This window comes from Pinus tabuliformis, chromosome 7, assembly GCF_031772625.1.
Source record: "Pinus tabuliformis cultivar Carrire ecotype Pingquan chromosome 7, CPIR1, whole genome shotgun sequence".
Lineage (NCBI taxonomy): Eukaryota > Viridiplantae > Streptophyta > Pinopsida > Pinales > Pinaceae > Pinus > Pinus tabuliformis.
This window is the reverse complement of record NC_142293.1, coordinates 710,460,583-710,532,671: the sequence shown is the minus strand read 5'-3', so window position 1 is coordinate 710,532,671 and position 72,089 is coordinate 710,460,583. Positions and strand designations below refer to the sequence as shown.

General features: G+C 39.8%; 2 protein-coding genes across 2 annotated transcripts; one reads left to right on the top strand and one right to left on the bottom strand.

Annotated features, from left to right (window-relative positions):
- Window positions 1–42,998: 42,998 nt before the first annotated feature.
- Window positions 42,999–47,045, top strand: LOC149249487 (uncharacterized). The gene is made up of 3 exons (XM_089456269.1): window positions 42,999–44,649; window positions 45,948–46,076; window positions 46,205–47,045. Exons 1-3 carry the CDS (start codon window positions 44,647–44,649, stop codon window positions 46,619–46,621), a joined length of 549 nt encoding a protein of 182 aa, XP_089312395.1. The 5' UTR covers window positions 42,999–44,646; the 3' UTR covers window positions 46,622–47,045.
- Window positions 47,046–50,820: 3,775 nt separating this feature from the next.
- LOC149249486 (uncharacterized) lies at window positions 50,821–51,733 on the bottom strand. The gene is made up of 2 exons (XM_089453129.1): window positions 51,707–51,733; window positions 50,821–51,578 (listed from the first exon to the last, which is right to left on the bottom strand). The coding sequence occupies exons 1-2, from the start codon at window positions 51,731–51,733 to the stop codon at window positions 51,162–51,164; spliced, it is 444 nt and encodes a 147-aa protein (XP_089309255.1). The 3' UTR covers window positions 50,821–51,161.
- Between the last annotated feature and the right edge of the window lie 20,356 nt (window positions 51,734–72,089).

The following is a 72,089-nucleotide window of genomic DNA, read 5'->3' as shown; positions in this document are numbered from 1 at the left end:
AGTCTTTACCTGACATTGTTGTTTGTTTAGTACCCGGATCTACTGTGATTCATTGATCTTTATCCACCAGCAGATCCTCCATCTTGAGTTTCCACAACTCAAAACTCTAACCATTAAATTTCTCGATCTCTATCTTTCCACTACCCGCCGTCTTCTTTCGCCACAAGAATCAATCCTGCAGATCACCCACTGAACAAGGTCTACCACAGGCCTAAGCAAAAACCCCTCAGCAGTAAAGGTATCCCCTTGTAGCCAAAACAACTATGATACCAAATGTAGGTTTTAACCCCGTACAGAAATTACCAGCATACGAATTCTAAAAACAGAAAATAAACAATGGCGAGAGCATAAAACATAAAACATATATACACAGAGATTTTCCCCTAGATCCCAAAATCAGGAACAACAGATTGATTTTTCATTATTTTCCTTTCAATGTTACAATACATATATATACATGCCGAAGCATCCATAAACCTCAATCCATTAACCCTGGATTAGAACATAACCGTAGTTCCCTTGACCGAATCTACAAAATACCATGGATAGTAAACTATCATGCCCAAAACCATGTGCGAAATCCATGCACAAAATCATAGGTAGGTCTTCCCACCTAATATAGGGTCCAAAAAAAAATTCCCAGGGCGCTACCCTTGACCCCATGCAGGGGGGCTACCGCCCCTTTGCATACCCCCCAATAGTGCCCCACACAATGTACAGGGGGGGCTACTGCCCCCACGCGTGGGGTAGTCGTGGAAAGAATATAACACAACCCAACAATCAAGTGGAGCCATGGTGTGCTTTGGATTCCTGTAGTGTGAATCAGGTGGAGAGGATATGGGCTCTGGATTCCTGTAAGTGATTGTTGGGTGGAGCATTGAGTGCTCTTGATTCCATGAAATGATTTTTTGGTTGGAGACACTATGTTCTTTGGATTCCTAAGTACTTTGGGACTTATCTTGGTGTTTTCACAAGTGGAGACCTTAAAGGTGGACTATGGATTCCATTGAAAGCTATCAGGTGGAATCCTGGTGTACTTTAGATACATATTGGATTCTAGGTGGAGACATTGTGGGCTCTAGATTCCTGAAAGTGATTATTGGGTGGAGATATTGTGCTCTTTGGATTCTTCGTTGTTAGCTGGAGGCACTAAGTGCCTTGGATTCCCATATGTTGTGATATCAATGGTGTGAAATTCCCTTAAGCACTTCATTTGACAAGTCTGAATATTCCTCGAGGATGTTTAACTCCAAGAAATGATAGTAGTGTATTTTGCCTGCAATTGGGAGGAGAGTTGAAGTCCCTCTCTTAATTTCCATTCATCTAGCTACTAATATAAGTTGATTACTTGTATATTATACATGTTGGTGCAATACGAATGATGAATGATGATATTGCATGATAATGGGTTTATCAACACTATCAATGAGGATATTTACTTTTGTGTGTTGCAATGTAATGGTTTGTGAATGATTCCCATGATTATAAGGGACTTGTAGATCCCTGTGATGTTTATATACTCCTTAATATTAGAGTTACTGACAAGGTGCTGACAGTGCTAGATACCGCCAACATATAGGGGGTCTCCCTGATGTGAAGTCTCAATTATATCTTACACCATTTCAAATAGGAGCCCCATCCGGAGTATCAACCCAACCACCATAACACAAAGGTTCACCTTGGTTTCAACAGATAACATAAGAGATTATATACATAAACCTTGAACAAGCAAGTAAGTTTACATTATGAAACACCGATTGCAATGTGTTAAAGGAGATCTTCACAAGCGGGAGACGAGAGTGAATTTTTTGAAGGAAGTAATAGTACTAACCTAAGAGAGAGACACAAGAATAAGAAAAAATTTATTAGAAAAATAGTTCACATAACAATTATTAAAGTGAATACAACACACATTCAACAATATGAGTACCAAAGCCACCGAAATAGTTCAATTTATCTAGAATATATGAACACAAAATATACCGTAAACATCCCAAGAATAGTCTTAAAACATTTGCGATACATGCATGAAAATGTGTTGGCTCATTTAGTTTCAATTATGTGAAAGATCCAAGTACATAGTTACAATGATGAGGCACTATTCTAGTAGTGGAACATTAAGTCACTTCTTGCTTCTCCAAAGAATACTTTTCTCTCCTATGCTAAGTAGAGAAGCCAATACTAGATCACCAAAGCTTAAGCCTCCAAAAGCCCATTTTCTTGAGTTATGAGGTTACTTTTATAATAAGAGGGATGACCTTTCATCTCCCCTTGACTCTTGGTTTACCCTCATGACTCTTAGACTTTTAATATGACCTCTTAAATTCTAAACAAGTTTTGAAATTCTTAATGACCTTTGGACTTCTTTATGTTACTTTTGGACATATATGACTATGTGACTCTTCATGTTCCAAATATGACTCTTGGACTTCCACACATTACAATTTTTCCTTTTTTTAAGAATACATCATTACATTCCACATGATGATGTGGCATGACACATGGACACATATTGACCATTATGATGAAATTTGTACAAGTTACAACTTAGCAATGATGACAAGGCATCACCTTTCTGGCCCTCCATATTTTTCCGTCTCATCTCCTCCGATAATAAGGATGAGACTATTTCATTAAACTGCAAGGCATATGCATTGATACCTATTGCAACAACCAGACTATCCCACGAATCTGGTAGAGAACACAACAAACTGATGCACTTATCTTCATATGAAATTTTAATATCAATAGATAATAATTGGTTTACCAAAGTATTAAATGCGTTCAGATGCTCTGCCATCGAGTCTCCATCTTTCACCTCAGGTTATACAACTTTTTCCATAGGAACAGTTGATTCACTAGAGACTTAGATTGGTACAAAGTCCCTAACTTGTCCCACAAAGCTTCATCGAAGCTTTCCCTGATATATTCAACAATATTGAATCTGAGACACATAATCATATTGTGCTCTTTACCTTCTGTTCCAACTCTACCTAGTCTTTACCTGACATTGTTGTTTGTTTAGTACCCGGATCTACTGTGATTCATTGATCTTTATCCACCAGCAGATCCTCCATCTTGAGTTTCCACAACTCAAAACTCTAACCATTAAATTTCTCGATCTCTATCTTTCCACTACCCGCCGTCTTCTTTCGCCACAAGAATCAATCCTGCAGATCACCCACTGAACAAGGTCTACCACAGGCATAAGCAAAAACCCCTCAGCAGTAAAGGTATCCCCTTGTAGCCAAAACAACTATGATACCAAATGTAGGTTTTAACCCCGTACAGAAATTACCAGCATACGAATTCTAAAAACAGAAAATAAACAATGGCGAGAGCATAAAACATAAAACATATATACACAGAGATTTTCCCCTAGATCCCAAAATCAGGAACAACAGATTGATTTTTCATTATTTTCCTTTCAATGTTACAATACATATATATACATGCCGAAGCATCCATAAACCTCAATCCATTAACCCTGGATTAGAACATAACCGTAGTTCCCTTGACCGAATCTACAAAATACCATGGATAGTAAACTATCATGCCCAAAACCATGTGCGAAATCCATGCACAAAATCATAGGTAGGTCTTCCCACCTAATATAGGGTCCAAAAAAAAATTCCCAGGGCGCTACCCTTGACCCCATGCAGGGGGGCTACTGCCCCTTTGCATACCCCCCAATAGTGCCCCACACAATGTACAGGGGGGGCTACTGCCCCCACGCGTGGGGTAGTCGTGGAAAGAATATAACACAACCCAACAATCAAGTGGAGCCATGGTGTGCTTTGGATTCCTGTAGTGTGAATCAGGTGGAGAGGATATGGGCTCTGGATTCCTGTAAGTGATTGTTGGGTGGAGCATTGAGTGCTCTTGATTCCATGAAATGATTTTTTGGTTGGAGACACTATGTTCTTTGGATTCCTAAGTACTTTGGGACTTATCTTGGTGTTTTCACAAGTGGAGACCTTAAAGGTGGACTATAGATTCCATTGAAAGCTATCAGGTGGAATCCTGGTGTACTTTAGATACATATTGGATTCTAGGTGGAGACATTGTGGGCTCTAGATTCCTGAAAGTGATTATTGGGTGGAGATATTGTGCTCTTTGGATTCTTCGTTGTTAGCTGGAGGCACTAAGTGCCTTGGATTCCCATATGTTGTGATATCAATGGTGTGAAATTCCCTTAAGCACTTCATTTGACAAGTCTGAATATTCCTCGAGGATGTTTAACTCCAAGAAATGATAGTAGTGTATTTTGCCTGCAATTGGGAGGAGAGTTGAAGTCCCTCTCTTAATTTCCATTCATCTAGCTACTAATATAAGTTGATTACTTGTATATTATACATGTTGGTGCAATACGAATGATGAATGATGATATTGCATGATAATGGGTTTATCAACACTATCAATGAGGATATTTACTTTTGTGTGTTGCAATGTAATGGTTTGTGAATGATTCCCATGATTATAAGGGACTTGTAGATCCCTGTGATGTTTATATACTCCTTAATATTAGAGTTACTCACAAGGTGCTGACAGTGCTAGATACCGCCAACATATAGGGGGTCTCCCTGATGTGAAGTCTCAATTATATCTTACACCATTTCAAATAGGAGCCCCATCCGGAGTATCAACCCAACCACCATAACACAAAGGTTCACCTTGGTTTCAACAGATAACATAAGAGATTATATACATAAACCTTGAACAAGCAAGTAAGTTTACATTATGAAACACCGATTGCAATGTGTTAAAGGAGATCTTCACAACCAGGAGACGAGAGTGAATTTTTTGAAGGAAGTAATAGTACTAACCTAAGAGAGAGACACAAGAATAAGAAAAAATTTATTAGAAAAATAGTTCACATAACAATTATTAAAGTGAATACAACACACATTCAACAATATGAGTACCAAATCCACCGAAATAGTTCAATTTATCTAGAATATATGAACACAAAATATACCGTAAACATCCCAAGAATAGTCTTAAAACATTTGCGATACATGCATGAAAATGTGTTGGCTCATTTAGTTTCAATTATGTGAAAGATCCAAGTACATAGTTACAATGATGAGGCACTATTCTAGTAGTGGAACATTAAGTCACTTCTTGCTTCTCCAAAGAATACTTTTCTCTCCTATGCTAAGTAGAGAAGCCAATACTAGATCACCAAAGCTTAAGTCTCCAAAAGCCCATTTTCTTGAGTTATGAGGTTACTTTTATAATAAGAGGGATGACCTTTCATCTCCCCTTGACTCTTGGTTTACCCTCATGACTCTTAGACTTTTAATATGACCTCTTAAATTCTAAACAAGTTTTGAAATTCTAAATGACCTTTGGACTTCTTTATGTTACTTTTGGACATATATGACTATGTGACTCTTCATGTTCCAAATATGACTCTTGGACTTCCACACATTACAATTTTTCCTTTTTTTAAGAATACATCATTACATTCCACATGATGATGTGGCATGACACATGGACACATATTGACCATTATGATGAAATTTGTACAAGTTACAACTTAGCAATGATGACAAGGCATCACCATTCTGGCCTTCCATATTTTTCCGTCTCATCTCCTCCGATAATAAGGATGAGACTATTTCATTAAACTGCAAGGCAGATGCATTGATACCTATTGCAACAACCAGACTATCCCACGAATCTGGTAGAGAACACAACAAACTGATGCACTTATCTTCATATGAAATTGTAATATCAATAGATAATAATTGGTTTACCAAAGTATTAAATGCGTTCAGATGCTCTGCCATCGAGTCTCCATCTTTCACCTCAGGTTATACAACTTTTTCCATAGGAACAGTTGATTCACTAGAGACTTAGATTGGTACAAAGTCCCTAACTTGTCCAATAAAGCTTCATCGAAGCTTCCCCTGATATATTCAACAATATTGAATCTGAGACACATAATCATATTGTGCTCTTTACCTTCTGTTCCAACTCTACCTAGTCTTTACCTGACATTGTTGTTTGTTTAGTACCCGGATCTACTGTGATTCATTGATCTTTATCCACCAGCAGATCCTCCATCTTGAGTTTCCACAACTCAAAACTCTAACCATTAAATTTCTCGATCTCTATCTTTCCACTACCCGCTGTCTTCTTTTGCCACAAGAATCAATCCTGCAGATCACCCACTGAACAAGGTCTACCACAGGCCTAAGCAAAAACCCCTCAGCAATAAAGGTATCCCCTTGTAGCCAAAACAACTATGATAACAAATGTAGGTTTTAACCCCGTACAGAAATTACCAGCATACCAATTCTAAAAACAGAAAATAAACAATGGCGAGAGCATAAAACATAAAACATATATACACAGAGATTTTCCCCTAGATCCCAAAATCAGGAACAACAGATTGATTTTTCATTATTTTCCTTTCAATGTTACAATACATATATATACATGCCGAAGCATCCATAAACCTCAATCCATTAACCCTGGATTAGAACATAACCGTAGTTCCCTTGACCGGATCTACAAAATACCATGGATAGTAAACTATCATGCCCAAAACCATGTGCAAAATCCATGCACAAAATCATAGGTAGGTCTGCCCACCTAATATAGGGTCCAAAAAAAAATTCCCAGGGCGCTACCCTTGACCCCATGCAGGGGGGCTACCGCCCCTTGCATACCCCCCAATAGTGCCCCACACAATGTATAGGGGGGGCTACTGCCCCCACGCGTGGGGTAGTCGTGGAAAGAATATAACACAACCCAACAATCAAGTGGAGCCATGGTGTGCTTTGGATTCCTGTAGTGTGAATTAGGTGGAGAGGATATGGGCTCTGGATTCCTGTAAGTGATTGTTGGGTGGAGCATTGAGTGCTCTTGATTCCATGAAATGATTTTTTGGTTGGAGACACTATGTTCTTTGGATTCCTGAGTACTTTGGGACTTATCTTGGTGTTTTCACAAGTGGAGACCTTAAAGGTGGACTATGGATTCCATTGAAAGCTATCAGGTGGAATCCTGGTGTACTTTAGATTCATATTGGATTCTAGTTGGAGACATTGTGGGCTCTAGATTCCTGAAAGTGATTATTGGGTGGAGATATTGTGCTCTTTGGATTCTTCGTTGTTAGCTGGAGGCACTAAGTGCCTTGGATTCCCATATGTTGTGATATCAATGGTGTGAAATTCCCTTAAGCACTTCATTTGACAAGTCTGAATATTCCTCGAGGATGTTTAACTCCAAGAAATGATAGTAGTGTATTTTGCCTGCAATTGGGAGGAGAGTTGAAGTCCCTCTCTTAATTTCCATTCATCTAGCTACTAATATAAGTTGATTACTTGTATATTATACATGTTGGTGCAATACGAATGATGAATGATGATATTGCATGATAATGGGTTTATCAACACTATCAATGAGGATATGTACTTTTGTGTGTTGCAATGTAATGGTTTGTGAATGATTCCCATGATTATAAGGGACTTGTAGATCCCTGTGATGTTTATATACTCCTTAATATTAGAGTTACTAACAAGGTGCTGACAGTGCTAGATACCGCCAACATACAGGGGGTCTCCCTGATGTGAAGTCTCAATTATATCTTACACCATTTCAAATAGGAGCCCCATCCGGAGTATCAACCCAACCACCATAACACAAAGGTTCACCTTGGTTTCAACAGATAACATAAGAGATTATATACATAAACCTTGAACAAGCAAGTAAGTTTACATTGTGAAACACCGATTGCATTGTGTTAAAGGAGATCTTCACCAGTGGGAGACGAGAGTGAATTTTTTGAAGGAAGTAATAGTACTAACCTAAGAGAGAGACACGAGAATAAGAAAAAATTTATTAGAAAAATAGTTCACATAACAATTATTAAAGTGAATACAACACACATTCAACAATATGAGTACCAAAGCCACCGAAATAGTTCAATTTATCTAGTACATATGAACACAAAATATACCGTAAACATCCCAAGAATAGTCTTAAAACATTTGCGATACATGCATGAAAATGTGTTGGATCATTTAGTTTCAATTATGTGAAAGATCCAAGTACATAGTTACAATGATGAGGCACTATTCTAGTAGTGGAACATTAAGTCACTTCTTGCTTCTCCAAAGAATACTTTTCTCTCCTATGCTAAGTAGAGAAGCCAATACTAGATCACCAAAGCTTAAGCCTCCAAAAGCCCATTTTCTTGAGTTATGAGGTTACTTTTATAATAAGAGGGATGACCTTTCATCTCCCCTTGACTCTTGGTTTACCCTCATGACTCTTAGACTTTTAATATGACCTCTTAAATTCTAAACAAGTTTTGAAATTCTAAATGACCTTTGGACTTCTTTATGTGACTTTTGGACATATATGACTATGTGACTCTTCATGTTCCAAATATGACTCTTGGACTTCCACACATTACAATTTTTCCTTTTTTTAAGAATACATCATTACATTCCACATGATGATGTGGCATGACACATGGACACATATTGACCATTATGATGAAATTTGTACAAGTTACAACTTAGCAATGATGACATGGACTTCACGATGAGGTGGAAATGCCAAGCTATCTTCCTTGTTGCTTCATCTTGTATTCTTGATGGTAGATCTGATATATGCTTCATCTTCATGAAGGATTCACTTTGTTCTTTTCCTTCACCCTCCAAAGGGTCTTTGATCAATATCAGAATCCTTCGAGTCATCATGCAATCTCTTCTTTCTATCTTGGTTCGTGATCTGCTTCATGTCTCCATGATAGCTCTCTTTTGTTCTTCTTCTTCGCAGGTATTTATTTATGATTTTCTCCTTGATATCTTCTTTGAGCATCACCTTGTCATGCTTGGAAGGCACTCTTCTCCAAAGTGTGCTTTGTTGTTATGAAGTGCACTTTGTTGTTTCGAAGTGCACTTCATTGTTCTGAAGTTCACTCAGGCTTAGGAGGGCATAGTTCTCTCCAACAGTGGCTGCTTGTTTATCTGGAATGTGCTTTTCACTGAGGGAGGAAGCAAAATGCTAGGTTAATTATCCTAGGAACTACTAATGCACTGTGAGAGGGAGGAGAACTTATAAAATACTTAGTGCACAAGTATGGGAGGAAAATATATGTCAATGAGGCTCATGAATAGGCAACGCTCATTACCTGGTGAAGAATCGAAGCTTTCATAACTTGCACTGGGAAGTAGGAAACCATGAAGATGACACTTGCAAAATGCCAACGAACTTGAAAGCAACACATGCCAAAGTGAAGATAACATGAAAATGCCACTTATTAAAGTGAAAGAAAGTCAAATCGACAGTCACAAATGTGAAATTGACACTTGTGGAAGTGAAAATGTGCAAAATACGACAATTGATAAAAATCACCAAAATAGAAGTACAAACGCAACCAAGGTGAGGGAGTTTGTCAACAAAAGTGCGCGTTGACTATTGAAATTAGTTTAAAATCACATAGGCACTGTCTTGTTGGATGGTGCTACGCATTTTTAAGCTTGGATAAAGAAAGTGTGCTCATTAGTTCAACCAAGATTGTGCATGTGTGAGCAAGTGACTTTAAAGTTGAAAACTAGGAAGAAGACTTGAAACCTTTAGAAAACATCAATCGACCATGGAGTAACCATATGGTGACATGCCGTAAGATCGTCAGTAGGCTTCAAAATTCAAGTGTGGGCAAAATTTTGGAGGGTGTTGATCACAATGTCAACACAAGGATATGTTGGATGTCTGATATGACTAGATGAATATGGTTGTGTGCATAATTTTCCATTATATGATATGTCTGAATATCGTGAATAGCTGTTGTGTGGAGGTTATTGAAGGCATGTGGTAAATTTTGTGTATAACTATTTAATAATACTTAATAATCTATTGTGGAATGTAAAACCATGGGTTGTATGTTATAGTGGATTTGTTGTTAAAGCACCACTTATGGCATATTAAGATTTTGTATGAGCTTATGTTACTTATGATTGGTCATCTTTTTCTTTCTATTCATGATACAATATCGATATCTTGCATCAAAGCTATCAGGAATGGCTATGCAAGGCCGATGAAGTCCTTAATACATCAGGTTTGGATTCATAGAGAACATGCCTATAATTGAGTCGAACGAGCCTTGTTGATTGTTCACAAAGGAACCATGAAGCTACGAGGGCACTAAGTTACCAGAGATTTGGACAAGAATTTTCTTTCATTCATTACAAAATATTAATTTCATGCATGCTGAGAATTCCAAGTGGTATGAGAAAAGGTGTGGGATGGGAAATTTCCCATCACCTGCCACCAAAATTGTTATTGCGTTGTGGAGGTGTGATGGTGGGTACTTCCTAGTCGAGTGCATTGGTATTGTTGATGGAGGGCACGCCAAGAAACCCTCTCCATCTCTAAATGAGAAATAATTTATTTGCATGGAGGTCTAGGGCTGATGGGACCCCTGACTCAAGATGAGGTGATGTATGCCATGTGAAGCACAAGTGACGTGTACTTGTAAGTTGGAAAAGTTGTTGATGTGACACGCTGGCAATGTGACATGTGGCATGCAGATGTGGTCCTTTGAAGGGTTATATGGCCAATTTTTGGATGACATATGGCACCCTCGAGGAATGCCACATGGTGGGATGATGTCACTTTGATGTTAGCATGGTGTCATCAAGATGCAATATGAACAGATGACATGGAGGCTAGGATGATGTGGCATTTAGGTGACACATGGTAGTGGTTCGCATTGCTACCTGACATGGGGATTGCCATGTGGTATTGACATGGTGTCCCACATGGTTAGAGCTATGTCACCATGGAGCTCGAAACCATGGAGGGAATTTATAGTTTCATTTCATAGTAGGCCATGGAGTTAACAAAACTTATAGAAATAGTTACGACACATTGTGGAGGTCGAGATGGAGCATGCTGATATTTAGGGGCATGGTCTAATGTGCATGCTAGATGGGAAATATTTCCTTCGGTTGACGAGAATAAGTTTGTCACAATGTGGTGATTGGAGTAGAGTGCTCTTGGAGGTTAGTGCGATGGCACGGTAGTGCTATGGCATGATGTTGTCATGACTGTCGTGTTGGATTGAGCTTGAGGTGGCCAAGTCACATAGGAACTCAAGTTGTCGCATGGTTGATCCTTGCTAATGTGGTAAGGTTAAGGGGCCCAATTGACATGGGTATACATTTTTATCTAGGCATCATTTTAACGAAAAATTTATACATCAAAAAACCTCGAAGAGCCAAACATGATGGCACAATCCAAAGTTAATTAAAGGTAAATTCTACCATTTAGTTGGGATTAGTTGAAGGGGTTGGGAGGGAGCATTACAAAGTGGTACCAGAGCACCCAGGTTCAACATTCAGATTGAATGGGCATAGGAGGATAAAATATAGACTTTGTTACATAGTGTAGTAATTTTTAGTGATTGTTTATTGTGTGCAATGTATGTTGCTTGTATCATTTTTCTTATGAGTTTCATACTAACTTGAAATCTAGTGTTACAGATATCCTCGCAGCCATATGCTTATGGCATATTTCTAGAGGTGATAATGAGCATGTTCTATTTTTATTGTGGATTGGCTAATGATTATGTGTATATGACAACACATAAGAAGACATAAGGGATGAGTAGCAAGATGGAGTAGCACAATGCTGATAAATTCCAACATTGTCAGGAAGAAGAGTCAGTTGGAAAGAGGACAAAGGAAGACTCCCTTAACTAGATGAACACTCTCAAAAGCATAAGAGATGAGCTGAGAAGTTCTAAGGTTGATAATGAGAGGATTGTCATGGCTCAAGAACAATAAGAAGAATTAAACACAATTATACTATGGATCCTTTTAGATTTGCAAAGGAAAAGGTAGCATGATCTAGGTTCCAACCATATAGGAAGGGATAAAAGCAAGCAAAGTCCATTAGGACTTGGAAAGTATGAATTGAAGACTAATGGTGCAGAGGGTAATAGATCCAAGGAAAGAAATAAATAGACAAGTGACGAAAAAATTAGAGGGGGAACTCCACTAAGTACTCCAAAAAGGAGGTTAGGTAGACATGAGCAACTATCTAGTGCTGCAACTAAAAGATATTACCAACAGATAAGGAAAGGAAAGGACTTCATGTCAAAATACTTTAAGAGGGAAAAACCTCCTACATTTGATGGAGATCTGAAGAAGGCTAAGGAAGAAAAGGCATGGCTTCAATGGATGAAGAAGTATTTCATGGTACATGACTACTTAGAGAACATGAAGGTAAGAGTATCCATCTTCAACCTGAAGGGAAAGGTTGATATCTAATGGGAAGATTTGAGGAATGCAAAGGATATCCGAGATAAGGAGTTTTGATGGAGGATATTTGAGAGGTATTTTGAGGAAAAGTACTTATCTAAAGGATACTATGATATTAAGGCCAAGGATTTCTATGAAAAAAAACTCAAGAAGATGTGAGCTGATGAATACACAACCAAATTTTTTGAGCTGCTGAGATATGTACCTTACATTAAGGATGTGAAGACAAATATATCTCAGTGGAATCCTTAGGCATTCAGGGTCATAGTAAAACTCAATGAGCCTAAAAAATTAGAAGATGTCATCAGAGAAATTAAGTACTTCTACGAGCAATCCAAGCATAAGCTTGAGTTTAGGGTTGGTTAGAAAATGAAGGGAAAACCTATTTTTAGAGGGAAAGGACTGAAGTCTACAAAAGGAAATGTGAAGTTTTCCACTTTCGACAAGGATGGGTATAAGAAAAAAACACTACTGCTTATAAGGAGTGTTTCACTAAGCTTGTCGGAGTTGAATATGAGAGGTTCAGAGGACCTATGCAATGTTGGATGTGTGGAGAGAACCACTGAAAGAGAGATCGTACATAGTGACAACATAATCAACCAAGGATGTACAATTGTCAAGAAGTGGAGACTGTAAAGGATGTGGCTCATAGTGTGCCATGGATTCATATGGTGTTGGTAGAAAAGTAGTCTGATCACCAAGCATCCATGATTGAGATGAAAGGTATGATTCATAAACAACCAGTTTCAATTTTGATAGACCCAAGTTCTAATTTCAGTTATGTTAGGCCCAAGATTTCAAAGAGGTGTACTACGTTGCAGAGCACAACCTATGAAAATTAGTGGTTGATATATCTAGCCACGTGGACTAAGAAATGAGTTGAGCATGTGGTGAAATCATGCCCAATTATAATGGACAACATGCTCATGACTGCACAGTTGAACCTATTACCATTGGGCTTGTATGATGTATTGGTTAAGATGGACTAGCTAGTGACCCATGGAACTAAGGTCAACTACTACAACAAGTTGATATAGTGTCTAAATGAGGAAAGAGAAAATACAACATTGCAGAGAAAGAGAAAACCTGTGATAGTTCCAAAAATCGTAGCACTACAATTGAAGAAATCTAGGAGGAAGGGGAGAAACTATTTGTTATTCAAGTGACCAGTGAATATGAGGCCGATAAGGACAGAATCAAAGAGCACCCAATACTAAAACAATTTAGCGATATGTTCATTGAAGAGATCCCATAACTATCATCAAGGAGGGAAAATGACTTTTCAATTGAATTACTACTAGAATAAACGACAATATCCAAAGCTCCATACATAATGAGTACACTAGAACTGGTAGAGTTGAAACTGCAATTGAAAGAGATGTTGGACAAAGGATATATTGGACTCACCGTGTCACCCTAGGGAGCACTTGTATTATTTGTGAAGAAAAAGAACAACACATTGAGGCTCTGTGTTTATTAGAGACAATTAAGTAAGGCCAAAGATATCCTATGTCGAGGATTGATGATATGTTTGACCAACTGAGAGGAGTTTCGGTCTCCTTGAAAATCAATTTGAGGTCTGGGTACTATCAAGTACACATAAAAGATGAAAACATTCACAAAATGAAATTTAGAACCATGTATGGGCACTATAAATATTTGGTTGTGCCATTTGGGCTCACAAACACCCCAACAACATTATGTGTCTAATGAATAATGTCCTTAATCCATATTTGGACAACTTTGTATTGGTTTTTGTCAATGAGATTTTGTTTTATTCAATGACACCACCTTGGTGAGTCTACCACCTCTGGATTATAACATTGTTGATGACATGAAGAAAACTCGAGCAAACATTAGTTTGTTCGAGTTGGCTAAGATCCAGAGTCAGTGAGATATCCTGCTGCGCGCTTTGGGACAGAATAACAACGAACAATGCAACCTCTACTAGCAAGGGAGTAAGCACACCTCCCAGGCCACTTTCGATTGTGCTCAATACACTCCAGATGGAAGAAGCAAACTCAACTTGCCCTCCATTCCTGATATTTGTTGAAGTCTTCAACTACAGTGTTCACAATTGCTTGGTTGATTCCGGTGCGACAGCCAATGTCATGTCACTCTCCACTGCTAAGAGGATTAATGCACAATGGAGCGAAACATCCACGAGAATCATCCAACTTGATAGAACATCTGTACCAGCCATTAGTGAACTACGAGATGTGATCATCCGACTATCCCATGACCTTCGAGTCCACCAATGCATCAATATAGTGGTCGTGGACATTCCGAAAGCATATGGTCTGGTAGGGACTAGTCTAGCAAGTTGGATGGGTATTTTTCTACAGACTGGTCCCACATGTGCCTTCCATACAAGGGAAAGTGCAACGAAATCTGAGTAGAATCTGAGAGGTACATGAAGCATAATGTCACTCCCATCAATGACAAGAATGAACCATTGGCTCTTGTAGAACTCATGTTCGACAACTGCCTCCTTGAAACAACGTTGGGGTGTTATCCTGCACGGACAGCTACAACCCCACTAGACACACAGTTGGGACTCCTTCGTTGCCCAACTGATGGTAATGAAACTTGTACAACACATTGTACCAATAGTAGCAGTGACAGTAGTAGTAGCAGTACTAGCACATCAAGAATTTCGTGTATAAATGAGTTGTGGACTTTGTACTTCGATAGATCAAAGGCACGGGACGGCTCAAGATCTGGGTGTGTTCTGATCGACCCTTGCAGCAGGAAGCATATGGTGTCAAGCCGCTTGGATTTTGAGTGCATGAAAAATGTAGCATAATATGAAGCACTCATTGGGCTTGCAGAAAGCCATTAGCCTCAATGTGGTCATGCTTAAAGTGGTAGGTGATTCAGAGATAGTGGTACGACAGGTACGTGACACCATTCATTGTTTATCACCACATCTAAAAAACTACCAAGAAGAGGTATGGCGACTAATCTCAAACTTCCAAGTGTTTAATATCATTGTTGTGCCACGTACGCGTAATGCAACTGCCAATGCATTAGCAAATGCAACCTCAAGAATGTCACCAATTAGGGATAGATTTACTATTGAAATTTTGTACAAACCATCTATCCTGGATAACATAACTAACTTATGCATGTTTAATGATGATCAACAGATACTACATTTTATGGCCAACACTGACATTTTCAAAGATGCAGCAATAGATGACGACGAGCACAAGCGCTCTCTGCAAGCAGGAGCTGATGACATGAAAGGCCACATTATCAAAAAAGGTGTGGTATCACTGGAAAAGCTATATGACTTGCAAGAGTGGTTCTAAGGGCCAAGGAATAACAAGACCCATAGTTCCACCATGAGGCACGAACTGATAAACCTGGGAACATAAAAGGATCTGAAATTTGTCAACCTTGGTACATGTTGTACACAACAAGAATGACAAGCCTTCATCCGCTTGTTCAAACAATACCAAGATGTGCTTGCATGGATGTATGATGATTTGAAAACTTATGACACACGAATCATCCAACATATCATCCCAATCAAGGAAGGGGTCAAGCCATATCAACAAAAGTTGAGAAAAGTACATCCATCACTTGAACCCCTCATACAGAAAGAGCTTACTAAATTGTTGGATGCATAAATCATATACAAAGTTCATCATTCCACTTGGGTCTCTAGCCTATAAGAAAGAAGTCCGGGGAAATCCGCTTGTTTGTCGATTTCCGGAACATTAACCGCACCTCGGACAAAGATAACTACCTTGTGTCGTCTATGGACCATATCTTGCAAACAGTATCTAGGGCACAGATGTTCTCTCTCCTTGACGGTTTTTCACGATACAATAAGGTTCTGGTAGTAGAACTTGACAAACTCAAAACTACTTTCCATACCAAGTGGGGTATGTTCGCTTATAGACGGATGCCATTAGGACTTGTAAATGTAGGTGCAACATTTCAACGTGCTATGGACATGGCCTTTCACGGACTCATTGGGAAAAGCGCGGTGGTATACCTCGATGATGTGACTGTGTTCTCTAGAAGATGAGAAGACCACATATGCCATCTTAAGAAAAATTTTGAGCGATGCCAAAGATATGGGATTTCCTTGAACCCCAAAAAGAGCTTATTTGTCGTGTCAAAGGGGAAACTCCTCGGACACATTATTTCCAAGAGTGGCATCAAGGTGGATCCAGACCAGGTCCAACCTATCACACACATTCCTCACTCAGTCAACAAGAAATCCATGCAGTCCTTCTTGGGTAAGATAAACTTCCTCCGGAAATTCATCTCTGATTATGCACAAATAGTCAAGTCCATGTAGGACATGATCAAGAAAGATGTAGTGTACACTTGGGGCAAGAAAGAAAGCATGCATTAACCCAAATTAAGCAATCCATTGCTAAAGCGCCCACACTATACATACCAGATTTCAAAAAGGATTTCCTGCTATACACCTTCTCTTCCGACAACTCGCTAGTCGCAGTGCTCACTCAAGAAGATGAAGCTAATGATGAATGTTCCATGTCTTTCATGGGTGCAAGCATGCAGGGATCAGAACTTAACTACCCCACCATTGAAAAACAAGCTTATGCAGTTTACAGGGCAGTGAAGCACTTCAGACCCTACTTCCTGAAAAACCATTGCACCGTCTTCGTTCCCCACCTAGCAGTACGTACATTTTTGGTACAACAAGAGCTGGAAGAACGACGTGCGAACTTAATGACAGGTTTGCAAGAATATGATCTTGAAATCAAGCCAGTACACATGATCAAAGGACATGGGCTCTGCAGACTTGCAACTGAAGCAGTACATGCCTAGGAGAGTGAAGAAGAGCTCGCCAGTTGGGAGCAGGAGATTGAAATGTACGAAATAAGGCGAGCAACCCCCATGGAAAATGAAACCTCTTGGTATGTAGATATACGTCGGTACCTTGAGCATGGAACCATACCCTCTCACTTTTCTATTAGACAGAATAGGGCATTACGCTTGAAAGCCTTATCATACCAGTTGGTGCACGGAGTGCTTTACAGAAAGCACAGTAATGGAGTTTTTCTCAGGAGCCTGGAGGCACAAGAATTAGAGAAGGTACTTCAAGATTTGCATGGCGGACCCACCGGGGGTCACTTTGTGGGGAATACCATGGCACACAAGGTTATGCGAGCCGGTTTTTACTGGCCCATATTATTCAAGGATGCGCATGCCTATGCTCGCAAATGCCCGACCTGTTAGCGGTGCGCCAACATAACATGAAGATCAGCAGCCCCACTAAACCCTATTGCATTGACTGAACCGTTCCAATAGTGGGGCCTCGACATTAATGGGGAAATTTTCCCTCATTCTTCAAAGCAGCACCACTATATCCTAATAGCAACTGACTACTTTACGTGGTGGACAGAGGCAGTTCCGCTCAAAAAAGTGAATGACCAAGAGGTCATCAGCTTCCTCCAACAGAATATCATCTCACGCTCCAGTGTTCTGGTATCACTTGTTTTTTATAATGCAACTTATTTTTCATCTTTGAAACTCTATGAATTTGTATTACAAAATGGTATTGTGTTAAAGCATTCATCGAATTACTATCCACAAGGAAATGGTCTAGCATAGTCTACAAATAAGAACCTCATCTGTATAATCAAGAAGACAATTTTCTCTGAACAGTTTAATTGGCATACCACTCTGACGAATGCACTATGGGCTGACTGTGTAACACCTAAGCCCTCTCTGAACACTTCATCGTACTTCCTGGTCTACAATAAAGAAGCCATCCTCTCGCCAAATATCTACTTGTGCACTCTTCAACTTTCCCAGGAATCCCAAGGCAAGCCTTGGCAATGAGTTTAATGTAGGATGGATGCTCTCCATAAGCTCTAGGAAGAAAGGATGAAAGAAAAATAAAAATTTATACTCGACCAGAACTGTATCAAGAGGTGGTTCGATAAGAAGTCTGCAGGGAAAGATAACTTCAATGTGGATGACTTAGTTCTGAAATGGGATAAACCCCATGAAGACAAAGGCAAACATACGAAGTTACAGTCCCTGTGGATTGGCTCACACACAGTTCACGAGAAGCTTGGCCCATACACGTATCATTTACGATCACTCGACGGGAGGATTGACAACCTTCCCGTCAATGGCCAAGATCTCAAGCATTATTTCTAATAGGCCGGGCTCCGCCTGTGCCATGTACATAGTTTGCTTGCTCCTTGTTATTTCATTTTATTTGTTTTTCTTATTATATTTGCTTTTGCTTTGTTTTATTTTGATTACTATTTTTGTTCACGTACATTTTGTTTATTTTATATATTACTATTTTTGTCTCCAGAAATAAGTGCTGCGAACTACTACATTCTGGCTTTTGAATAGAGTATGTGTTTGAATTTTGAAGAGAGTTGTGGCACTGCAGCACTTGGCCAGTCTTGTGTCCATTTTTTCTGTGCTTGGTTAAAACCTTCGACCAATGAAGTCCTGACGGAAAATACAAATCATTTGTAAGGGAAGCTTTGGTCCAACCGTGAACTTGTGTCGACACTAGGAAGCCCCATGCATGTACTCAGCCTTCTGCTCTATGTGTCGGAGCTAATCCAATTAGTAGAAACGGAGAAGGGGAAAAATCTAAACGTATGTCAGAGGTCTTACATGATTCTATGAAGGAGCAACCTCTTCTTCTCTCAATAAGTCGGGATCCCTCTTCTGCCCCAAAAATAAATAAGTTCCTATGCACAGTTCTCTTAAAAAATACAAAGGCGAAAGAAGAGAAAGGCTTCCTACGTAGAGAGGTGAAGCATGCAACTCCACCGGGGTACTGACTAGGCTCGCTAGCAGTGGAGCAATGTGTGTGTTCCTGCATGACTCTGCCGGGGTACTGTCCAAGCCTGCTGGCAACGGAGCAACACCAGAGATGAAAACTTATACTCTGAAAATCTTCAACTCGCGAACTAAACTACCCTTCCTGAATTCGAAACACTGAGATCTAAGCTGAACTTTTGATTGTGTTTGACTGAGTTGGCAAAGGGTGAACCATGTATGTCCATGGGGTAAATGGGGAAACTGAAGTAACCTACACAGTGATTCAATACTTCCCAAAAGACCAAGGCCCTGTGCTAGCAATGAACCGAAACAGAGAAGCTGGAGTCCTACCAGTGTGTTGCCAAGTGTTATAGCGGCTACAACCACCCTCCAAAATTTTGGCCTGCATCAATTTCAGAGCCTCCCTTGAAGAGTTTTACTTGATTACTGCACACACTCAAGTTCACTTCGTGAGCTCGTGTGAGTCTTTACATTCACCTTTCTTGTTTATTGCACTCAAGTCTCTGTATGTTGATGTCTAAGTCATGCTTGAGACCGTTTTATGGTTATGCTCAAAGTCTTTGCTTCGTATGTGTTTGATGTTTCGCCATGAAAGCATATGTCGCACTCACACACACAATCATATTCATTATCGCACGAGCATTGTATCGATCACGAATGATCAATCACGAGTGTCTTGCTTGTCACTTGCACCATTGATCAGTCATGTTTAACATGTGTATTTGGATGGTTTGGTTGTTTCGTCGTCAAGTTGTGTGAGTGTGTGTTCGTATGATCACTTATGAATCTTTCGACTGTTCACACACTTAGTCATTTTTGTTGAAATTATGACGACCGGACTCTTCACTGACAACTTGATCATCACCCTACTTTCGATTTGATCAACTGTCAACTAGAACAGTGTGGAAGCACCAAGCTAGTTCTTTCAAGTTGTGCTGCCCGCAAGCATTATCATCGGCACTCATGCTGGCCACCTAGACAATTGACCAATTGTTCATCTTAGAAATTGCGTAGTGCTCATGAGAAGGCCTCCCGCTACCCATCAGTTAGCTCAGCTCAGAAATTGCGTAGAGATGATCAGCAGGCCAGCTTCCCTGCCTTAATGCAGTTTTCCCAGCCAGCAGCTCCCAACAGCAGACTGGTTGTTCCCTCCAGGAATTACGCAATTTTTGCTGCCAATGACTGAGCAACCAACTAGCAATTCCCTATGAGAATTGCGCAAGTCTGACTGTCGGTGACCCCAGCATCCAACTGGAAGTTCCCTTTGGGAATTGCGCAAGTCTGGCTGTTAGTGACCCTAGCAGCCAACTAGTAGTTCCCTCTGGGAATTGCGCAGGTCTGGCTGCCAGTGACCCCAGTAGCTAACTGGCAGTTCCCTCTGGGAATTGCGCAGATTTGACTGCCAGTGACCCCAGCAGACAACTGGTAGTTCCCTATGGGAATTGCGTAGATCTGGCTGCCAGTTTCCTGGGTAAGTCCCCAGAAAATTGCGCAATCCTTGCCTGCTAACCCCTCATGCAGCCCGACCCGTTCCTCTGGAAAAGTGGGCAAGTTTGGCTGTCTAGCCCCTGTTGACTGTTTGTTCCAGAAAATGCGCAAAGCATACCTGCCTTGCCTTATAGTAGCCCGGAAATTTCCTCCCAAAATCTGCGTAATCTTGCATCCCAGCCGAGCTAGACCTTGCAGTCAGTCACTATCGACTCAGATCACCTGTCTCCATCTGTCAGTGACTCTTGCGCAGTTTTCATCAGCAGTTTCCCGGAGCCATCATCCCGCATCATAGCCCTGCTACCTCTCCCAGTCACCTGCATCCGAAAGATAATGTGTCATAGTAGACTAGGAGGTTTTGGATTTGATGCCATCTCGTCGCGAGAGATTGCAGGTATAGGTACACCCACAAACATGTCAAGATGATGAACAGGTGAACGAAGGGAGCACATGTAGATGGACAGGTTCATCAATGGATGAATGAATGAAGCATGCGAAGCGGACGAATGAACGAAGCATACGAAGTGGATGAACGCACGAACATGCACCTTCGTGAACAAGTGAGTCTATCAAGCCTTCCAACATGAAAGCAAGGAACAATATGCTAGAGCTTCATCAAGCAAACCAAGGACCATCGAAGACTCCGTGCACTTCGCCATGCAGAGGTGAAGCTATGATACACCATGAAGACATCCATCACTTAGCAACATTGTAGCTCGACATGCACTCCAACAACAGCACAAATGTACCAACATTGTCTTGTTAAGTCATGTCGAGTCAAGTCATGAGTCATGTTGTCCACGTCTCCACTATGGGCTTGTTGTTAATCAATGTGATGTAACGTGGAAGTCCAAGAGACCCACTTGTTGAACATAGAGGCATGTAACTCAGAAAGTCATGGAAGTCGAACGGTCATGAGGGTAGTCGAACAGCCACAAGGGTCATTTTCACCCTTGGCTATAAATACCCCCCTCATTTGTACATGAAAGGACTTTTCACCTCAGCTCCTCCCATATAGCCAAGAGAGACTGTAATATTTTCTTTGAGGAGTAACTAGTGGCTCCAACTCTCTGCTGACGGGGTTAGTGATGTATGGTGTAACGACGTGTCTTGGAAATTTCACTTAATTCAGAAGCCTATCAACAGGCCAACACGTTTTCTCACATGTATTGTATTTGTTATAAGATTGATCTTTAACACTTGTAATGCATGTTGCTTTAACCATGTGTTCTACATATGAACTAATTCATTTGTTGTAATGCATAATATATTAATGGAAATGTGTTGCATATGCTGTTAATGTTGTCCCTTCCATGTCGACTGCTCTGTCGGAGATGAGACAGACCTTTCACATGAACCTTACTGTAACAATCGTTGCACTCGTCTTGGACTGATCCATGAATGTTGTACATGTTATCTTACCTTGTATGTTGTGACTGCCACATCCGAGTGGACTGCTCCATTGGAAGCTATGTATGTCCTTTGTGTTGTGTGTTCTTAGCTGAGTTGGGACCGATCCCTTTCAACTTGGAACTCACCTTCACCTTTTCCCCTCACAGTGAAGGAACCATTGACACAAGTACACTTACACTCACCAGGCACGTGAGCCTCACTTCTTGAAGACAAAGGGAACCGCTCTCCTGTGCTGACAAGAAAGAGTTGAGGCAAATCCTTAAGACAATGGCAACCGAGCCATCATACCAGATGGGACCCCACACCAAACGGTGTGAGGTCTAGTTGGGACTTCATACTGGGGTGATCCCCTGAATTTTGGTGGGTCCAACACCGTCAACATGGCTCTTAATAAAAGGATGAATTAGTCGTAGGATAGGGCACTAGTCAACACATAAGAGGAAATCAGGGAAGGAATTCAAGGGGAGGAGACACTCTCACGATGGGTAATGCAACCTATAAGAGAAGATAAGCGCTACAGAGTGGAGGAGAAAGAAAATCACATGCATGTGAAGGAGCACAATAGAAAATCAAGAATGGTGGTTGCGCTGCAACAAAGAAGACTGTGCATTACCTATGCATGAGAAGTTGTGGTGATTGAGAAGGTCAAGTGATAGTGGACTCTAGAATCCTACTTAGCAGGTGGAGACACTGGGTACTCTAGGACTTCTCCTTGTTTTTTCACAAGCGGAGACCCTAAAGGTGGACTCTGGATTCTCGTGAAATATATTAGGTGGGGGCATGGTGTGCTATTGATTCCTATCAGATTGCAGGTGGAGACATTGTGGGCTTTGGATTCATGGAGTGTGGATTGGGCAGAGACATTATGGGTTCTAGACTCTTGTAAGTGACTATTGGGTGGAGCATTGACTGCTTTGGATTCCATAAAGTGATTTTTTGGGTGGAGACACTGTGCTCTCTGGATTCTTGGTTGTTAGGTGGAGGCATTGAGTGCTCTGGATTCCCATGTGTTGTGATATGACTAGTGTGAAATTCCATTGATAAATTCACTCTGCAGGCTCTAAATCTGGCTCTATGGTGATTAACTACAAGAAAGGATAACAATATAGTTGGCCTACAGTTGGGAGGAGAGTTTAAATCCCTCTCTTATTTGTCATTCATCCAACTGTTAAGATAAGTTTCTTACTTGTATCTTGTACATATTGGTGCAATATGAATGATGAATGATGTTATTGCATGATAATGGGTGTATGGACACTATCAATGAGCATATGCACTCTTGTGTGTTGCAATGTAATGGTTTGTGAATGATTCCCATGATTGTAAGGGACTTTCAAATCCCTATTATGTTGACATACTCCTAAATAGTAGAATTACATACAAGTATATGTTGATTGTTTGATATGACCAACTAGTTGTGGTCATGTGTGTGTGATTTTCCATTATATGATATGTGTGAATAACTTGAACAATTGTTGTGTGCAGGCTATTGAAGGTCTGTGGTTAGTGTTGTGTATAGCTGTTTAATAATAATCACTAATTTATTGTGGCACATGTAAAACCATGGGTTGTATGATATAGTGGGGAAGAAGCCTCCATGTCTTAGAGTTAATGGGCTATGTAGCTAAAGCACCACTTATGGTGTATTAAGAGACTGTATGAGTTTCTGTTACTTATTATGGGTCATTGTTTTATTTCTAGTGATGGTCTAATACCAGTATCTTGCATCAGAGCTGTAGGTTTTAACCCCGTACAGAAATTACCTGCATACGAATTCTAAAACACAGAAAATAAACAATGCGAGAGCATAACACATAAAACACATACATACAGAGATTTTCCCCTGGATCCCAAAATCGAGACTACTAGCTTGATTTTTCATTATATTCCTTTCAATGTTATAATACATATTTATACATGCTAAAGCATCTAATACCATGGACCCAAAACCATCGCGTCCAAAACCATGGACCAAAAACCATCACATCCAAAAACATGTGCAAAAATCATGCACAAAACCATAGGTGGGTCCGCCCAACCTAACATAAGTTCCAAAACCAAAATTTTCCGGGGCGCTACCCTGGACCCCATAGAGTGGGGTTACTTGCACCCCTCAAACCCCCTGTGACCCTTCCCGATACGCAATCGGTGCAATGAAGTGGGGGCTCCGGCCCCCCTCTAACCGTCTCATAGTGGCAACTAAGTGTGTCTTTGAAATCTCAATGTCACAGAGCCAATGGAACAAGGCCCCTGTCATGGTTGTGTGAAATACTTTTTGAAAGTCACAAGGAAACAAAATATTTCTAAGAGTGATGATCAACCTCCTTAATAATGACCCTTAGTGTGAAAATACGGTCAGTGTTTTGGAAATTTGAATGGAAACTTGCTTGTCCCTTGGCTTAGAGGTGTCTTTTATTCAGTTTGTCTAAAAGCCACAAATGAAGAACTGTTGCATAGATCTTGGAAAAAGTGTGTCCAATCACGATGATATAAGTTATCCCACAATTTTAATTTTGAGTGGATGATATGTTGGGACCAAAATAGGGGAAATTAGAACATACAACACGATTAAAAAAATCAACAATGTGAGAGTAGAGGGAATGAATACCATGGTTGAGGAACTTGGCTTGGAAGTCCTCCTCATCAACTATCTTACTAGTTCCCATGGCCCTAATTGTTTGGTTGATGTTAGTAAAGGAGAAAATATGACAAAAATGGGTGGCGAGGCAACACTAATAGGAGCTTGTGCAAAATCATCATAAAGGAAAATTCTACGAGTGAACATGGGTGGGGGTTATAAATGCAGGGGGAGATCACTATGTCTAGGGAAAATGGTGAGCCAAAAGATTTGGTAGAGTGGTCGAGGGCCTCACAAATCTCTCAAATCGTTGAATGGATATTCAAGGTAGGTTAGTTCAATCTTCGCTTCCTTTTGAAATTGGAAACATTATATTATCCCCCACCAATTATAATGAGAAAAAGTAATGATGAGTTTCCTTGACACAAGTTCTTGTGGAGAACCCTCCTAATTGAATTATAGCTAGGAACTTCAATCTCATTTTTAGTAAAAAGTAAAAAAAGGGGCAAAGTATATACGAGTTTAAAAAAAATCAGCGTCGAACAAAAATTGACAAGGGTCCAGAAAACATTGTTTCAGAAAATTCGACAACAAAAAAAAACCACGACAAACATTAAAAATGCAAAATATATTCTTTCTTTTTTTCCATATTTTTAAACATATAAAGCAATAACAACATCGGATAAACACATTGGCACATAGATATGAATAAAACATTGATATATATGATGTAGTGGATGTTAAATAAAAATGATACATCAAAGGTAATACTAAAACCTGTTGAACCATGATAATTATCCAATCAAAGAATCAAATGTGGAGAAATACAAAATAGGATCACAAATATAAATGTATCTCATCATCATGAGTTATATGTACAAGGGAAAAAGAAACTAAACTAGAAGCTAACCATCTGAGATCAATTCCCTCTCCCCCTTTTATGGGAAAATATGGTGGGTTGTTTGCCAGGCTTGCCCCTACTAGTGGAAGGCCTTGGCCCTACACCAAAAGTCGTATAATGAATTATGGGTATAGAGATATGCACTCCTATATATGTATAAGATGGTGTTGATGTTGGCACATCCTCCTCCTTCTCCTCCTCTTGTTGCTCTTATTGTTGCATAGGTTCCTCCTCCACAATGGGAACCTCAGGCTCCACCCTCCACTTAGATAATACATCAATATTGTCTAAGGAAATGGCATCCACATCCAATGTTCTCTCCATTTGATTCATATATAGTCAAATATTGTAATCAACATACTCAAAGTCATTAATGCATGAGAACTCCAACTTGTAAGAGTGTCATAAAAAAATAATGAGTCTTGACTCTTGAGGGTCATAAATTACAATAAATGTAATTGCTTAGTTGAAGTTCAAAGTTATAACATGTTGCACGTCTTCGAGTTCATTTTCTCAAATACACTCCAATTCTGCTCACATCTAGAAGCACTATAGATTTAATTGAGAATTCCGATAGCGAAATTTATGTAAATTTGGTGCCCTTACACCATAGTTTCACAACCAAACATCTAAAAAAATAAATAAAACATAATTAAACTTTCAAATAAAACATAATTGAATTTAAAAAATTAGAGTTCTAAATTAGTAAATTATAATGAGTCATGACTTGTCACTTATGTGGCATCAAGGAGGTCCTTTCACAAATAACATCATCAAAGCCAAATAGTCTAATACCAATACCTCTCTATCTTGCAATTTATTGTGCTACAAATCTTAGTATGAGGTACCATCCTATGAAGACCAGTATGGATCCCTTACATCACCTCGCCATCAAAATCAAAGTTGCATTTGTAGGAAAATGTGGGGTTGAGGAAAAGTGTTGTTGCATGTATGGGTCGATGAAGCATCCCTATCCACCAACTATCAATCACATCCCATAATATCATGTGTTTATTAAGCCCAGGGGTACCCTTGTCCACATAATAAGCTCGAATAATCTATTTGGCCCTATCCATGGCCTCATACAAATAAGCCTTTGCAAGCTTATCACTATATACCAATCTCAGAACCTTACTAACGCTTCACTTATTGAGCACACTTCTTCTATTCCTTTCCAAAAGGAGTCAATGTACACCAATTTAACAATGGATCTCCCATCTCCTTTGTTTTTATATTTACAATCATGCCACTCATAAAAAAAACATTTGCTTCAACTCAAAATGAAATTGAAGCAAAGAATAAAGAGTAATGAATTTGGTGACAAAACGTGTGATTGCAGGATGCCACAACTTCCTGTTTCTGGTGTGTCTTCTCATGGGGCTAAGAACAAAAGCATGATAATATATGAACTTTGGGATTCTCCTAGCCACATCAATCACTTATTTGATGAAGTAGAGTTACCCATATCCTTAAGCATCAAATGGATACAATGTGCAACACATGGAGTCTAAAACAATGAGTGGTGCCTATCCATAAGCATCCTACCAACAACCACATAATTAGCTGCATTATCTGTTATGATTTGCACCACATTATGTAAATCAATCTTCGAGAGGAACCCATCTAACGACTCACATATCAATATTGAATCTTTTATACGTGTTGATGCATCCATTGTCTTAATAAACATGGTATCTCTAGGAAAGTGGACCAAGAAATTTAGAAGGGTCCTACCCTTCCTATCCATCCAACCATTAGACATCATTGTGCATCTAGAGAGCTCCCATGGTTTCTTTAACTTCACCAACTAGATATGATGTTATTCTTTTTCTGCTTGAAGGATTGGCCCCATACAATTCCTCATATGTAATGCTTTTGTATCATGGGCCCACAAAAACAATAACATCACATGCTGGCTATCAAAATGGACTGTTTTTTGTGATGTTGAGAGGTAAGTTATCTCTAGAAAAGACACCTCCCCATATCCTTGTTTGCTTCTTGCTTCTCCTTTTTTTACTTTGTAACTTGACCGAAGGTTGTGCTCCAACTCTAGTTTGTGGAACAAAAAATGATGAAGTGAAGCTGTGGAGCCCCTCCCACTACCCTCATACTCAAAGGTAGATAGCACTAAAGTTATGCCTACATATTCAACCCGATTTGCAACTACCTTTTCTCTCTTCTCGTCTCATACATAAATTGCATCATGTGCATCTCTCATAACCTATGGGTTAGATAAAGCGCAAATATGAACATCATGCCTGGGGATTTTAGCCAAATGATATTTCAACTGGAAAATCCCTCCTATCATATGCTGCTCACAAAATTTTCAATTTAGTCTTTGCCATTTTGTCCCATGTAATAGCCCTGGTGAAAATTCCATGTAATAAGGTTAAAAACAATAACCACGGATGAATGGGACACTTATTCCAAGCTAAATGTTGGGAAAGACATCCTAGTGGGTGTTCATTTGGTTTTTTATGGCTAAGGAAATTGGCAAAGGCATTAAAAGGCATTTTGGCACATTTATTTATGAAAATAATGGAAATTAGGAGAAAAAGGAGCTGAAAGGTCATAGGTTGCATGTAAGGAGGAAAATGAAGGAAATTAATGGAAAATGAAGAAAATAGAGGCCTCATTCATAAAAATGCTTTTGAGGATCAGTGGGTAACCTTTTTTCAGTTCAATGTTGGAGCTCTCTCATTTTCTCTCTCTCTCTCATACTCTTGGATACTTAGAGATTTATTGGAGCACTCTTGGAGGGTGTGACATACTTGGATTCTTGGAGCCAGAAGGAAAAGGAAGAGCAGGAAAGCGCAAGAAGGCATCGACATCAACAACTACATCAGATTTTCTTGTAGGTACCAAGTTACATGCATGATTTCTTCACTGGTTTTGGCATGCATGACATATGCATGTCGATTCTTAGTTGTGACCTGTCATTAGCATGGAGGATTCCTTGGATTGCCTAGCCTTGCCATTTCCTGAATAGCCATGGTGATTGTGGGTTTGCTTTCATTGTTTTGTTTTTGTTGGTTCTCATGTTTCCTTAGCTTGGGTTGAGTTATTAGTCCTGGATGCTCGGGTTGAACAAACTCTCTGGAAGCCCTATAATAGCTTGGGTTGAGTTACTAGTCCTCGAAGCCTTGGTTGGAAAAATGCTCTAGAAGCCCTTAGTGGGTTGAGTTACTAGTCCTGAAACCCTTGGTTGGAAAAGTGCTCTAGAAACCCTGTATAAGTTGTGGCTTGAGTTACTAGTTTTTGAAGCCTTGGTTGTATAAATGCTCTAGAAGCCTTGGAAGGCTTGGATGGAGACCAATCTGATGATGGTTTTGGTGATGTCCAACTGTGAGGTGGAATCATTGTTTGATGGGTTGAGGTGGATGGCCTCTGGAATCCTTGGATGAGTTTTGATTGATGTGTTCTATGAGATCCCACATTCATGCTTGGAATATGGCACAGGGGTGAATGGATGAAGAGAGATTTGGCTCAGCCATTCTATGGTCGGGTGGAACGTGGTAGTCCCATCTCTGGTTGGTTCATTGCATTCATTAATCAGAAATCATTTCCTTGATTTCCATGTGTAAAGGTACTGATGTATTTATGGATTTGATGACTATCATGTTTATTTTATTTTCGTTCCTATTATGCTGGTTATATGCACATTTTATGACAACAATTATGAATGGCTCTCAGCATGTTTTTACTTGTACATGAATGGATAATTTGGCTATGACCTAATAGATGATAATGTTGCAAATGGCACGAGGAAATAATGGTTCATAGCGATTCTCACATAAGTATGAGATCCCTACGCTTAACTATGTTATTTACACCTATAGATTACATGTCGATGATATGTTTGACGAAATACCTGTCATGGCTAGTAGGGATCCAGTCAAGGTCTTGAATAATGCTTTAGTACTTTCATTTCCATGTTACTTCATTGATTTGAAGAGATGGATTAGTTCTGGGTAGTGATCTGGGCTTTGGGCCTGAAAAAGTGGCTCGAATCCCGGAGTTGTTGACACATCATTGAAAAATTTTGGTCCACAGCCGCTGGTAGGGAGCTTGTGAGAGCGACTTTAGGTTGTTGGTCTCTCCCTTGCCCATAGCATGAAAGTGACTATGGCCCAAGATACATAAAACAAAAATTGGACCCAGGGACAGGGTGTCTGAGTGGGTGACTTGTCCTCTGAGGGTTTTGTTGATGATTTTGGATGTCTACATGGTGTGTTTCCGTCGGTTCCACTTACTTAATGTGACTTAGGAGGTCGAATCATATCATAGTGGCCTCTCGTCGCATGTTTACACCGACTAGACAATTGCTTAGGTAGATGTGGGAGGAGGGTGTTACATCCCACCTTTAGGTTCCCCATATTGCCAAAATGGGTCCAAGTCATTTGGCATATTTGCAGTGGAAATGGACAAATTCAAAATTCAATACTAGGGCACCAAAAAAAAAAAAAAACATTAAACCCCCACCACATAAAAAATAAAAGCCTCATTTCAAAAAAATAAAAAATTAAATTAGATTATTTTAAATGAAAATGGCAATAAGAAGGTGCATAAAATGGTGAAAAACTAAAATCAAGCTTTGATCCGGATTTAAACAGGAACGCAACAAATTACAGAGGTAACCATATACACAAAGATGCAGCGGAAATAATACTTCATTTCATTAATGGAAAATACTGAAATATGCTTACAAACAGAAATGGCAATAAACTAGCTAGGGCGATGGTAGCTTATCTCTGAGAAGAGATGTGATGGCTACATGCCTCTGAACTGTGTTACAATGAGGCTCGAAGGCCTATTTATTGTAGAGAAACAATGGAAAACCCTTAACCTTCCAAAACCTAACCCTAGGAGATGAAACGCCAAACTGTGGGCCCCGTTTGGGTAAATTGGTACATCAACTTCTCAGGGTCGTAACTTTGGCATACGATCTCCGTTTGACGCGTACAATAGCTCGTTAGAAAGATCTATCCGAGCATTACCACTTTGGGAAGGGCAACATCGGTCCATGGACCCATGTTGCCCCCAGATTTCCCAAAAAACGTCGTTTAGGGCCTCAAAACGGCTCTAGAAGTTCAGGACCCGAAAAACTGCTAAAAATAGTAAGCTGTGCTACAATTAAGGAAACTGAAAATGCTGAGAAAGACAATGGTGGGGGTCCAGGTGGACTTGGCAGGTGGCCACCAATATCCACCTGGATCATTCCTCCCCCCTTAGGAAGCAATGGTCCCCATTGCGTTGAGCTCCTCCATGAGATGAGGAAACTTCTGCTGAACTTGTTCCCTGGTGAGCCACTTGCCCTGCTGAAGGAGTTGGCCCGCTTTGACAACTCGATACAGTTGGATATTCTGTTGGTGAGTGTTCTTGATCTGTGTGTCCATGATCCGATCAGTTGCAGCTTGTTCCATGCAATCTGGATTTAATTCTGTGGGTTTGAGCTGTTCTGCAATGTCGGATGTGTCTAGAAATGGTGGAAAGTATGGCCGAAGGCGGTCCACATTAAATACTGGGTGCAGGCCAAGGAATGGGGGAATGCTGAGCTCAAATGCATTGTCTCCCATAGCCTTAGTAATGGTGTAAGGACCATATCGGAGTGGTCTCAATTTTCGATAGGCTCCAGTAAGGCGTTCCTTTTGCAAATGCAACCAGACTTTGTCGCCCACCTGAAACTTGTGTGGCACCCGATGTTGATCATGTCGCTGCTTGTACTTGGCATTTGATTTCTCAAGAATGTCATGGACCTGCTGGCGAATATGTTGGATGCGCTCAATGAAGCTGGTGGCCTTATCTGTTTCGGACTGGACATGAGCTGAATTCATGTGAGTAGCTGCAAGTGGCATGGCCACATCAATGGGGCATAGTGGCTGGAATCCGAAACCCACCTGAAAAGGGCTATGGCCAGTGGAGCTGTGAAGAGCTCGGTTGTAGCTGTGTTGAACGTAGGGGAGGCTCTCGTCCCATGTACGTGGATGCTTCGAGTTATACATGCGCAGAATGTGCACAATCATCCTATTGACAACCTCTGTCTGGCCATCAGTTTGAGGATGGAAGGCTGTGGACTTCGTGAGTTTGGTGTCCAGCATTGACCAGAGACTGGACCAAAAGGTGCTGAGAAACCGACTGTCCCGATCTGAGATGATAGACTGTGGGATCCCAAAGTGCACCCACACTCGTTCAAAGAAGAGTTTAGCAGTGGCTTCTGCTGTGATATTCTTCTTACAGGCCATCATAATGGCCATCTTTGAGAACCTGTCGACGACCACAAAAACACAGTCATTTCCATGCTTAGTGGAAGGAAGGCCTGACATGTAATCCATGGATATGGATTCCCAAGGTCGACTAGGGGTAGGCAACGGGGTATAGAGGCCTTGCTTCTTAATGGTCGGTTTGGCAATGGCACAGGCAGTACATGATCGGATGTACTTCCCAACATCCTGTCGAAGATTCGGCCAATAGAAATAGTTTTGCAGTACTGCCACTGTTTTCTCGACCCCGAAATGCCCAGCAGCCCGACTGTAGTGTGCTTCCCAAATCATCTTGGCACGCTCGCTTGAAGGAACACAGAGGTGACCGAGGTGGCATAATAGGGCATCCTGGAGGTGAAAATCTACAACCTGCCGACCCTCCAAGAGTGTCTGGTATGTGTGGCCGAATTCTGGGTCGCTTTTGTAGAGAAGTGGCCAATCAGAAGTCTCGTGCCCGCAAGAGTTGAGCACGGTGGTTAGCGCCATGATCGGTGGTCGACTGAGGCAATCTGCAACATTATTGGTGCTGCCCTTTTTATACTTGATATTCAAGTGAAACTGTTGCAGGTATGTAGACCACTTCTGACGGCGATCATTCTGCAATTTCCCTTGGGTCTGTATGAACTACAGAGGTCGGTGGTCTGTGTGGATGACCGTTTCCTTCCCCAAAATGTAATGCTTCCATTGTCGGCAGGCCTGTACAATGGAATACATCTCTTTATCATAAGTGGGGTACTTCCGGACTGTGTCTGAAAGTGTTTCACTGTGATATGCCACTGGATGTCCATGTTGAGTAAGGACTGCCCCAATAGCATAGTCAGAGGCATCTGTCTCGACCTCAAATGGTTGTTGTAAATCTGGTAACGCGAGCACTGGTGCTGTGCAGAGGCGATCCTTCAACTCCCTGAATGCCTTCTGTTGAGATTCAGACCAAAAGAATTTTGCTTTCGCCCCGCCCTTGGTGACTTGACTCAAGGGCCAAGAAATATGAGAAAATCCCAACACAAACCTGCGGTAGAAGTTGGCAAGACCTAGAAAGCTGCGGAGCTCTGTTAGAGTGGTTGGAGAGGGCCAATCCCGAATGACTTAGACCTTGGCTAGATCGACATGCACCCCCTGTTCATCAATGATGTATCCCAAATACTGAACCTCGGTCATGCCAAAAGTGCATTTCTCCAAATTGGCACATAGCTTGTGTTGCCGCAGTGTTTGGAGAACCTGTCGGATGTGGTGGAGGTGCTCTTCCCAACTCTGGCTGAAGATCAGAATGTCATCCAAGTATACTACTACAAAGGAGTTGGTGAATGGCCGCAAGATGTCATCCATTAGCCTCATAAAGGTTGCAGGAGCATTCGTCAATCCGAAAGGCATGACCAACCATTCGAAGAGGCCCTCCTTGGATTTGAAGGCAGTCTTCCACACATCTGAGGGTTCAATTGGTACCTGGTGATATCTTGACTTCAGATCGATCTTGCTAAAATATTTCGCCCCCTTTAGTTGGTCTAGGAGGTCATCAATCCGCGGGATCGGGTACCTATTACGGACAGTGATCTTGTTCAGCGCCCGATAGTCAATACAGAGTCTCCACGTCCCATCCTTCTTCTGTACCAACACTATCGGGCTCCCACAGGGCGAAGAACTCGGACGGATGTGACCTTTCTGCAGGAGCTCCTGAATTTGCCTCTTGATTTCATTGTTCTCCAGAACGGAGCGCCGATAAATTGGTCCATTGGGTAGCGGCGCACCTGGGGTCAGATCGATGGAGTGCTTGACTTGACAGTGCAGAGGAACCCCTGCCGGGGAGGTGAAGATGTCTTCGTACTCCTCCACAATCTTGTCCATCTGTAGCTGCCGTGCAGAGGGACCCCGTTTGGAGGCCGCGGCCACTGTCTTCTTCTTCCCTTGAGGGCGTATCATCAGGAAAACAAATTTCCTGGTTTTGGAAATGATCTTACTGCATTGTTTTGCAGTAATCAAAGAGATGGCGGCAGGTGGTGCTACCTCTGGTATCCTGAACAACTTATTTCCCAATGTAATAATAACAGCACGGGGCCTTGATTCATACACAGCATGTCGCTTCCACAAGTATGGTTGTCCTAGCAATACATCACAAACTTCAAGGGGAGCAATGTCACACAATACCTCATCCGTGAAGGGCTTGATGTTGTATGGAAGGCGACACTGTTGGCTCACGCGAAGATCTCGCCCTTGGTGAAGCCACCCAATGGTGTATGGTTGTGGATGTGCTGTGGTCGGTAAGCCCAACCGCTTCACGACCTCTACCGAAATGAGGTTCTTTTGACTCCCGCTATCAACAATGAACTGTATCGGGGAGCCCTTTACCCACATCTGGGAGTGGAAGAGACGCTCCTCCTCCTTTGGATCTTCGGATTCATTTTTCTGGATCTTTGCGGTAGCAACAGTGGCGCTGGGATCCGCATCAATGATCTGCTTCCCTTTTTCATACCCCTTATCGGGTTCTGACTCAGAGTCGGAACATGCATCTGATTCTGAAACCTTTAGCTCAGCCGCCAGTGACTGCTTGGCCCGACACTCACTTGTGTTGTGAGTGGAGCTCTTATGGAACTTGCACCATTTTCCAGTGTCCTTTCTCGGCTTCGCGGCATTGCTCTTTGCTTGCAGCTTCGGCTGGTTGTCTTGGTCTGTCCCGCCTTGGCTTTGTCCTTTGTTCTGTGGTTTAGGGGCACCTTTCCCCTGCTTTGGATTCGCAGATCCAAAGTCTCGCTTCTTTTGTTTAAACTTATGTTCGACCTTGACGGCATACCGGTATGCTGCGCCGAGCGAGGAGATGTTTAGGAACTGTATTTCTTCCTGGATGTACTTGTGCAGGCAGCCACGGTATTTGAGTATCAAATGTTGCTCCGAATCCTTGATACCCAACTTTGTGCGAAGGGTATGGAAAAGATTGGTGAACTCCGGCACGTCTTGGTCCCTTCCCTGCCGCAGTGTGGTCCACTTTATGTATTCATCCTCATAGCTTCCGACAGGGTAGTACTGCTCCTTGATGGCATCCCGGAACGAATCCCAGGTGGGTGCGGCTGAAAATAGTGAACCAGTACTTTCATCCTTCTGCTCGCAGTAGGTTTCCCACCAGTCCTTGACGTGGGGGGCTGCTTTGAGAAGAGCAAAAACAATCTTTTCCCGACTCGAAAATTCATGAACAGAAAAATAACCCTCTAGCATATTTAACCATTTATCTACGGCATCAGCGTATATCTGACCCTCGAATATGGGGATTTCAAAATTAACTTGTACCTTAAAGGGTGTGGCGTTTCCAGAGGAGCTGCTGGAAGCCGATGCGCCGCTTCTGGGTAGCCGCTGAAGGATCTGCGCAAAGCTGTCCATCATCGCGTTCCGTTGTCGCTCGAGCGCTTCTTCGAGCAAGATTTTGATGGGATCTCCTGCCCCCTCGTCTTTCTTCTCGTCCGCCATGGGAGGCCGTCGGGATTTGCGAGGCTGGTCTTGCAAAGGTTCAACCAGTTCAAGCCCTAACTCCTTATATCCCGACCTTGTTGGGGACATGCAAAGAAAAACAGAGAAAAAACAGACCGCTCTGATACCACTGATCCGGATTTAAACAGGAACGCAACAAATTACAAAGGTAACCATATACACAAAGATGCAGCGGAAATAATACTTCATTTCATTAATGGAAAATACTGAAATATGCTTACAAACAGAAATGGCAATAAACTAGCTAGGGCGATGGTAGCTTATCTCTGAGAAGAGATGTGATGGCTACATGCCTCTGAACTGTGTTACAATGAGGCTCGAAGGCCTATTTATTGTTGAGAAACAATGGAAAACCCTTAACCTTCCAAAACCTAACCCTAGGAGATGAAACGCCAAACTGTGGGCCCCGTTTGGGTAAATTAGTACATCAACTTCCCAGGGTCGTAACTTTGGCATACGATCTCCGTTTGACGCGTACAATAGCTCGTTAGAAAGATCTATCCGAGCATTACCACTTTGGGAAGGGCAACATCGGTCCATGGACCCATGTTGCCCCCAGATTTCCCAAAAAACGTCGTTTAGGGCCTCAAAACGGCTCTAGAAGTTCAGGACCCGAAAAACTGCTAAAAATAGTAAGTTGTGCTACAATTAAGGAAACTGAAAATGCTGAGAAAGACAATGGTGGGGGTCCAGGTGGACTTGGCAGGTGGCCACCAATATCCACCTGGATCAAGCTTGTTGTCCAATTATGGAAAAAAACCCTCACATTATTTCAAGGGCATGAAAATCATAACAAATGACAAAAAAAGAAGAAGGAAAACATTGGTAGGCAAAGAGACAAGCAAGCATATGCAAAATTGTATAGAAAATATCATTAACATGGGGATATTTAAGAAGAACATGGGGGTATTTAAGAACATACCTGTGAATGGGAGATGAGAAGTCTACGTGGCTGATTTGGAAAATGATCTCGAACCTTTGATCCCCAAAAAAAACTTTGTTGGTGATGATACTGGTTGTTTGGCCCTCAATCCCTCCTTTGAGATTACCACAAGCTCTCCTCCTTCCTTCTCCAACACAAAAAAATGAAAACGGGCAAGAAAAGCCCAAAATTTTCTTTAAAATATTGCAGACTTACCATCTCGACATTTTTTTATATCGCAGAGCAATTTTTTAATTGAAAAATCAAAGTTGAAAAAATCAAGGTTTTTGGGAGCTGAAAAATCATGAGGTAGAAAAAATCACCAAATTCACAAAAAATAACGATTTTTCATTGATGATATCATCACTGGTATATACCAAGGACTCCCATTGAGAACTTGTGAAGTACATAATGCAAACTTGGATACTTTATATATTAATCCTAATGCATGAAAATTCACCTAAAAAAACAAAAGGATTGGTCCTTGTTTTATTAACAAGAGACTATATAGGTTTTTAGTACAAGATTCCTTCATGGAAGGGATCTTGTAATTTCTTAAACCATCGTTCCTTTTACTTCTTTGGACCAGAAGCCTATCACTTGGTGTTTCTCTCCCACTTTTAATTATGAACCCATCCTCTTTCACTTTAACCTTGTTTCACTAAAGGAGGGATTCATGGGATCAACATATGAATATTTATGGATTCTTCTCTCACAAATGTGATAAAATATAAGGTGTTTAAAAACAAGCCTAATATTCTTGGCAAATAATCTTATATTTGACTTTGCATCAAAGGGACAAGTAGCAAAAGCCCAATTAGTGGCTACTTAAGAAAAAGTAGAAGAGTTGAGTTACTTAAACATGTTAGCTCAAGAAGAAAGGTAAGATAACCTTAAACTACATATAGCTCATTTGCAAGAAGAAGAAAACCAAAGAATTAAATGTTAAAGTGTGTCGCTAGAGTCAAGAGATAGACAAATCTCTTCCATAAAATGGAAAACAACTAAAGGGAGGAAAATATAGTGAACCAAAATTGGTCACCCAAATGGTAACTTTGTTTTTGAATTTGATGAAATATTAGACCACGACTACTCTTGCTTCAAATATCTTTAATTGGAATCTCCACTATAAATGGAAGATGACCAAGATGAGTTTCTTAGTTTTATCCCAAGAGTTCTTAGTGGAAAGGATCACAAATAATTATTCAAAGAATTAATTGAGAAAGAAGTTGTAACACCCTGTTTCCCCATTATGTAAATATAATTATGTTTTTGGTGTTTCCTTGAATCACAACATAAATGTTTTGTCAATTTTAAGACTTGAATGGATCAATTATTATTATTTTTTGCGATTGGTGAAATCAATAACTAAGCCGTACTTGCATGACACGAGGTCGATTTTGACCACTACTAGTAATACCTCCAAATTGAATCCACTCAGCTCCACGGATGGATGATGGGTTAGTCAAGGCTTGAACCTAAGTCACCTAGTTCATGTTTGTGCTCGAATTCGACAATGTTAAGTCCTTGTAATACTAGTATAACCCCATTATTGTAATTGTTAGTGTAGCCCTCTTAATTGTTATGTTGTGCCCATGTAGCCCCCATATTGTTATTGTTGTGCCCCGTAGAAGCCCACTATTTTTATTGTTGTGAACTTACATTATTATTGTTATGTAGGCTTTGATTATATTGTGACCCCTTAGACTCTTATATATACCAGGGAGGTCTTGTCATTGGTATCATCCTAGAATTATTCATTTATGTGATGTAAATGAGGTTTCCCCCTTGAAGAGGCTAATTTTTAAGTTGTTGTTATATCTTTTCTTCTGATTTGAGATATGGTTGCATAACATTTGGTATCATAGCTTTGGATTCTAGGATTCGCTACTTCAAATAGGTCATCTTCACATTTTAGATATACTTTTTTTCTACAAGGTTTCAAAAGCTAAAGTTTCGATCACGTGGAGCCGAAATCTCGATGAACTTCATGTAAACATTTTAGATCTTGGTTCACTATATTTTATGAGATATGGTCCGAATAATTTAGGGTTTTTGCATGCTCCAAAATTCAGTCTCAAACATGTGATTTAGGGAAAATTGCCACTGAACTTTCTCTACGAGCATCAGATTTGAATTTCGTAAAAGGTGACTGAAAGTGCATGAACTTTTGTTTGTCGTGTATCATTTTCAGGGCTGAAAGTTGAAACAATGACACGTGTCATTCCGTATAAGTTATTTCTATTGAACTAATCCATAATCAAGTCATTGTGGGAGATTGAGCTTACCTTTATCTTGAAAAATCCAATCTTGGTCTGACTTGTGGCATTAGAAACAAGAGTTAGAGGGCTACCATAGGACGAAATTTCAGACCTTAGAGAGACTAAACTATAGAGGTACAATAGTTTCAATATTGAGCTCCTAAAAGCAAGAAAGAATTGTGTATTTAAAAAAAAAAAAATTGTTTGAAGTGATTCAAAGAACATAGTGGAGCATATAAATAATTATTTGGTCCCATTATGCCTCATAATAAGAAAATGGATACACCTAGTAAGGCAACAAAAATCTCTAGTATGATGCATGAAGAAGAGGAAGAAATGCAACATGATATATCAAAATTACGAGCCAAGTGCAACAAATTTCGCTCCTGCAAAGAGTAACAAAAAATGAACTGGAAGTTTAAGATGGATGGTTTGAAGAATGGTATAAATCCGACATGGAAGCAATGATAAATGTCAAGATGGAAGGTTTGAAGGTTTAAAAACAAAAATAAAAAGGGTCCTGGAAGGTACTCCATGAAAATCGCGATGAGGACAAAAGGAATATGAATTATGATTTTAGAGACTCCAATAGTGGGTTGAAGAGTAATCACATTCCAAAGATCGATATGAGGAAGTTTGATGGCAAGGATCTAGTAACATGGATAATACATATGGAAACCCAAAGATTATTATAAGTGACAAAGATCCCATTTTCACTCAAATTTTTTGGATGGAAATATCTTTTTGTCTTGGTACTCAATTAGCTCATAGCTCATTTTATCATCCTCAATCTGAAGGGAAAATTGAGATAGTGAACAAATGTTTGTAAGAATATCTTCGTTGCTTTGCAATGGATCAAGAGGTTACCTCTAGATGAATGGTGGTATAACACTTCCTTCCATACTGCAACAAAAATGACCCAATTTATGGCACTTTATGGATATCATCCATCGTCCATCACATCATCTTTAAGATAAAATTCTAAGGTTCAAGTAGTGGAAGATCACATCGAGAATCAACAAAAATTTCTCCAACTCTTAAAAGATAATCTCACTCTAGTGCAGAATCGAATGAAACAATAGGAAGATCAACATCACAGTGAAATAAGTTTTGACATATGTGATTGAATTTTTTGTAAGGTGTTGCAAAAGATTGGTATTATGGCATAGAAATTGGAACTGCCTGCATCTTCCTGAGTACACCCAGTTTTCTATGTTTCATGCTTAAATAAGGTTATTGGCGACAAGCTCCAGTTCAAATAATATTGCCAGAACTTGATGAGGAAGGAATAATCATATTGGAGCCTGAAGCAGCCATAGAAACAAGAACTCAATAACTACATAATTAATCAATTTCAAAGTATCTCATTAAGTGGAAGAACTTACCTGTTGAAGATTCCACATGGGGGGATGATAATTTTATATAGAACCATCCACAACTATTCAAGCGTTGAGGATGACACCTTTTTTTGAAGGAGAGGGGCATGTTAGGTCCCTATAGTACTAATGTAGCTTCATTATTGTTATTTTTGTTGTTAGCGTACCCCCCTTATTGTTATTCTTGTGCACATGTAGCCCCCATATTGTCATGGGGGGATGATAATTTTATATAGAACCATCCACAACTACTCAAGCGTTGAGGATGACACATTTTTTTGAAGGAGAGGGGCATGTTAGCTCCCTATAATACTAATGTAGCTTCATTATTGTTATTTTTATTGTTAGCGTACCCCCCTTATTGTTATTCTTGTGCACATGTAGCCCCCATATTGTTATTGTCGTGCCCCATAGAAGCCCACTATTGTTATTGTTGTGCCCTTACATTATTATTGTTATGTAAGCTCTAATTATATTGCAACCCCTTAGACTCCTATATATACCAAGGAGGTCTTGTCATTTGTATCATCCAAGAATTGTGTTCATTTATGTGATGTAAAAAAGTTTGCCCCCTCGAAGAGACTAATTTTCAAGTTGTTGATCTATCTTTTCTTCTGTTTTGTGATTTAGTTGCATAACAAACAATAAAAAATTTGAAAATAAAATTTGGTATTAAGATTAACATACTAAAAAATTTGAGTATATATACATATAACTCTTTTTTATATAAATGGGAAGATGGAAATGTGTATATATATACACATAAAAATAATAAATAACAACAACATTTAAAGATTAAAATAATTTTTAATATATGTATGTTCCTTTAATAAATTTAACTTTTATATATTATTGAAATATTAAACTTCTATTATAATTGCTTATACTTCTATATATATATATATATTAAAAAATAAATTATATATATATATATATATATATATATATATATATATATTAAAAAATAAATTATATATATATATATATATATAAGTTATATATTTCTTTATATTTTAATATAATTGTTTATAAATATATAAATCTATATAATCTAAATGTGTATGTATAAATAAAAAATTAACATATATATATATATATATATATATTGGTGAGGCTATATCATGATTTTGTTCAAAAATAATACCTGAGTAATGTGTGGAATTGAATTGGTGATTTGACATCATCATCTATCTAAAACCCCATAGACAAATTCTTTTATATATTATTGAAGTGATATATTTCTATTACAATGGTTTATGAATATATAAATTTATATAATTTAAATGTATATGATACAAATGAAAAATTAACTATAACACACATATAGATATAACAAATAAATAAAAAATTAACACACACACATACACACACATATAAAATTGAAATATATATATATATATATATATATATATATATATATATATATATATATTGAATATATATATATATATATATATATATATATTTTGGTGACGCTGTATCATGTTTATATTGAAGAATAATACCTCAACAATGTGTAGAATTGAATTGGTGACTTGACATCATCATCTATCTAAAACCCCATAGACAAATTCTTTTATATATTATTGAAATAATATATTTCTATTACAATGGTTTATAAATATATAAATTTATATAATTTAAATGTATATGATACAAATGAAAAATAAACTATAACACACATATAGATATAACAAAGGTCATATCCAAGAAAAACACTCAAATAGGGCAAGGAATTGAACCATTGACTTAACACATCTAGGAGTGCCTTAACAAGACATTTGATCATCGTGGACAACCTTTACATTTTATTCAAATACTACACTTTTTCTTTTCTATGTGGTTCATGGTCTTTAGAGAGCAATGACCACTATGCCCACAAAATTTTTTGTACCAGGAAGATCTACTCGAAAAAATCACTTTCTTCTTACTCAACCACGAAGCCTAACCTCAAGAGTTTCGGAAGAATTGAATGTGTGACCCCTCAACAACAGAGGTGCTTTAATGATGAGGACTCAACCAATTGAGCTAACCCTCATGGCTAAACTATATATGTTCTGTCCATTACATCAAAGTTCATCATGTCATTTGTGGGAATTGAACAAAATATTACACTTTTATTATAGTAGTTTATAAATATATAAATTTATATAATTTAAGTGTGACCCCTCAATAACATAGGTGCTTTAATGATGAAGACTCAACCAACTGAGCTAACCCTCGGCTAAACTATATATGTTCTGTCCATTACATCAAAGTTCATCATGTTATTTGTGGGAATTAAACAAAATATTACACTTCTATTATAGCGGTTTATAAATATATACATTTATATAATTTAAGTATGTATAACATCCTCCCAAAGCTAATTTAGCTTGTATTGATCTCTCCTTCATTGTCAAGTTTGACAGTGAGAAACAACATTCCGTTAGTGGAGGCAATCTGATTTTTTTTTAAGCGAGTAGGTTTTATCCTTTAGGGTTTCATTGTTTTTATTTTTTTATTACAAACCTCTTTGAATTCTCTATGATTTCAAAATGAGCTTAAGACAAATTTCAATAAAATTTTAAACTAATTTCAAGAAATTATTCATGTACATGTTTATGTTTGGGTTGAAATTTGGGAACCTCATCGAATAAATTCACCTAGGAATGAAATTTGGCGAACTTTGAATTTAATCAATTTTGTTCACCAAACTTGATGACTTAGGTCTGAAACAATGACATGGTAAGGAATGCCTTAACAATGCACCATGTTACCGTTTGATCTACATCTCAGAAGTTTTAAACTTTAACAATGCATCTTATTGCCATCTGAACTACATCTGAGAGGTTGTAAAAGACCAATCATAAATAATATAAACATATTTTGTTTATTCATGAAAATTTTCCAACCAGATTACAAGATTAAAGGGTGGAACACTCTTATTGAGTCACTGACCATAACACTACAATAGAGTGAAAACTAATAATGAGATTAGGTGAATAATTATGCCTACCGAATAAATAAACTATGCTGAATAACCTTATTGTCAAATTGACAAAATTTAAATTTGAAATTCTTTCCTTTTCCCCAAAAATTAGTTTAAGATAGTTTGGTAGCTGGCCAGCCAACATTCCACAATTATGGATGTACGGAGAGATGTCGGGGGCAGCTAAGAATGTCAGCCAATGGTACAAGAGATAACCACCTCACTTTGCCCCATTGACGCACAAATTTCTCTGTCAACCAGAAGCATATAATCACAAATTTTTGTAGTCTACCCAGTGGGAGGAATGCCCCGGTTTCCGCCGCCCGAAAAAACCTCAGACTCCGGCCGCCGGCAATTTCTCAGCCTAGCTCCGCCACCTTCCGCGAGCTCAGCCCAGCTCCGCCATCCTACGCATTTAATGACGTTTAATGAAGACGTCTGACAGGGGTTCCATCGCGTCTTGCCGCCATTCACACCTCAATTGGAATTTGGGAATTAACCGCTGGCTGCATTCGACCCAGCACTCCCCTGCAGCTCACCAGGTCACCAGAACAAGCAGAAACCGAAACCCTCCAGCGTTAAGAAGAATCTCCGAGTTGAATGATGACAAACTGTAAGGGAGGTTACCAAGCCCGCAGTGAAACCATGGCTCCATAAGAACCTTAATCATCATGAAGGGCGAGGTAACATTACCAACCTGCAATGACATTTCCCAAAACCGCCAAGGAAACTGGAAGGAGGAATGAAACGAACTACACGAATGAGTTCGAAGAGGGAAAAGTAACCCACCAGTTTGCAAACGGAAGAAGGGAACGTCGGACTGCAAGGAAAGGCAAACCAGGGGTCACATATTGACATGCTTCAGTTCGGGTTACTGTATGATGCATAGATTAGCTTACATTAGTGTTCCAAATGCGCAAGAAACAACGTTTAACATCATAGTTTTTCAAGGTTACTATCTAATCAAAACAAGGTGTCAACTTGTCATGAATAGGCTTAGAAACTGCACTGAAACAATCAATAAAAAGATGAATTCTTCAGACTTGTTTCCTGAGGAAACCCTAGGCCAAGCAAACTACAGAATTAGAGTTTGATTTCATTTTGTTACAGGTCTGATTACAGTTGAAGGAGCGAGGTCCTAGTCTTCTTAAAAAAATGTGTTTATATTGAAAAGTTTTCAAGTATTTTGTTTCTGAGCTGAAACCAGGCTGTCTTGAATCGAATGTCCTGGAGCTCTGTCTCTCTGGGCGGGCTATATATAAATGTATTTGGCTGGATATAGGCTACCATCATTGACAGATTTGCGTTATCCAATACACCAAGGAGTCAACCAAACGAGATTACATTCTAGAGAGTCAGCAGATCTTTCAAACTCTAAAGGATAACCTTAAAACGCTTCAAGCTACGATGAAATGAAGGGGAGACTAGCATTGATCCGAACTAGAATTTGCAATCGGAGATCCTTATGAACAGACCACTTTTATGAAAAAGGTATGTAAGAAACTATCTTTTGAGTGTTATGGTCCCTTCGCAATCCTTCAGCGAGTTGAATGAGTAGCCTATTCTCTACAATTACTAGCAAGCGTCAAGGTACATAACCCATTCCATGTTTTAATTTAAAGAAGGAAATTGCAGAGGATTTGATAGTTTCATAAGATTTACCTCTCCTTGATGAGGAAGGAAAATTGATCCTGATAGATGAGCATATCCTGGTTTCCAAAGATGAAAGGTTAAGAAACAGGGTTCTTAAAAATATCTGGTGCAGTGCAAAGATCTGCCCATTGAAGATGCCTCTTGGAAGGAACCTAACAGCTGCCAATATCCTTCATTGCTTACATTGATACAAACACATTCAGGAGAGCTAGACTTCCAATGAGCTCAATTCGTCTCACAAGCAAAACCAGAGCCAAATAAATGGTAATTTGAATTTACTGATGAAATTTCATGGTATGACATGTTAGTCAGAGGACTTTGTTTTCGTCGATTTAGAGGATTTTATTAGCCAGCTCATCCAAGAAGTTCAAACCTCTTGTCTGAGATCAAAAATAATAGTTTTTGGTCAAATTAAAGCTAGAATTTAATTTGTGGTTCTAGAATCGAACATAGCTGCATGCATTCAAAAACAAGGGTTTCTCTAAAATTAAATCTAGAGGTGTGGAACTTGAATCCAATGTAGTTGCAAGAGTTCAAAAACAAGACTTTTCCTAAACCTAGAGCTAGAATTGTGGAGCTTGAATGCAACGTCGTACTTATGGCTCTCACCTCGTTTCTTGACAACAACTGTGTTATACAGAAAAAATTTGGTCTAGCTGAACAAACACTATATTCATTCAAGATTAGTTTGTCTTTACATTTGGGAGGTGAGTGGCTCACCTGAAAGCTTTGGTTATTCTGTTTATTTATTGTGTATGTGATTGGAAGTTTAGTCTTAAATTTCTTCAATTTTTCACTCTAAATTGTCTTCCCAAGCTTTTTAGTTCATAATCAAGTACTCAGCATTCCATCTTTCCTATGAGATTTTAAGGAAAATATATTGTGTGAATGTCTGCTGGATGGATGCTTTGTTTGTCTAACTCAGTTAGAAAAAAAAAAGTAGATCTGAAAAGGTTTGAAAACACAATATAGTTTAACTTTGGACTATTAAGTGCACAACTGCAAGTCTGCAAATGATACTTCCCTTCATCCAGTGGAAACTATCTAAATAAAGGATAAAATTAGACAGTAACCTGATACTGATTCTCATACAAACATCCCTAACAACCTTGAGACTTAGTTCAATCTCTAAAAGGGATCATCATTCTAAATTTAACACATCGGAAAATGGAAATCAGTGATGCCAATGAAAATTTTCATTGATCTTATACAGGCTAACGAAGTTCATTCATTTATAGGTCAGTGGAGAGGTGACCATATTTCTTTAGTGCAGATGATAAGCTTAATCTGAAAATGAGGAACCCTTTCATGCAATACAGAGCATTCTCTACTTTTTCATAAATTTTCAATCTCATCTAGTGTTCTGATTTTCTACAGAAGGAAAGTTTATGGTTATACTAATGTATAATAGTTCCGGCACTGTTTTCAGTTCCTAACATAAACTATTAAGAGGTGTTGGTTTTACAGCCTTCCCTTGTCAGTCTGTTCTGCCTAGACACTTGCAATAATGTTTGTTAAAGTCCTATAGCAGTGGAGTAACTTGTACTTAACTGTAATTTCAGGAAAAGGACATAGCTGCGGCTGCAGGGAAGCTTGCAGAGTGCCAGGAAACTATACTTGTTCTTAGTAAGCAGTTGAAGGCCCTTGCTTGCCCAGTGGACACCATGGAATTTCCATACGAGGCAGAAAAGGTATAGTCAGGAAAAGGTACATCTTTCACTCTAGGGTGAGATCTGTTTTGCTAATAAGAACCAGTTGAGACTAGAGATTCAAAGCATGCTGAGGAGAGCCTGACAAATTGTCAATTTTTCTATGGCAGAGAGCTGAAAGGGACCAAAGATATGAACTGGATGCTCCTTGGAGTCCTCGTAGCCAAAGTGCTTCATGGGCATCAGAACCTGAGAATATCAGCACAGCAAATGGCAGAGGACGTGCTAGTGAGTGGACTAGTGAATCTGGCCTTGCTGCTTCTGATCTATATAAAGTGAATGTACCAGATTCACAAATTGTAGATTATTTGGATGGACGTTTAACAATGCATACCTATTCTGATACGGAAGAAAGCTCGCCAGCAGGGTCTCTAGTGAAATCTACACAACAGAGAAACAAGTTCACATGTTTCTCATCAGGAAGTGAATTCCCAAATTCTGTCAAAACATATGGAGGGGAGTCACCTACATCGTCTTCATCATCATCTTCTTTAGCATCCACTTTCTTTTCAAAGTCACGGGAGTAGCTTATGTAAGCACTTTCATGTGCCAGAAGAAGTCACTAAATGGATAAGCAAGGAATTGGGAAAATTACGGCCCGTTTTGCCAGCAAAGAGCATAAATGTCACTTTAATTCATTCTAGCATGGCTTGTGATGTGGCTATTGAGCGGCAATAGCCTTGCAATTAGAATGCCTGTTACCAGGAACTTCAAAATTGTTACATTCAGTTTTGTATATTTATAGCTTTGGAATATAGCCTTCGTTTATATTGAAAACTTGTGGCCATCAATATACTGCTAACTAAACTTGATTTGTAGTTGTAGTTAGTTTGGAAGTTTAATCGAGTACTTGTGAAGAGAGAGTGAAGATTCAGCAGGTTAATAATTGCAGAGCCATGAATCTATGCTATTTTTAGATATTTTTGAACATTTTGCTATCTTTAGTTCATTTTGTGTTGAACTGGTAACAAAGAAAATTATTCCCTTATTAGTAAAACCTATTTTCAATCTTATGTGTTGTCAATTACCTGATTTTCCATTTATCAATTGCAAGTAGAGAGGTATCTACGTACAAGTAATTCTAAAATCACCCCTTAGTGTTTACCTGGGGAAATATTATTGCATTATCTCATTTGAATAAAAGTATCACATCATTAACTTATATTGATAGTTTGCATTGTATTGAGCACTCCCCTTTATTGACAAGTTTATTCAGATTTTGTACGATTTCATATCTTCAAACCTCTCTTTATGGGTCTTTTAGGTCTGCTAAGCCTTCCTTTATGCTGATTTGTGATGGTTTATGCTGCCTATCATAATATCTTCCCCATATGGGCTCTAGCTGAATATCGTCATCATGTTCTGCAATCATAATGTATATGTTTGTCATATCTGTCATATTTCTTAAAGATAAGTTTTTGGCTATAGACTGAATTTTGAGGGAGGTTAGAATGATCTCTAAGCATCTGAAATAAGATGGTTTACTAGTTTGTAATATTTAATGATTGCAATACAATCTTGCATGTGTAATAAGCTGGTAAGATAGTGTTTGCTATGCAATCATTAAATATTACAAACAAGTACTCTTATATTATACAACATACAATAATAACAGATATAAATCTATTTTCTGAGTTTCAGAATATCTACAATCCAGGTTAAACCCGGATTTCTATAGATTTTGAATTAACCAAGATGTTTGAAACTACAATATGAACATTTTAATTCAAAAATTCAATTCTATCAAATCACCAAATGCCAGCAAAGTGGTGGTGATTTAGTTCATCCTTAGATTATGCCAACTAAGAGGGCCTGCAGTAAAATGTCCAATTTTAAAGGTACATGTCCCCTAATGAATCCTCCTCCCACTCTAAGTAGCCAGTATTCCACAAAAACAATAAAATAACATTGTTATATGATATTGGTCGTACTCTTATATTATACAACATACAATAATAACAGATATAAATCTATTTTCTGAGTTTCAGAATATCTACAATCCAGGTTAAACCCGGATTTCTATGGATTTTGAACTAACCGAGATGTTTGAAACTACCATATGAACATTTTAATTCAGAAATCCAATTCTATCAAATCACCAAATGCCTGCAAAGTGGTGGTGATTTAGTTAATCCTTAGATTATGCCAACTAAGAGGGCCTGCAGTAAAATGTCCAGTTTTAAAAGGTACATGTCCCCTAATGAATCCTCCTCCCACTCTAAGTAGCCAGTATTCCACAAAAGCAATAAAATAACTTTCAACATGAGAGAGAGAATTCCAACCTTTAAAGTACAGAAAATTGCCAATCATACCAACAATTTCTAGGATAATCAACTAGGTTGGCCTTTACATGCTACACGCTGATATGATGCATAGCAGACCTTAGACCCCTGCAGATTGCTATCACCACGAGCATAAACAAGAGAGCACAAAGGCTCTGAAATTCCAATGAGGCAACAACCCTAAGAACAGTAATTACACACAGCAATTCAAACAACACGTTCGACAAAAATTTCTTCATAAAAGTGTCTCAACAGGTTTTTATATTGACTTCAACAATTTTATGGAATTGACAATACAGGCCACTATAGGTTTTCCCGTCACAATTTACAAATGGACTATAAGCCCCTTCGATTTTTCATGTGTTTTCCCTTCACAATTTACAAATGGGCAATAAGTCCCTTCAATTTTTCATATCACAAAGCTTGCTTCAAGTGCCCTCAATTTCTAAGATCACAAAGCATGCTGATCTCAGACACAGCCAGGCATACAAACTTGAATCTCAATTTCTGAAAACACATAATTAATGCTTATCTCAGAAGCAGCCAGGCATGCAAACTTGAACCTCAATTTCTGACAACACATAATTTTATGGTGTTGAGGACATCGAGATATTACCAGATGCATCACAATATGAATATATCTCAATGTGTGTAAAGTTGGCAATAATATCGCTTTAAGAAATAAAATTTGTTTTTGACAAGAAAACATCGCAATAATTTCAGAAAACCCACGAGTCCATGAAAAATGTCATGACACAATGGATATTCCGCTTTACTACTGAAAGGCTAACCGTTTTAAAGTTAAACTCATCTTCAAAACGAAGGGAAGGGGTTTGAGAAGGTGGGTTTCCACCATTTTTCTTTGCGCTAAGCGCACCAGAAAATTGAATATTTTCACTTGCCACTAAAACAGAGTTTATTGGGTAATCGGGATTTATTCGTATCTACAATTTCTGTTTCGTTTCTTTTTTGGTTTATGGTGGATGACTTTTCTCTTTTGATCTTCCTCTCTGCTTTTGGATGGTTTTATAAATTGTTTCTAATGATGATATATTTGTAAGCTCTGGACAGTTTTTTTTTGGGGGAAGTTTCCCGATTAATCTGCAGTATCAGACCTATCTGTCAATGTTCCAGGATGGGACGGCCATGTTATGTAACAGAACTTTATATTCTCTTAATATAATCCGTGATGTTTTTCTCTCTGAAAAAAAAGGTAAAGGTAACAGATTCTAACATTTCTTTTCTGATAGATTTTGCAATGTCCATCAAATTCGCATCTTCTTACCGGATTTTCAGTCAGATCTAATTTAGATTTGATTTTCCCATCTTCTTACCGATTTCTAGGAAGAGATCTATGATTAATTTAGATTTAATTAATTTATCTGCTGCATTTTTTATATTTTGAATCTAGTATTACAGCTTAGTTGGAAACACTGAGAATTAAAGGTAAACTTATAAACTAGTTAAACTTCAACCAATCAAACACTAAGAGAAATAAACGTTTTTATATTTTGAATCTAGTATTACAGCTTAGTTGGAAACACTGAGAATTAAAGATGAACTAACTTATAAACTAGTTAAACTTCAATAAATCAAGCACTAAGAGAAATAAACGAAGAACCAAGAAAAAACAGATCCTTTGAGGTTCAAAGATTCACACACATTTCTAATAAGAGATCTACCCTTGATTTAAATTTAATTTATTTAATCTGCTGCATTTTTATATTTTGAATCTGGTATTGCAGCTTAAATGCAAACACCGAGAATGAACAAACTTATAAACTAGTTAAACCTCAATCAAAGCATAAGAGAAGTAAACGAAGAACCAAGAAAATTCAGATCCTTTGATGTTCAAATATTTTTTTATAATACTCAAAGAATCATACCCATTTCTAGTAAAAGATCTACCATTAATTTAGATTTGTTTTATTTCATCTGCTGCATTTTTAATTGAATCTGGTATTGCAGCTTGATTGGAAACACTGAGAATTAAAGGTGAACAAACTTGTTTTAAACTTCAATTAATCAAGCACTAAGAGAAATAAACGAAGAACAAAGAAAAATCAGATCCTTTGAGGTTCATATATTTTTTATAATATTCAAAGATTCACACCCAGTGATTAACTCGCTCACTTGTCACAATATTTCCCTGCAAATGCAGCTCCTGAAAATCATGCACAATTTGATACAGGCAAAAGCTTTCAAACCCATTTAAAATGGCATAAACAAGCACTGTTCCAAACTTTGATTATTCTAACAGAATCAACATCGAACTATTCCTAAAAATCCACCCACTACCGTTTTATCCAAAATCCACATCAAATTATCCACTTCAGTTTTGTTTTTATCAACAAATCAATAATATAGAAAGTTCACATACATGGGAACGGTATAATGATGACCATTATTTGGAACCATAACCGATATAAATAACCGGCGGGTAATTCACTCTTTCTTCACAAGTACTCGATTAAACTTCCAAACTAACTACAACTACAAATCAAGTTTAGTTAGCAGTATATTAATGGCCACAAGTTTTCAATATAAACGAAGGTTATATTCCAAAGCTGTAAATATACAAAACTGAATGTAACAATTTTGAAGTTCCTGGTAACAGGCATTCTAATTGCAAGGCTATTGCCGCTCAATAGCCACATCACAAGCCATGCTAGAATGAATTAAAGTGATATTTATGCTCTTTGCTGGCAAAACGGGCTGTAATTTTCCCAATTCCTTGCTTATCCATTTAGTGACTTCTTCTGGCACATGAAAGTGCTTACATAAGCTACTCCCGTGACTTTGAAAAGAAAGTGGATGCTAAAGAAGATGATGATGAAGAAGATGTAGGTGATTGCCCTCCATATGTTTTGACAGACTTTGGGAATTCACTTCCTGATGAGAAACATGTAAACTTGTTTCTCTGTTGTGTAGATTTCACTGGAGACCCTGCTGGCGAGCTTTCTTCGGTATCAGAGTAGGTATGCATTGTTAAACGTCCATCCAAATAATCTACAATTGGTGAATCCGGTACGTTCACTTTATATAGATCAGAAGCAACAAGGCCAAATTCACTAGTCCACTCACTAGCACGTCCTCTGCCATTTGCTGTGCTGATATTCTCAGGTTCTGATGCCCATGAAGCACTTTGGCTACGAGGACTCCAAGGAGCATCCAGTTCATATCTTTGGTCCCTTTCAGCTCTCTGCCATAGAAAAATTGACAATTTGTCAGGCTCTCTTCAGCATGCTTTGAATCTCTAGTCTCAACTGGTTCTTATTAGCAAAACAGATCTCACCCTGGAGTGAAAGATGTACCTTTTCCTGACTATACCTTTTCTGCCTCGTATCGAAATTCCATGTGAAGCAGAGAACTTTAAGATACGCAGAATTATATATATAAATATTTATTAAAAATATGAAATTACAGATGATGATATTACAATTGCAGGTGCCTGGCTTATATACCGCCATGGACACCCTTTGGGAAAGGGCATGATCTTATGATCGTGCCCTTTTGTCTAATTAAAATTAAAATTAAATAATAAACCTAAGTTAACTAATTTTTTACATAACATTGCCTTCCTCTCGAAAGAATACTTTGTCCTCAAAGCATAAGTAACGATGGATGTTGTTGAAGAATGATTCATTCTCCCAGAAAGCGTCTTCTTCGGGTAAGTCCTTCCACTTGATCAGATATTCTAAGATGATCAAGGTTGCACATTTTAAAAGGTCTTGGATTAATCTCTCAAGTTCCGTTTTTTGGTGATGTGGATATCGGTATGGCTTGATGTTGACCGTGTCTGATCTTGCCTTGACTTCTGTTGTATGCTCAATTTCCCTATTAGGCGGCATCTTCATAGGTAGGTCTTGAAATACTTTTTCATGCCTCCGAATCAGATCTTGTATCTCTGGTGACTCTTCTCTGGTCATATTTGCAGATAACATTTCTAATTGGTGACATTGTGTTGCATAAGCAGGTGTTCTTCTTCGACTCGGCTTCATCATCTGAGATGATGATACAACTTGATTTTAGGGTGCTTGGAATCCGTGTAGCTTGTACTTCTGACCTCCCCATTTGAATTTTATAAATTGTACTTGATGGTTGGCGGCATAAGTACCTAAAGTTCGTAACCATTGGATACCTAAGACTACATCTACTCCTCCTAACAGTACCGTGAAGAATGCAGACTCTAGATTAAAGTCTTGAATCTGCAAATTGACCTTATGGCATTTCCCTACCTTTTCAATCTTCTTACCATTATCTACCATCACTTTCATGTTTAGTAAGGGAAATGAAAAGATATTGAGTCTCTTTGCCACAATTGCATCTAAAAAATTGTGTGTGCTTCCAGAGTCGACGAGAACCACTACGTTGTTCTTCTTTATGTGTCCTTTTAACTTTAAAGTCTAAGGTTGTGATATACCTGTCATCGCTGATAATGATACTTGTGGAATACTTCCATCATCTAGTTCTGGTGAGAATTCTGGGGCGTCTTCTATGTCTTCTATGTCATAATCTTCACCGTTTGGATCATTGGTTGCTTCACAATTATATAGGTTCTTTGGTTCTTTTCCTTAAGCACACCTATGTTTGGGGTCCCACTTCTCACCACAGCGTTTACATTTACCCTCTTTTATCCTTTGCATTTCCACATTAGATTTTTCGTCTTCACGACGATGTGGCGGAACATATCTTGTATTATTTGAGTCCACATTGTTGCGATTGCAACAAGATGATGGAGCTTAGTGAAAAGAGTCGCCTTCACTAAGTGGGCCTGCAGGCAAATTATGGCGCAAGTTCTATTTTTGATCACAGTGTGGATGATCACAGTGTGGGTGACCACAGTGTGAGTGATCACAGTGTGAGTGATCACAATGTGGGTGACCAAAGTGTGGGTGATAAAAGTCTATTTTTAGACTGGCTGTCAAAAATAGAAAAGTCAAATATTATTGTCTCATAATAATATTTGGACTATAAACTTGATCTTATTCTCTTGGAGCACTTCAGTTTGAGCTACAGATGTGGCCCATGCAACTGTCAGAAGGAAGTACGCTTTTCTTATGAGTCAGTTGAGTTGTTGCATGCATGACTTCAGTTAGAACTCAATCAGTTGAGTTTGGTGGAGTTGATTGTGGAGTTGATGGAGTTGTGTTCAGTTTGACTTGGTTAAACTAGTTGTAGTTAGTCTAACTGCAGATAGACTAATGATGAGTTGTTAAACTAATTATTAACTCATAATACAACTATAGAATACATCAGTTAACTCAGTTGCATGTCAGTGCATGTTCAGTTCAACAGGGATAGGTGTTATAGAATCAGATTGCTATTAGTTGTGACTATAGTTGTGCATCAGATCTTGCACAATCAAGGAATTGAGTATGCCAATGAGTTTGCTCATGTATTTGCCCAGTTTGTAGCTTCTGCTCACGTCTTACACATTTTGAGTGATTCTTTGGAGGTGAAATACGAGTTTGGTAGACCATTCTCATTCATTCTTGAGCAGGTATTGAGCAGTGGAGGCAGGCAAGCAGTGGAATAGATTTGGAGATCAGATCTGAGCTGTATTGTGTGTAACAGGTGGAGCTGGTACTGGATTGCTTGTGATAAACATTGTACTTTGTAATGTTACATGGTCTCAATCATTAATATACAGATAGTGTGGGGTTTTTAGCGAGATGCTTTCCCCGGGTTACATACTGTGTTAATGTGTGAATGCTCTTGATGTTTTATTGTTATTGATGCTGCTATATTGATGATCAACGTAGAGGAGCTTATGTATTGTGTATGTTTTCCGCAATAGTACATGATCAGGATAATCTCTGTTGAATATGTGTTAAATTATTCAAAATTTCTACATGGTATCAGAGCTAGCTAGATAATTGTAGAAAAAATTTCTACATGGTATCGGAGCTGTTGATCATCAGATCTACTATTCAGGAAGTGTTTACATTCTATTTCTTCAGGCAGAGTTTGTAATCGGGCCAGGTAGCCTCTGGATTCATCCTTCCTTTGGAAGGTGAGATATCCGGTGAATCCCCATACAGTCAATCTCTGTACGAGAAATATTGTGTTCTCACGAATTTTAGATCGGAAGCAGTTGAGTTTGAGCTGGTGGAAATCGAATTTGCAGCAGTGTTGTTGAAATGTCTTTTAATGGATTGCAAATGTTATTCCAAAGCAAGAGCGACCTGGCGCTCAAGGGTAAACTCAAAAACAATAAAGGTGAGAATGGATCTTCATCAAAGGTATCTGATGAAGAGAATTGTGCTCTGGTTGCCAAAGCAAAGAAGGGAAAGAACAAGAAAGCTTCTCAGTCTGGTGCGAAAGGTAAGAAGCAAGATATGTCCAAGGTGAAGTGTTTTCACTGTCACCAGCACGGACACTATGCCACTAGTTGTCCGCAGAAGAAGAAGAACAAGCAGGCTGCTGGATCTTCAGCAGGAGAGGCTCTAGCCTCACAGTTTGAGCTTGATTTTTCATTGATTGCATGCTTGGTTTCAAGTGTGATGGGATCAGTGTGGTTCTTGGACAGTGGTGTGTCTTTTCACATGACGAGAGATAGAGATTTGTTCTCTGATCTGGAGGACAAAGATCTTGGAGTGCACATCGAGATGGGCGATGATGGTAGATACAGTGCGACCGGTATCGGTACCATTTCCTTTGAGAGGGAGTCTGGTAAACCCTTCGTATTGAAGGAAGTCATGCATGTTCCAGGATTGACGAAGAATCTCATCTCAGTGGCGATGTTAGAAGACAAGGGGTATGATGTTGTTTTCAGCGAGGGAAAGGCTTTCCTGCGCAGCAAGACAATTGGTGAGACCCGGAAGATAGGGGTTCGAGTGAGGAACCTTTATCAGTTGCATGTAGATGGATGTGCAGCAATGGCGGGCAAGGCAGAAAGATTGGTGAGCCGAGATGATGGCGAGTTGTGGCACAGGAGATTGGGTCACCTTCACCATGGAGCCTTGAAGATACTGTAGCAGATCACTACAGGGCTTCTTAAAGGCACACTTGCACAGTCAGATCAGTGCAAGGGGTGTACTTTGGGGAAGTTTGTGAAAACCAGCTTTCACGAGAAGGATAGTCTTGCCACGACGATCCTTGAGAGAATTCACATAGACGTGTGTGGACCTTTCTCAGTTGCTTCGACATCAAAACACATGTATTATGTGATTTTATTGATGATTTCTCTCGTAAGTGCTGGATCTTCTTCATGCAGCAGAAGAGTGAGACATATTCAAAGTTCTGTGAATTCAAAGCACTGGTTGAGAAGGAGTCGAGGAAGAAGATGAAGGCTCTTAGGAGCGATAATGGTGGTGAATACATCTCGGACGAGTTCAAGGATTTCTGCAAGGCAGAAGGGATTCGTAGAGAGCTCATAGCTCCCCATAACCCACAGCAAAACGGGGTAGCTGAGCAAAAGAACAAAACGATTGTGGGTGCTGCACGAGCAATGTTGCATGATCAGGGCCTACCCCTTCACTTGTGGGCGGAAGCATGCAATACAACAGTTTATGTGCAGAACCGTTGTCCTCATAGGATACTTGGCATGAGTACACCTGAGGAGACTTATTCTGGTAAGAAACCTGATCTTTCTCATTTGAGGATTTTTGGTGCTAACGTTTACATGCATGTCACGAAGGATGCCAGGAAGAAGTTGGAGCCGACCGCAGAGGTTGGGATATTTGTGGGGTACACTGATACGCCCCACAACTATCGTGTGTATTTGCCAGACAGTGGTAAAAGTGTTGTGCGAAGGGATATAAAATTTCAAGAGGAGAAAGCCATGAAGTGTTCGCTTGAGAGGGAGCTACACTTGCATGCAGATGAGGAGCTATTAGTTCCTAAGGATGAGCTTCAGGACGTGGATGAGCCACATGACGAGGTTCATGGAGTGGAAGAGACCACTCATGCAGCGCCAACCATCAGAGGGCGAAAGCGCTTGACAGAAGTTGAGCGACTGGCTCAAGATGTAGAGAAAGTTGTAGGACCACCTACAGCCCAACGCAGGCAGAGACAGTCACCTGATCGGTACACTGGATACATGGCTCTGATGAGCAAGTGTGTTGTGACTGAGCCATCCTCTTTCGAGGAAGCTGTGGAGGATCCCGCATGGGTAGACGCCATGGTGGAAGAGTATGATTCTATTGTCAAAAACAGTGCATGAGAGATTGTTCCTAGACTGGAAGGGAAATCAGTGGTGGGTTCGAGATGGATCTACAAGGTCAAGCAGGCAGCTGACGGGAGTGTGGAGAAGTACAAGGCAAGATTTGTTGCCCGAGGCTTTTCACAGATAGAGGGGATCGATTATGAGGAGACCTTTGCACCTGTCGCAAGGTATTCTTCCATACGGACGATTCTTGCTCTCTCAGCGCAAATGGGATGGCACATTCATCATATGGATGTGAAGACTGCGTTCCTCAATGGAGTCATTGAGGAGGAGGTGTACATTGAGCAGCCCGAAGGCTTTGAGGTCTTCAACAGTGAGTTGCATGTGTGCAGGGTCAAGAGAGCGCTGTATGGGTTGAAGCAAGCACCACGTGCTTGGTACACACGGATAGACAACTATTTCACAGGACTTGGATTCTCCAAGAGCGAGGCGGATCTTAAGCTATACCAGATTGTGGTGGAGGGTAAGTTGCTTATCATTGTACTGTATGTTGATGATTTGATTCTAACTAGTGATGAGCTGTTGATACTGTCATGCAAGAAGGATCTTGCTACAGAGTTTGAGATGAAGGACTTGGGCCTCCTTCACTATTTCCTAGGATTGGAAATATGGCAGCGAAGTGGTGGACTATTTGTTTCTCAGGGAAAGTATGCTCGGGAGATACTGGAGAAGTTCAACATGCATGGCTGCAAGCCTGTTGATACTCCTCTTCCTGGAGGTTGGAGAAAGGAGGATGCCACTTCGGGAGAAGAAGTGGATGCCACTGTTTATCGACAGTTGGTGGGGTCGCTGATGTATTTGGTCAATACACGACCTGATATATGCTATGCAGTTAACCAACGTTCACAAGCTATGGTTAAGCTTACCAAGCTCTTCCGGAAGGCTAGCAAGCATGTATTGCGCTACTTGAGAGGCACATCGGGATATGGTTTGTGGTACAGACAGGAGGATGAGGTGAAGCTATGTGGCTTCATGGATGCAGATTGGGCAGGGAGCCCAAAGGACAGAAAGAGCACATCAGGAGGGGTCTTCAGTATTGGATCGACAGCAGTTTCTTGGTACAGCAGGAAGCAGAGATCCGTGGCACTCAGTTTAGCGGAGGCCGAGTATATGGCAGCAAGTTTGGCTGCATGCGAGGCTATATGGATGAGGAAGATCCTGGTTGGTTTGTTCGGTTCTCATTTGGATCCTACTGTGATTTACTGTGATAACCAGAGTTGCATTAAACTCTCGGCTAATCCTGTATTTCATGATAGATCTAAGCATGTTGACATCAGGTACCATCATATCAGAGATTGTGTGCAGCGGAGGATCATGTTGCTTTCATACATTCCAACGGAGGATCAGGATGCTGATATTCTGACGAAGGCTCTCACCAGGAGAAAATTCGAGTACCACCGAGGCAGGATAGGGGTTGCTGATAATCCATATCTTGTCGAGAGAGAGTGTTCAGATTGCAATAAGATGATGGAGCTTAGTGAAAAGAGTCGCCTTCACTAAGTGGGCCCGCAGGCAAATTATGGCGCAAGTTCTATTTTTGATCACAGTGTGGATGATCACAGTGTGGGTGACCACAGTGTGAGTGATCACAGTGTGAGTGATCACAATGTGGGTGACCAAAGTGTGGGTGACCACAGTGTGTGTGATCAAAGTCTATTTTTAGACTGGCTATCAAAAATAGAAAAGTCAAATATTATTGTCTCATAACAATATTTGGACTATAAACTTGATCTTATTCTCTTGGAGCACTTCAGTTTGAGCTACAGATGTGGCCCATGCAGCTGTCAGAAGGAAGTATGCTTTTCTTATGAGTCAGTTGAGTTGTTGCATGCATGAATTCAGTTAGAACTCAATCAGTTGAGTTTGGTGGAGTTGATTGGGGAGTTGATGGAGTTGTGTTCAGTTTGACTTGGTTAAACTAGTTGTAGTTAGTCTAACTGCAAATAGACTAATGATGAGTTGTTAAACTAATTATTAACTCATAATACAACTATAGAATACATCAGTTAACTCAGTTGCATGTCAGTGCATGTTCAGTTTAGCAGGGACAGGTGTTAGAGAATTAGATTGCTATCAGTTGTGACTATAGTTGTGCATCAGATCTTGAACAATCAAGGGATTGAGTATGCCAATGAGTTTGCTCATGTATTTGCCCAGTTTGTAGCTTCTGCTCACGTCTTACACATTGTGAGTGATTCTTTGGAGGTGAAATACGAGTTTGGTAGACCATTCTCATTCATTCTTGAGCAGGTATTGAGCAGTGGAGGCAGGCAAGCAGTGGAATAGATTTGGAGATCAGATCTGAGCTGTATTGTGTGTAACAGGTGGAGCTGGTACTGGATTGCTTGTGATAAGCATTGTACTTTGTAATGTTACATGGTCTCAATCATTAATATATAGATAGTGTGGGGTTTTTAGCGAGATGCTTTCCCCGGGTTACATACTGTGTTAATGTGTGAATGCTCTTGATGTTTTATTGTCATTGATGCTGCTATATTGATGATCAACGTAGAGGAGCTTATGTATTGTGTATGTTTTCCGCAATAGTACATGATCAACATAATCTCTGTTGAATATGTGTTAAATTATTCAAAATTTTTACATGGTATCAGAGCTAGCTAGATAACATGGTATCGGAGCTGTTGATCATCAGATCTACTATTCAGGAAGTGTTTAAATTCTATTTCTTTAGGCAGAGTCTGTAATCGGGCCAGGTAGCCTCTGGATTCATCCTTCCTTTGGAAGGTGAGATATCAGGTGAATGCCCATACAGTCAATCTCTGTACGAGAAATATTGTGTTCTCACTAATTTTAGATCGGAAGCAGTTGAGTTTGAGCTGGTGGAAATCGAATTTGCAACAGTGTTGTTGAAATGTCTTTCAATGGATTGCAAATGTTATTCAAAAGCAAGAGCGACCTGGCGCTCAAGAGTAAACTCAGAAACAATAAAGGTGAGAATGGATCTTCATCAAAGGTATCTGATGAAGAGAATTGTGCTTTGGCTGCCAAAGCAAAGAAGGGGAAGAACAAGAAAGCTTCTCAGTCTGGTGCGAAAGGTAAGAAGTAGGATATGTCCAAGGTGAAGTGTTTTCACTGTCACCAGCAAGGACACTATGTCACTAATTGTCCGCAGAAGAAGAAGAACAAGCAGGCTACTGGATCTTCAGCAGGAGAGGCTCTAGCCTCACAGTTTGAGATTGATTTTTCATTGATCGCATGCTTGGTTTCAAGTGTGATGGGATCAGTGTGGTTCTTGGAAAGTGGCGTGTCTTTTCACATGATGGGAGATAGAGATTTGTTCTCTGATTTGGAGGACAAAGATCTTGGAGTGCACATCGAGATGGGCGATGATGGTAGATATAGTGCGACCAGTATCGGTACCATTTCCTTTGAGAGGGAGTCTGGTAAACCCTTTGTATTGAAGGAAGTCATGCATGTTCCAGGATTGACGAAGAATCTCATCTCAGTGGCGATGTTAGAAGACGAGGGGTATGATGTTGTTTTCAGCGAGGGAAAGGCTTTCCTGCGCAGCAAGACAACTGGTGAGACCCGGAAGATAGGGGTTCAAGTGAGGAACCTCTATCAGTTGCATGTAGATGGATGTGCAGCAATGGCGGGCAAGGCAGAAGGATTGGTGAGCCGGGATGATGGCGAGTTGTGGCACAGGAGATTGGGTCACCTTCACCATGGAGCCTTGAAGATATTGCAGCAGATCACTACAGGGCTTCCTAAAGGCACACTTGCACAGTCAGATCAGTGCAAGGGGTGTACTTTGGGGAAGTTTGTGAAAGCCACCTTTTACGAGAAGGATAGTCGTGCCACGACGATCCTTGAGAGAATTCACACAGACGTGTGTGGACCTTTCTCAGTTGCTTCGACAGCAAAACACATGTATTATGTGATTTTTGTTGATGATTTCTCTCGTAAGTGCTGGATCTTCTTCATGCAGAAGAAGAGTGAGACATATTCAAAGTTCTGTGAATTCCAAGCACTGGTCGAGAAGGAGTTAGGGAAGAAGATGAAGGCTCTTAGGAGCGATAATGGTGGTGAATACATCTCGGACGAGTTCAAGGATTTCTGCAAGGCAGAAGGGATTTGCAGAGAGCTCATAGCTCCCCATAACCCACAACAGAACGGGGTAGCTGAGCAGAAGAACAGAATGATTGTGGGTGCTGCACGGGCAATGTTGCATGATCACGGCCTACCCCTTCACTTGTGGGCGGAAGCATGCAATACAACAGTTTATGTGCAGAACCGTTGTCCTCATAGGATACTTGGCATGAGTACACCTGAGGAGACTTATTCTGGTAAGAAGCCTGATCTTTCTCATTTGAGGATTTTTGGTGCTAATGTTTACATGCATGTGACGAAGGATGCCAGGAAGAAGTTGGAGCCGACCGCAGAGGTTGGGATATTTGTGAGGTACACTGATACGCCCTACAACTATCGTGTGTATTTGCCAGACAGTGGTAAAATTGTTGTGCGACGGGATATAAAATTTCAGGAGGAGAAAGCCATGAAGTGTTCGCTTGAGAGGGAGCTACACTTGCATGCAGATGAGGAGCTATTAGTTCCTAAGGATGAGCTTCAGGACGTGGATGAGCCACAGGACGAGGTTCATGGAGTGGAAGAGACCACTCATGCAGCGCCAACCATCAGAGGGCGAAAGCGCTTGACAGAAGCTGAGCGACTGGCTCAAGATGTAGAGAAAGTTGTAGGACCACCTACAGCCCAACGCAGGCAGAGACAGTCACCTGATCGGTACACTGGATACATGGCTCTGATGAGCAAGTGTGTTGTGACTGAGCCATCCTCTTTCGAGGAAGCTGTGGAGGATCCCCCATGGGTAGACGCCATGGTGGAAGAATATGATTCTATTGTCAGAAACAGTGCATGGGAGATTGTTCCTAGACCGGAAGGAAAATCAGTGGTGGGTTCGAGATGGATCTACAAGGTCAAGTAGGCAGCTGACGGGAGTGTGGAGAAGTACAAGGCAGTTGCCCGAGGCTTTTCACAGATAGAGGGGATCGATTATGAGGAGACCTTTGCACCTATCGCAAGGTATTCTTCCATACGGACGATTCTTGCTCTCTCAGCGCAAATGGGATGGCACATTCATCAGATGGATGTGAAGACTACGTTCCTCAATGGAGTCATTGAGGAGGAGGTGTACATTGAGCAGCCCGAAGGCTTTGAGGTCTTCAACAGTGAGTCGCATGTGTGCAGGCTCAAGAGAGCGCTGTATGGGTTGAAACAAGCACCACGTGCTTGGTACACACGGATAGACAGCTATTTCACAGGACTTGGATTCTCCAGGAGCGAGGCGGATCCTAACCTATACCAGATTGTGGTGGAGGGTAAGTTGCTTATCATTGTACTGTATGTTGATGATTTGATTCTAACGGGTGATGAGCTGTTGATACTGTCATGCAAGAAGGATCTTGCTACAGAGTTTGAGATGAAGGACTTGGGCCTCCTTCACTATTTCCTAGGATTGGAAATATGGCAGCGCAGTGGTGGACTGTTTGTTTCTCAGGGCAAGTATGCTCGGGAGATACTGGAGAAGTTCAACATGCATGGCTGCAAGCCTGTTGATACTCCTCTTCCTGGAGGTTGGAGGAAGGAGGATGCCACTTCGGGAGAAGAAGTGGATGCCACTGTTTATCGACAGTTGGTGGGGTCGCTGATGTATTTGGTCAATACACGACCTGATATATGCTATGCAGTTAACCAGCTTTCACAAGCTATGGTTAAGCCTACCAAGCTCTTCTGGAAGGCTGGCAAGCATGTATTGCGCTACTTGAGAGGCACATCGAGATATGGTTTGTGGTACAAACAAGAGGATGAGGTGAAGCTATGTGGCTTCATGGATGCAGATTGGGCAGGGAGCCCAACGGACAGAAAGAGCACAACAGGAGGGGTCTTCAGTATTGGATCGACAGCAGTTTCTTGGTACAGCAGGAAGCAGAGATCCGTGGCACTCAGTTCAGCGGAGGCCGAGTATATGGCAGCAAGTTTGGCTGCATGCGAGGCTATATGGATGAGGAAGATCCTGGTTGGTTTGTTCGGTTCTCATTTGGATCTTATTGTGATTTACTGTGATAACCAGAGTTGCATTAAACTCTCGGCTAATCCTGTATTTCATGATAGATCTAAGCATATTGACATCAGGTACCATCATATCAGAGATTGTGTGCAGCGGAGGATCATGTTGCTTTTATACATTCAAACGGAGGATCAGGATGCTGATATTCTGACGAAGGCTCTCACCAGGAGCAAATTCGAGTACCACCGAGGCAGGATAGGAGTTGCTGATAATCCATATCTTGTCGAGAGGGAGTGTTGAGATTGCAACAAGATGATGGAGCTTAGTGAAAAGAGTCGTCTTCACTAAGTGGGCCCGCAGGCAAATTATGGCGCAAGTTCTATTTTTGATCACAGTGTGGATGATCACAGTGTGAGTGATCACAATGTGGGTGACCAAAGTGTGGGTGACCACAGTGTGGGTGATCAAAGTCTATTTTTAGAGTGGCTGTCAAAAATAGAAAAGTCAAATATTATTGTGTCATAATAATATTTGGACTATAAACTTGATCTTATTCTCTTGGAGCACTTCAGTTTGAGCTACAGATGTGGCCCATGCAGCTGTCAGAAGGAAGTACGCTTTTCGTATGAGTCAGTTGAGTTGTTGCATGCATGACTTTAATTAGAACTCAATCAGTTGAGTTTGGTGGAGTTGATTGTGGAGTTGATGGAGTTGTGTTCAGTTTGACTTGGTTAAACTAGTTTTAGTTAGTCTAACTAGAGATAGACTAATGATGAGTTGTTAAACTAATTATTAACTCATAATACAACTATAGAATACATCAGTTAACTCAGTTGCATGTCAGTGCATGTTCAGTTTAGCAGGGACAGGTGTTAGAGAATCAGATTGCTATCAGTTGTGACTATAGTTGTGCATCAGATCTTGCACAATCAAGGGATTGAGTATGCCAATGAGTTTGCTCATGTATTTGCCCAGTTTGTAGCTTCTGCTCACGTCTTACACATTGTGAGTGATTCTTTGGAGGTGAAATACGAGTTTGGTAGAACATTCTCATTCATTCTTGAGCAGGTATTGAGCAGTGGAGGCAGGCAAGCAGTGGAATAGATTTGGAGATCAGATCTGAGCTGTATTGTGTGTAACAGGTGGAGCTGGTACTGGATTGCTTGTGATAAGCATTGTACTTTGTAATGTTACATGGTCTCAATCATTAATATACAGATAGTGTGGGGTTTTTAGCGAGATGCTTTCCCCGGGTTACATACTGTGTTAATGTGTGAATGCTCTTGATGTTTTATTGTTATTGATGCTGCTATATTGATGATCAACGTAGAGGAGCTTATGTATTGTGTATGTTTTCCACAATAGTACATGATCAGGATAATCTCTGTTGAATATGTGTTAAATTATTCAAAATTTCTACATGGTATCAGAGCTAGCTAGATAATTGTAGAAAAAATTTATACATGGTATCGCAGCTGTTGATCATCAGATCTACTATTCAGGAAGTGTTTACATTCTATTTCTTCAGGCAGAGTCTGTAATCGGGCCAGGTAGCCTCTGGATTCATCCTTCCTTTGGAAGGTGAGATATTCGGTGAATGCCCATACAGTCAATCTCTGTACGAGAAATATTGTGTTCTCACGAATTTTAGATCTGAAGCAGTTGAGTTTGAGTTGGTGGAAATCGAATTTGCAACAGTGTTGTTGAAATGTCTTTCAATGGATTGCAAATGTTATTCCAAAGAAAGAGCGACCTGGCGCTCAAGGGTAAACTCAGAAACAATAAAGGTGAAAATGGATCTTCATCAAAGGTATCTAATGAAGAGAATTGTGCTTTGCCTGCCAAAGCAAAGAAGGGGAAGAACAAGAAAGCTTCTCGGTCTGGTGCGAAAGGTTAGAAGCAGGATATGTCCAAGGTGAAGTGTTTTCACTGTCACCAGCACGGACACTATGCCACTAATTGTCCGCAAAAGAAGAAGAACAAGCAGGCTGCTGGATCTTCAGCAGGAGAGGCTCTAGCCTCACAGTTTGAGCTTGATTTTTCATTGATCGCATGCTTGGTTTCAAGTGTGATGGGATCAGTGTGGTTCTTGGACAGTGGTGCGTCTTTTCACATGACGGGAGATAGAGATTTGTTCTCTGATCTGGAGGACAAAGATCTTGGAGTGCACATCGAGATGGGCGATGATGGTAGATACAGTGCGACCGGTATCGGTACCATTTCCTTTGAGAGGGAGTCTAGTAAACCCTTCGTATTGAAGGAAGTCATGCATGTTCCAGGATTGACGAAGAATCTCATCTCAGTGGCGATGTTAGAAGACAAGGGGTATGATGTTGTTTTCAGCGAGGGAAAGGCTTTCCTGCGCAACAAGACAACTGGTGAGACCCGGAAGATAGGGGTTCGAGTGAGGAACCTTTATCAGTTGCATGTAGATGGATGTGCAGCAATGGCGGGCAAGGCAGAAGGATTGGTGAGCCGGGATGATGGCGAGTTGTGCCACAGGAGATTGGGTCACCTTCACCATGGAGCCTTGAAGATACTGCAGCATATCACTACAGGGCTTCCTAAAGGCACACTTGCACAGTCAGATCAGTGCAAGGGGTGTACTTTGGGGAAGTTTGTGAAAGCCACCTTTCACGAGAAGGATAGTCGTGCCACGACGATCCTTGAGAGAATTCACACAGACGTGTGTGGACCTTTCTCAGTTGCTTCGACAGCAAAACACATGTATTATGTGATTTTTGTTGATGATTTCTCTCGTAAGTGCTGGATCTTCTTCATGCAGAAGAAGAGTGAGACATATTCAAAGTTCTGTGAATTCAAAGCACTGGTCGAGAAGGAGTTGGGGAAGAAGATGAAGGCTCTTAGGAGCGATAATGGTGGTGAATACATCTCGGACGAGTTCAAGGATTTCTACAAGGCAGAAGGGATTCGTAGAGAGCTCATAGCTCCCCATAACCCACAACAGAACGGGGTAGCTGAGCGGAAGAACAGAATGATTGTGGGTGCTGCACGGGCAATGTTGCATGATCACGGCCTACCCCTTCACTTGTGGGCGGAAGCATGCAATACAACAGTTTATGTGCAGAACCGTTGTCCTCATAGGATACTTGGCATGAGTACACCTGAGGAGACTTATTCTGGTAAGAAGCCTGATCTTTCTCATTTGAGGATTTTTGGTGCTAACGTACATGCATGTGACGAAGGATGCCAGGAAGAAGTTGGAGCCGACTGCAGAGGTTGGGATATTTTTGGGGTACACTGATACGCCCCACAACTATCGTGTGTATTTGCCAGACAGTGGTAAAACTGTTGTGCGACGGGATATAAAATTTCAGGAGGAGAAAGCCATGAAGTGTTCGCTTGAGAGGGAGCTACACTTGCATGCAGATGAGGAGCTATTAGTTCCTAAGGATGAGTTTCAGGACGTGGATGAGCCACAAGACGAGGTCCATGGAGTGGAAGAGACCACTCATGCAGCGCCAACCATCAGAGGGCGAAAGCGCTTGACAGAAGCTGAGCGACTGGCTCAAGATGCAGAGAAAGTTGTACGACCACCTACAGCCCAACGCAGGCAGAGAGAGTCACCTGATCGGTACACTGGATACATGGCTCTGATGAGCAAGTGTGTTGTGACTAAGCAATCCTCTTTCGAGGAAGCTGTGGAGGATCCCGCATGGGTAGACGCCATGGTGGAAGAGTATGATTCTATTGTCAGAAACAGTGCATGGGAGATTGTTCCTAGACCGGAAGGGAAATCAGTGGTGGGTTCGAGATGGATCTACAAGGTCAAGCAGGCAGCTGACGGGAGTGTGGAGAAGTACAAGGCAAGATTTGTTGCCCGAGGCTTTTCACAGATAGAGGGGATTGATTATGAGGAGACCTTTGCACCTGTCGCAAGGTATTCTTCCATACGGACGATTCTTGCTCTCTCAGCGCAAATGGGATGGCACATTCATCATATGGATGTGAAGACTGCGTTCCTCAATGGAGTCATTGAGGAGGAGGTGTACATTGAGCAGCCCGAAGGCTATGAGGTCTTCAACAGTGAGTCGCATGTGTGCAGGCTCAAGAGAGCGCTGTATGGGTTGAAGCAAGCACCACGTGCTTGGTACACACGGATAGACAGCTATTTCACAGGACTTGGATTCTCCAAGAGCGAGGCAGATCCTAACCTATACCAGATTGTGGTGGAGGGTAAGTTGCTTATCATTGTACTGTATGTTGATGATTTGATTCTAACGGGTGATGAGCTGTTGATACTGTCATGCAAGAAGGATCTTGCTACAGAGTTTGAGATGAAGGACTTGGGCCTCCTTCACTATTTCCTAGGATTGGAAATATGGCAGCGCAGTGGTGGACTGTTTGTTTCTCAGGGCAAGTATGCTCGGTAGATATTGGAGAAGTTCAACATGCATGGCTGAAAGCCTATTGATACTCCTCTTCCTGGAGGTTGGAGGAAGGATGATGCCACTTCGGGAGAAGAAGTGGATGCCACTGTTTATCGGCAGTTGGTGGGGTGGCTGATGTATTTGGTCAATACACGACCTGATATATGCTATGCAGTTAACCAGCTTTCATAAGCTATGGTTAAGCCTACCAAGCTCTTCTGGAAGGCTGGCAAGCATGTATTGCGCTACTTGAGAGGCACATCAAGATATGGTTTGTGGTACAGACAGGAGGATGAGGTGAAGCTATGTGGCTTCATGGATGCAGATTGGGCAGGGAGCCCAACGGATAGAAAGAGCACACCAGGAGGGGTCTTCAGTATTGGATCGACAGCAGTTTCTTGGTACAGCAGGAAGCAGAGATTCGTGGCACTCAGTTCAGCGGAGGCCGAGTATATGGCAGCAAGTTTGGCTGCATGCGAGGCTATATGGATGAGGAAGATCCTGGTTGGTTTGTTCGGTTCTCATTTGGATCCTACTGTGATTTACTGTGATAACCAGAGTTGCATTAAACTCTCGGCTAATCCTGTATTTCATGATAGATCTAAGCATATTGACATCAGGTACCATCATATCAGAGATTGTGTGCAGCAGAGGATCATGTTGCTTTGATACATTCCAACGGAGGATCAGGATGCTGATATTCTGACGAAGGCTCTCACCAGGAGAAAATTCGAGTACCATCGAGGCAGGATATGGGTTGCTGATAATCCATATCTTGTCGAGAGGGAGTGTTGAGATTGCAACAAGATGATGGAGCTTAGTGAAAAGAGTCGCCTTCACTAAGTGGCCCCACAGGCAAATTATGGCGCAAGTTCTATTTTTGATCACAGTGTGGATGATCACAGTGTGGGTGACCACAGTGTGAGTGATCACAGTGTGAGTGATCACAATGTGGGTGACCAAAGTGTGGGTGACCACAGTGTGGGTGATCAAAGTCTATTTTTAGACTGGCTGTCAAAAATAGAAAAGTCAAATATTATTGTCTCATAACAATATTTGGACTATAAACTTGATCTTATTCTCTTGGAGCACTTCAGTTTGAGCTACAGATGTGGCCCATGCAGCTGTCAGAAGGAAGTACGCTTTTCTTATGAGTCTGTTGAGTTGTTGCATGCATGACTTCAGTTAGAACTCAATCAGTTGAGTTTGGTGGAGTTGATTTTGGAGTTGATGGAGTTGTGTTCAGTTTGACTTGGTTAAACTAGTTGTAGTTAGTCTAACTGCAGATAGACTAATGATGAGTTGTTAAACTAATTATTAACTCATAATACAACTATAGAATACATCAGTTAACTCAGTTGCATGTTAGTGCATGTTCAGTTCAGCAGGGACAGGTGTTAGAGAATTAGATTGCTATCAGTTGTGACTATAGTTGTGCATCAGATCTTGCACAATCAAGGGATTGAGTATGCCAATGAGTTTGCTCATGTATTTGCCCAGTTTGTAGCTTCTGCTCACGTCTTACACATTGTGAGTGATTCTTTGGAGGTGAAATACGAGTTTGGTAGACCATTCTCAATCATTCTTGAGCAGGTATTGAGCAGTGGAGGCAGGCAAGCAGTGGAATAGATTTGGAGATCAGATCTGAGCTGTATTGTGTGTAACAGGTGGAGCTGGTACTGGATTGCTTGTGATAAGCATTGTACTTTGTAATGTTACATGGTCTCAATCATTAATATACAGATAGTGTGGGGTTTTTAGCGAGATGCTTTCCCCGGGTTACATACTGTGTTAATTTGTGAATGCTCTTGATGTTTTATTGTTATTGATGCTGCTATATTGATGATCAACGTAGAAGAGCTTATGTATTGTGTATGTTTTTCGCAATAATACATGATCAGGATAATCTCTGTTGAATATGTGTTAAATTATTCAAAATTTCTACACACATACTGGGGTATCCTTCGTCTTGCATAAGCCTTTTCCACTGTTGACCAAAATATTGGTTCGGATTTCTTTTCGGCTGTTTTTGATTTTCGTCTTGCTACTTCTATATATGTAATGTCATGCATCTCAAGTTCTGCATGTAAATGGGTTTTGAGTCTCGATGTATGATTGAGTTAGACGAGATTCTGATAACCCGGGTACTCGTGTTACTAAGGTCTCCCATTCTTGAGTGTATTCATCCACACTTCCTTTTTGTCGTAATTTGATGAGTTTTGAAAAGAATTCTTCTTCCTTTACACCTTGGAATCTTTTGAAGAATGCATCTTTTAATTTTCTCCAGCTAATGACGTGTGTTGTCTTTTTCCACCACATATACCAGTTATATGCTTCTCCTTCCATTTTCATGGATGCATGCCTGAGCTTTTCGTCATCGTCATTGATGTCATATATCTCAAAGTATTCTTCTACTTTATTTATCCATGCAACATTGTTTTTTTCGTTTCCATCGAATTTAGGCATCTCGACTTTTGCCCTTCGCTGGTATGTTGCTACTGGTTGAGCGAAAAAAGGGTGTTGATTGGTAAAGTTATCCCAGAGTTGCTTGTTTGTAAAGGCTGTGTTACTCGCTTCTTGGTGGGGTGTCGCTGATCTTTTTGGGGATTCAACTTTGTCATGAGTGTCTGTGGACTTAGTTGAATCTGACGAGATGTGTTCTTGATTCTCTTCAGCTTCTTTTAGTAGTTGTTCGGGTGTACAATTCGACCTTTTACACAGACTTTTCAGCTTTGTTAAGACCTCTCTAATCCCTGCTTCTGTTTGGACATGGTAATTTTCCATCTTTATTTCTATTTGATTCGTCGTATTTTGAAGATTTTTGATTTTGTCTGCTTGCTCCCCAAGCTTGCTCTCGACTTCATTTAATCTTTTACTGACCTCGTCGTGGTTGTTATTTATCTTATGCTCTGCGTCCAACAATTTTTTTTGGAAATCCGCCATTGTCATTGACGACATTGAGCGGGTTTGCGGAGGCATGTATTTATTTGCCAGCTAAAATAATTTTTTGAAATAATTAAATTAAATTAAATTAATTAATTTAATTATTTGACACAAATTAGTTATTTTTTTAAAATTAATTAAAATAAATTTAATTAATTAAATTATGTATATAATATATAATATGATTATGTATATATGTTATATATATTATATACTTCACGTTATATATATATATAAATAAATGTTATATATATATTTGAATATATATAACTTTTTAATTAATTAAATTAATTTTAATTAATTAAATTATACGCATTATATATAATATATAATATAATTATATATATGTTATATATTATATATAAATTAATGTGTATATGTTTCACGTTATATATATATACAAATAAATGTTATACGCTGTATGTATATTTGATAGTTTCCCTGCTCCTCACGCTCGCTGGTGGGGTCACCTGCTTTGATACCAAATGAAGCAAACAAAATTGTCACATTGAGAAGGGATCAGACCATCCTAGATTAATCTTCTGTATAACATTCTGATCACTAAAACTTTGTAACGACTTGTCCTCGTAGCACTGGCTTGAAGTTACATTACTCTTTTTTGGAACACTAGTTTGTTGTTTCGGTTCTGACTGGTTCAAATATGTAGTATGGTTGATTCGTCTGTTCTCATGATTTGGATGCCGATATGGAACTTTTTTTGTTTGATTTTTCCTTACTGGGCATGTGCCAATTTTTATATTTTCTTCTTGCGAAGATGTTGAGTTTGTTATGAAACATTCATTGGGGATGTTCATCGTTTGAATTGCAACATCCACGCACGTCTTTTCTTCAACTTGCTTGTCTTCTTCCTAAGTTGTGACATTCACTGAATCGGTATGTGTTGTTTTGTCATCAACTTGAATTCCTACATTTGATGCTTCCTTCTTGATAAGTTGTTGTACCTGGTTTTCTAATGACTTCTTATCCTTCTTAAGTTTCTTAATTTGTGTCAGCAATTTTTCGCTATGGTTTTTAAATCGAGAAACTTCTTCATTTTTGTCAACATTGATTTTGTCAATTTCTTTTTGCATATTTTGTAATACCTTTTTACCTTCTTGAGACATTACTTTTGAAATATCTGAGATATCTTCTGGTGTTACTGAATTTGGTTTTAGTGTAAAATCTTGGAGCGTTATTTTCTTCTTCTTGTAAGAAAATGTTAAAAACTTCTTCTTTGTATTTAGAATAAAGGAACCTAGAGTTTCCATCCAAGGTAACCCCAAAACAATGTCACTATCAATGTCAATATCGTCAAAACGTAAGGTTTTCACGGTGAATTTTGAGGTAAAAGTATAATCTCCAATATTTAGGTGTAAATTGCTTATATTGTATTGTTTGCCAAAAATATTTGTTTCAACTATATTTGATTCAGGAATCACCAATTGGTTAGCACATTTAGGACTAACATAATTACTTCTTTCAGCAGGACAGATAGAGATTATGATGTCCCTTCCTGCGAGCGATCCGTTGATTTGAAATAATGTATCAACATATTTACCAAAGGTTTCAGGAAACCTTTCATCTCTCATTTTTGGACTACACTCAATTTCTTTATCAGTTGACTCCATTTTTACTTTGTTAAGATGAACTTGGGATTTATTTATTTATTTTATTTTTTTTAACTCTCTTTTCATTTTAATCTATAAAATATATTTCCACTTATCTCTTATAAAAATCTAATATATATATATATATATATATATATATATATTTCAAATATTCTCTTCTTCTTTTGCTTCTTCTTCTTTTGTTCACTCTTTTAATAAAATTCTTATATAATAATAATTTTTTTTTTATATATAATTATAAATTATATATATTATATAATTTTAATTTATATATATTATAAAATTATAATTATATAAAATTTATATATACTTTTTTGAAACCCACTTTTCCTTTTATATGTAACTATATAAGGCTTATATAGTATCATTTTTTATAATTATAATAATATTTTTTTTTTTTCGAAAATTTGGATGAGTCGTGACTAATTTGGATGAGACGTGACTCTTGGTACAGTCACAATCTTTAGATTTGAACGATTAAAATTATTTAGATCACACTTTTTTTCTCCAATGTTATCAAAATATCTTTTACTTT

Excerpts from the sequence above, each read along its gene's own strand:
- LOC149249486 (XM_089453129.1), bottom strand. The coding sequence starts at position 51,733 with ATGGAATTTCGATACGAGGCAGAAAAG. Across the intron at positions 51,579-51,706 it reads TTCGATACGAGGCAGAAAAG|AGAGCTGAAAGGGACCAAAG; the intron begins GTATAGTCAGGA and ends TTTCTATGGCAG.
- LOC149249487 (XM_089456269.1), top strand. Across the intron at positions 46,077-46,204 it reads TTCCATACGAGGCAGAAAAG|AGAGCTGAAAGGGACCAAAG; the intron begins GTATAGTCAGGA and ends TTTCTATGGCAG.